At 41.7% G+C, this 72089-nt stretch overlaps 1 protein-coding gene across 2 annotated transcripts; it reads right to left on the bottom strand.

Annotated features, from left to right (window-relative positions):
* Positions 1 to 32330: 32330 nt before the first annotated feature.
* On the bottom strand, positions 32331 to 65922 carry LOC147887076 (serine/threonine-protein kinase BSK5-like). 2 transcript variants are annotated; one of them, XM_087394486.1, is made up of 10 exons: positions 64146 to 65922; positions 61525 to 61727; positions 61275 to 61410; positions 60776 to 60909; positions 60549 to 60654; positions 56783 to 56868; positions 47395 to 47583; positions 44153 to 44317; positions 43309 to 43422; positions 32331 to 33038 (listed from the first exon to the last, which is right to left on the bottom strand). In XM_087394486.1, the coding sequence occupies exons 1-10, from the start codon at positions 64225 to 64227 to the stop codon at positions 32793 to 32795; spliced, it is 1461 nt and encodes a 486-aa protein (XP_087250612.1). In that variant the 5' UTR covers positions 64228 to 65922; the 3' UTR covers positions 32331 to 32792. The 2 variants fall into 2 exon arrangements, with proteins under 2 accessions (XP_087250612.1, XP_087250611.1); XM_087394485.1 differs by having other exon boundaries at positions 61525 to 61742; positions 64146 to 65919.
* Positions 65923 to 72089: the final 6167 nt, after the last annotated feature.

Genomic DNA, 72089 nt, shown 5'->3' with positions numbered 1-72089 from the left:
ATTGAAGATAAGAATAATATAATTATCACATTTCTATCATGAGATATTTATTATATATAATAAGTTAAACTTTAAATGAAGACAAGAATGATATAATTATCAGATTCCTATCATGAGATGTCTATTATGTATAATAAGTTAGACTTTAAATAAAGTGAAACCGATTAAATAAATTGAGAGAGTAGGAGAACACTCTACTAGATAGTGTGAGGTAACAAGTGCAAGACTATAATGTGAGATGATAGATTTTAAATAAAGTGAGATCTTAGAAATAATTATTATATTCTTATCATGATTTTAATGTATATAATAGATTGGATTGAAAGATGCTTTTTTTTCATCATCACAAATTTAATATGTATCCATGATAAATGTCCCTTATGTATCCATGAGTAAATCCCCTTACGTATTCACATATTTAATAAAATCAACCAAAATAACGTTGTGAGCCAAGAAAAACAAGTCACACATTTAACATGTATCCATGATAAATTCCCATTATGTATTCACACATTTAATAAAATCAACCAAAATAACATTATGAGCAACAAAATCACAAATACAAAGTTTGTGACTTTGCACTTGTACATGCATCACTTGCCAATAAATTTTTTGCTACTTCAAAAAAAACTCATATACATGCTAAACCCCATCATAAAGCTTCACAATGAAGTGGATTCTGATGCTTGTTTTGGGCTCTATTTTGATGCTTTGGAAGTAGACTCTTTCTCTCAAGGCTTTGATGCTTTAGGCATATATGGACTCTTCCTTCAGGCATAGAATTTGTCTACTTCCAAGCGTGGACTCGATTGTGATGGTTTAGGCATAGAATCCATTGGAGGTTGTGATTCTCTGGGCATATATTAAATCTCTACTTTTGAGTGGGGCAGATTATGATTCCTTGGGCGTAGGCTATGATGCTTGTGGCATAGAAGGAGTCTCTACTTCCACTTGTGGACTTTGTTGGGATGCTTTGGGTGTAGACTCCCCAAAATGGTGTGATGCTTTGGCTGCCATCAATTGAGTCTCTACTTTTGCAAGTGGACTCCCTTCTGATGCTTTGGGTTTATACTGTCCAAATGTATGTTGAATCTCTCCTTTTGTGGTAGCTAGACTCGATTGTGATGCTTTGGGAGTAGACTCCTTTAAAGGCTGTGATGGATTGGGAGTATATTGAGTCTCTACTTCCTTGAGAGCCTTTGATGAAGACTTGGGTGTCACATTTACTTCAATTGGAGATTGAGCAATTACGTATCAAATGGTATGAGCCACAAATGTATATAGTTCTACATCGAAATATGTACATTGAGGATTGTGAGCCCTTCCCATCAAATATTTCATTGAGGAGCAACTTGCAGCTGTAGCACACTCTCCACCCATAGCTGTGTGCATCATTTTGCTCTACAACCTCACATCTTTGTAAGTCCATTGCTTCTTGCAAGTCACCATCATACTTTGTGACTTATTCGATTGCACTTATTAACCTTGATGTAGACCTATCCATCATAACATACAAGGGAATGAATAAGTGCATCATGAAAGATACATACTGTGACATGAAGTTGGGGGTAATAGACTTCATGCACTTCTTCACTTCCTGCTGCTTTCGAACTGACTGACAAAGATATTTATCATTGAGAAAGGGACATTAAAAAGAAGCTTTTATGCCAAGATACCACACCATACTTTCCTCCCTCATATGAGAATGAAGATGGTAACATCCCAAGTGTTGTTGTACTCAAGCATAGGGAGAAGGAAAGGATCAACAAAGGCAATAATCTCAATGAGCCAGTTTGTGCCAAAGAGAAGAGCAATACGTTGTTTAAAGAAGATCTTGTGGCTCAACATGACATGAACTGATATATATCAAGGACTTTGAAGGGGCTGATTGGATCGGATGGGTAGGTTTCGAGGAAACATTGCACCTCCTTCATAGACACCTTTACACTTAGCTCAAAACACTCTACAAACTATCATTAGACATAGAGGCCTATGACTTTCAGTAGAGACGTGATATCTTGTACCTCGCTCACCAATCGCACCTCCTTCCCACCGTCTTCTCTCCCTCCTCCGCCCACCGTTGAATGCTTGTCATCTGCCCATTGCCATGTACTTACATGCGCCACATACTTCCGTCTGCCGCCGAGTACTTCCATCCACTATAGCCACTCCCTTCCACCGCTCCCACCAAGTCCGATTGCTACTCTCATCCGTCTCTCTTGTCTGCCACTCCCAATCTGATTGCCGCTCCTGTCCAATTGCCGCTCCCATCCAATTGCCTCTCTTGCACGCCGCTCCTAGTCTGATTTTTGCTCCCGTCTACCGTTCCTAGTCCAATTGCTGCCAAGAAATAAGTGAAGGGGGAGGTAATCCCCCCTTCCATTGTCCTCTCCCTCCCCCCTTTTGTCGTCCTCTCTCCCTTCCCCTTCTGCCCGTATGTCTCTCGCTTCCCCTTTTCGTCATCCTCTTTCCTTCCATCGCCCTCTTTCCTTTCCCCTTCTGTCGCCCTCTCCCCTTTCCCCTTCATTGGCCTCTCCCCTTCCCCCTCCTCTTTTCTTCCTTTCCCTCCTCTCTTCCCCTTTCCTCCCATCCCTGCTTCTTTCATCGGCCATGGCCTCCCTCTCCTTCCCAAAAAGTTTATTTTCCCCTCGCTCTTCTCTCTCAATTTCTCCTTCTTAAATATTTAAGAAAAGGAAACATGAATATACATTCTTCATAGTTGGCTGAAGGTTTTGTAGATATGATGTAGACTCTCCTTGATTCTTCCTCTTGCTCCTTGCTTTTTGCTCCAATTGATTTAGATAACAATGAATGAAGGGAAGAAGACCTTTTTATACTTTTTTAGGGCAAATTAAGATTTTCTTTTTGTACCCTTCTTTTTCCTTTTCTTTCTTTTCCTGGTCTTTTTCCTTTTCCTTTCCTTTCACCCTTCTCTTTCTTTTTTATTAATAAATATCCTACTAAGCGCAATTGTTTTCATAGTAATTATACTCAATTATTTTCATAATAATTATACTCAATTGTTTTCATAATAAACACGCTTTTTTTGAAACTACTAACCTCCAAAATAGATTTCTAATTTCTCCTTTTGATTAATAAATACCCTACTAAGCGCAATTGTTTTCATAATAATTAGACTCAATTATTTTCATAATGACCACGTGTTTTTTTAAACTACTAACCTCACAAATAGTTTTCTAATGTCAATCGTTACTCAAAGTCGGCTATCCATTGAATCATGCCTTTTTTTTAACTACTAACTTCACAAACTCCTAGGTGTGCAATCTGAACAAGTACTTATCAGATGAGGGCACCACTTTGCATGCAAGTCAATACCACCTAGGTTGAGGCGTATGTATTGTGTCCATCGAATATGATTTGCATGGTCAATCATGCATTATACATCATTTTCCCCCTAGTGTTATGCACCACCATCAAAAAATGCGCTCCCAAGTGTGTTATCCTTATCTCTGTGTTTTCTAGCTTGCTTTAGTATGTCTTGTGTTTTAAAAACATTCCGTAGCCAAAATTTTACAGCTGATTCATCAGTGAGTCTGGGGATAGTCAGCTCCTTCACTTTGTTCTGCACAGTTCCTAGCTAGAAAAGACTGGGGTCATCTTTAAACCAGGATGAGGCTCTGCCTCTTGATCCAAAGTTGCACTGAACCAATAGCAGTTTGTGATAAAAAATTGAAAGGGTGGAATAGACAATAATTTTGGAGTTAGAGGTGGTTTGTAGGAGATTCTGAGAGAGGTAGGCTCTATCAAGCCTTGCTTCTCTTCTTAACTCCCCTATCTGCCTGTTGGACCATGTTAGGTCCCCTGCACAATTCATGTCAACCAATTGAAAAGAACCCTTAATGTCAAGCTCAGATCCTATTATTGTGGTACCTTTACCCAACCATCTGTATGTGCTTCTTTCCACCATGTTAAAATCTCCTATCAGAACAACCTCGTCACATAGATCGTCGGATAGGGACTACGAAGTAGTGCTTCTCTCATGACAACTTGTGGGAGCATAAACTAACACTAGCGAGAACTTGATTCCTTTGGGAAGTCATTTCAACAAGATCCATCTGTCGCATGTGTCAACCAGGACATCAAGAACGCTCTGGGAGTAGTGCGACAAAATTCCAATAGCACACCCTCCTCTACCATCTTCATGGGAGGTGGCATACCATCTCCTCCTCTTATCAATACATCTGAGTCGTGTGACTAGAGCATCTCCTATAAGTTTAACCTCTTGTAGAGCTAGAAAGGTAGGAGAAAGAGAGCTTTCTCTCAGCCAGGTGGCCAAGATACATGCCCTGTTGGGGTCAGTGAGACCACGAATGTTCAGGGACAAGAACGAAATGGGTTTACTTACCATGCTTCTTATGCCCCTTTTTGGCCTTGGGATTTGGGCTACGTGTATGTGTAGAAGGACCTTTAGCTGTTGTCAACAGCCTACTCTTACTGTGTGCTGTGATAGTAGGCTTTTCTTTGACCACTATATCTTTATCCGCTTGAGGAGGAAGAGGAAAATCTTCATCTAATTCATCAAAGTCCTCTGTCAACACATCATCACTCTTGTTGACTTCATCCTCAAAATCCTTAGCCCCGGGTTTAAGCTTGGGAATGAGCTGAAGGTTGGGTTCAGGAACTGGCTCTAATAATGCCTCAAAAGTGTTTATCATTGGGATGTGAAGAGTACACTTGGGTGCGGGCGGGCTGTAGGATGCTGTCATTTTTTGGTTTAGCAGGGTTGCTTGGATGCACGGTCCAACTATTTGGGAATCCACTTTTTCGTTTTCCCTCATTTGGAACAGAAAGATCCATAGAGTGAGGTGATAGAGATGGCGAATGGTGATGGAGATGGCGATGGTAACATGTGTCCCTCACCATCTAGGCTCCCTCTCCTTCCTCTCAGACTCGAGAATGGATCCCTTCTCTTGACCTTTTTGTCCACTCAATGCTCACCTCGTTGCATGTGACACTCATAGAGAATCCCTCATTCTTCACGAATGATGTGACAGTGGATGTGCCTCTTTGACCTGCTTTTGGAAAGGAATACAGAGGTCATGACTTCACTGATCTTGCTTCCTTACCTCCACTAGTCGACAACTTTCCCACTCCACCTCAACAGAATGTTGGAGATGGCAGAAGCAAAGAAATTCGGTCATCTCCTTCTAATTCCCAAGGAAGAACTATTGAATGAGGTAACACCTTTACCATCTGGGGAGGAAGCAGGTTCGGCAAGTCAATAGGTCATGGTGCTTTCCACTCCAGAGCACTGACTACTATTGGCCACTCTAGCCAAGCTACAGCACCCAGCTCCAGGTACACAGGGGCTCTCTAGCAAAGTAGAGGGGGCTTCTTTTCGGCTCCTTTCAAAGAACAAAAAAACCTTTTGGCTGCTCCAGGACAAGAGGGAGTATAAGAAGCAAAGCACAGACCCAAACCAAAGCTGTCGTCCTCCAAGAACTCCCACAGAGACAAGAGGCAAGCTCAAGCTTTCCAAGAGAGAGGACAACTACTGAATCAGGTAAAGCTGTGTTTGCACAGGTTCTTGAGAACTGGTTTCAAACCAATTGGATTAGGAGAGGTAATAACATAGTCACCAATGTCCACTTCCTAAAATGAGGGTACTTCATTTTTCTCTTTGAAAAAGCTGAGTATGCTTCGAGAGTCCTTTTGCATGGCCTTTGGATAGTACACAATCAACCATTGTGTAATCAAGCTGCTTCAATATGCAGCAGCTTAGGAGATGTAGTGTCAAAAGAGAGTTCATTAATCCTAGGTCTACTTGAAGTTTTGTATAAGAACTTGACAAACTCATGTTTTCTGTGTGGACTGTCTAACCATACAGTTCAAAAATGTCCCTTAAAGAGAACCAAGCCCAAAGGGAACACTAAACCTCCTCACATTTAGTGTGAACGGTTCTGGCAAGATGATGTTATCTGTATGTGTTGGTCTTCCCTTAATAGCCATGTTTTTGAACTCTTAACTTATATCATCCATATTTTTAGTACTCCCTACCAGGAATGCCCACATCTCAAAGGTGATGGGTGTTGAGATATTTAAGTCATTAGGAGACCAGAGCTTATGGCCTACTTGATGTGAGAATGTTCCTTCCAAAATCCCTCTTGGGAAAAGAGGATTTACTGAGACATCTTTAATGTTAAGGGCCAAGGCATCACGCTAGGAAAGTCTTGTGTAAGGAAATCCTCTTATCTTCCTAAGATAAAGTCTCAAAAGGAATAAAGGAGTGCATTTTTCAAGAAAAATGCATAACAATGGCGTTAACAATGGCGTTGCACTTTCTTCCTCGACTGTTATCCATATTGTGATAGTAGTATAAAGCCTTGATAACTCCATCAGACTTCCTTTTGTAATTGTCGTATTGTGACTCATCATTGATATGATTTTACTGATGACTCTATAAAGTTTTTGAATGGTGGAGAGGGCAATTTCAAAAGACTTTGCTAATATTTCCCAAATTTGGCACCACTCTATAATGCTTAATTGGAGCAATAAAAGCTAAGATCTATTAAAAGCAAACATCCATCACGTTGCTGGATGAACCTATGATATTCTTTGTGGGAAATAATGGATTAAAAAACTTGGACTCCAATGGAAGGAGCCAGTAAGGGATCCTTATATCCCATTTTCAATAGATCCCCGAGCCATATATAGTCCTCTAAAATTGGACTAAAAAAGAAAATAATGGATTAATGTTATGGATGGAAATAGACGAGAGAAATCCTCCCTTCTTCGTCCCCTATGTGTGTGTGCACAAACATCTTCCATCTCAACCTTTTTATAAGGCAATACGCAACAAGATAAACTTCACAAAGAAGGGGTAACACAATATTTCACAAAAATGAATTTGCTATATACAAATACCAAATGATATTGAAGGAGCTCCACTCACCTGCATCCATCCACAACAAGGAAAATTTAGAACAAGAACCTTTAATTTGGGATTGCAGGCTTCAAAGCATAGCTCCATTTGTTATCGATGTCACAACATCATAGGCTATTTATAATAGCAAATCTTATCAACCTTGGATGGTGGTGCACCGTGTGGCATCCCAATATTTGAGTCATAGGAATCCAGATACTCCATGTGTATGGTGAAGTTTTTCAATTTTTTTGAAACAAAAATTTGACAAGTTACCCTAAGTAGGGGTCAAAAAAATACTTTAGATGTTAATAGTATTATCCTCATATGTGGAAATCATAAATGCGTCTTCCAAAAAAGTTGTCATTGTTTTCTTTTATGAAGGTATTCATGTCCTTCTTTCTATACATACATACATACATACATACCTACACATACAAACACACATGCACACACACGCATGCACGCACACAAACACACACACACATACACACACACACACAAACAGACATACATACATACATACATACATACCTAGATATATATATATATATATATAGGGGGATGGGAGAGGGAGAGAGAGGGGGGGAGAGAGAGAGAGAGAGAGACAGAGAGAGACAGAGAGACAGAGAGAGCCAGCTAGTCATGGCAAAGATTAGTCATGTGAAAAGAGGAGAGAGAGAGAGAGAGAGAGAGAGAGAGCTAGTCATGGCAAAGATTAGTCATATGAAAAGAAGAGGCTCTAGAACAATAGGAGCTAAGGGCTTCCCAAACCAACGTGAGTCAACAAAGTAAAGGAAAGGTGGTGACGTAGAGTCGCCATGCATCTTGTTTAGAAGGAAAATATAGGCAAAGTCACAAAACAGATGAGAAGGCAGCCTTCATTTGTAGTCATTGCTCATACAGCGAGAGATGCTCCACATGGCTTGCTAGCCATCTCTTGCCAAACTACTCTATACAAGGCTAGTAGAGAGTGAGACACCAAAGTTGGCTTGCCACCTAAATTAGTGAGTGAAGGATGAGATGGAGCACTTATAGTGGGGAGAGGGGAAGAGGAGAGCTAGGTGACCAAGCTATGATGTAGAAATGAGGCACAGGCATGCTGACTACTGAGAGAAATGATGCACAACAAGCTTTGAGTGGAGCATATGAGACAAGGATAGAAAATGATGATGAAGGCTCCAAGAAGGTCTTCATAGTAGCAAAGGATAACGAAGAGGAGCCATGCAACATTGAAGTAGATCCATGAATGCACACAAACCCATGGTTACCAAGCACAAAGGCGATAAAAATGGTCATAAGATGAATCAAAACAGTGCAGCCAAATGTGAAGTCAAGAGTCTAAGCACAAGTCTCATAGAGAAACCATTAAAAGTGATGGTTGGTAAGTACATGAAAAGGGAAAATTGCAACAAGGAAGGAGCGAGATGGACCAAATGAGACCTTAGTAGCCATGGTGTATGTGAGTCCACAGACTTAAGGTTGGTAGCAAAACTTATGTAAGCAAGTGGAGTAGGGAGGATGAGAGTGAAAAAAGCAAAGAGAACATCATTCCTTTATAGAGACGTAGGCCATTATGACAAGTGTAGCCATATGCACCTCCCATGCAAACGATAAGCCGTGGACAAGATCATGGGGTGGTGGGCAAGAACGAAGTAGGATTGGTTAAGGGTGCTTAGGTTAAGAGTGCGTTCATGTGATAAAGTAAGGAGGATGTGGGAGGTCTAATTATGCAGTTAGTTTATATAGGGAGTTAAGAGTAAGATTTAAGAGAGGGGGAAATGGGGGGGAGGGGGGTTTAAATTACTAATAATGCTATGAAAATTTTTTAAAATGGATTTTATAAACATACAAATTCCCTCACTAGGATTTTAAAATTTCATCAAATAGCAACTCATCAAAGAGGAATTTAAGAAAAGCAAGGGGAGAAGGGGGGGGATTTCAAGGGATGTATGAGCAAAGGTAAGAGTGTGTGTTACTTATTCCACTAAGGCATCTACTTCTCCACATATCCACATGCTTAGCTTAGCAAAAAATCATATCCCATAGCAACCATGGCTTGAATATGCCAATGCATCCATATGTATATATATGTATATATATATGTGTGTGTGTGTGTGTGTGTGTGTGTGTACATATATACATATATATATGTATGTATATATATATATATATATATATATATATACATATGTGTGTGTGTGTGTGTGTGTGTGTGTGTGTGTGTGTGTGTGCTTCAATGTACATGTGTAAATCAAAATCAAACACCAAGATGTTGGTTAGTCTTTCCATTAGGTGTCATAGGGCTTTTCAATTCAAGTAACAACAACGGTGTGTAATCCAAACCTTGGTCAAAAATAGCATCATTATCGGATTTTTGTCATTCCCAGAACAAACAAAGTTCAAAAAGACCAAAATATTCTAGTTCATGACAACTGATAGTACTAAATAAGCATTTGAGAGTTGTATCACTAAAAATTCAAGACAAAATTTGAAAGATCCAAGTGAAAATCTCTTCTATAACTTGCATGGAAAATGGTAGATAATTCTTGGTCAAAAAGATAGTGTTTTTCCAAAAAAGCCATGAAGGGTTTGCAGTGTCCTAATTAGCAAGGTTCTTTGTGATGCATCCTTCATCCATTATGGTCTCCTCCATTGGATATTGGTGTCACATGATAGGGTATCATCATTCTTTTCTATCTATGGGAATATCAAGATAAGCGGCTAGACTCCAATTAGGATAAAACAAAAGCTAGGACTATTATTTTATATCTATAACTGCAAGCTTCAATGCCCAACTATAGTTGTTAACCCTATCCATCTCAACATTATTTTAACAAATAGAGAAGGATGAGTAACCGCAAGCTTCAATGCCCAACTATAGTTGTTATTCCTATCTATCTCAACGTTATTTTAACAAATAGAGAAGGATGAGGATAGTAGTAAAGAATTATCTAGTGGAGTGTCTACATAGTTCCAATTACATAGGGGACTTGTGTGAGGGAAGCTCAAATCTGAGCTAGACATGGGTGTCTAAAATACAATCTTGCAGAATGCATGTTCATAATGTGCCCATGCACTTCTTTCAAAACAACTCCCATGTATTGTAGTTTACTTGGTTAGCAGTTTATAAATTTTGATTCAAAGTATAGCCATTATAAAAACCTCTACTTCTTAATGGTAAAATGCATCATTATAGGGATGCCCTATAGTAAGATTTGTCGATGTCTAAGACATATACAGGGCCGTGAGTGTAAATAATTGATCCCATATGACTCTTTAACAAACTATTAAGAACCTTTTCAACCATATTTGTCTACTTGGAGTAAACCTTGCCTATTAAGACATGGACCTGAGGTAGAATGGATGCAAACTCTTTTGTCCATGAACTGACATGGAGATGCATCTCTGAACCTACTCATCAAAACAGTATCCTTTTAGTAGAATCATTTTCCTCCAAAGGAATTACTCTAGAGGAGACCCTACTTCCTTCTTCAAAGTTGTATCTTGTGCTCATCTTGTGCTACCATGTCTTGAGCTATCTATTATGGATGAGATACTAGGGGTGAGCTCAAAAGTATTCCATTTCCTACTGTCATCATTACTTCTATTGAATCCATAAGAGTCAATGGAACATTGCCCTCTTCCTATTCCCAAGGGGGGTTGATATCCTCCTCTCTTTGGTATGCCACCACGTCTACCACCATCTGCCAAATTGTTACCACATCAAGCACTTATGGGATGCATGTCATCCATGGTTCTAGTCCATTTTTTATCAAGAAATCTGACTAGAAAGTCTATTCCTTTTCCATTCAGCCCTAGAAAAGGATCCCTCTTAATCTTCCCAAGGGGCATCGATATCCTCCTCTCCTTAGTATGCCACCACATCTACCACCACGTGCCAAATTGTTACCACATCAAGCACTTATGGGATGCATGTCTTCCATGGTTCTAGTCCATTTTTTATAAAGAAATCTAACGATAAAGTTTATTCCTTTTCCATTCAACCCTTGAAAAGGATCTCTCTTCCTCTTCCCAAGGCAATTTGATATCCTCCTCTCCTTGGTATGCCACCACATGCCAAATTGTTACCACATCAAGAACTTATGGGATGCTTGTCGTACATGGTTCTAGTCCATTTTTTATTAAGAAATATGACCAGAATGTTTATTCCTTTTGCATTCAACCCTTGGAAAGGCTCTGAAAAGGATCCATGTCTTGATCATTAACATGTCTTGAAAAGGCTCTGAAAAGGATCCATGTCTTGATCTGACACCTTCATTGACCAAATCTGGGTAGCAAGAAAATACCATAGCCTGGTTAATTGAGAATAAAAGAAAGGAAGAGCACCAAAAAATGAAGGAGTACATTTCAATAGCAAGTGTACTGCCATTCATAAAATGGTGTATGTGGTTGATATATACCATATTACCACATTACTTTGTTTGAACATTATATACCCATATTGTTACAGCTGCATTTTAGATAGGGCCGCATGCAATTCCAAACATACAGTACCTTCTTTGTAGGAAATAGCATTTTGTGGCTACAAAACAATCCTTGTTTTTGTGTGAAGAATTATGGCAAGATGATGTTATCCATATTTGCCAGTCTTCCATCAATAGCCATGTTTTTGAAGTCATGACTTCCATCATCCATATTTTGAGTAATCCCTGCTAGGATGGTCCACATCTCAAAGGTGATGGGTGCTGAGATATTTAAGTCATTAAGAGACCATAGCTTATGGTCTACTTAATGTGAGAACATTCCTTCGAGAATACCTCTTGAGATAAGAGGATTTATTGAGACATATTTCACGTTAAGGGCCAAGGTATAGGAAAGTCCTATGTAAGGACATCCTTATCTTCCTGGGGGCGCCTTATTTAGGAAAAAGTCATAACATTGGCATTGTACTTTCTTCCTCCACTATTATCCAATAAATATTCCGTATTGTGATAGCAATAAAAAGCCTTAATATCTCTGTAGGACTTCCTTTTATAGTCATCGTATTGTGACTCATCATTAAATATGATTTTGCTAATGACTATAAAAAGTTCTTGAATGGTGGAGAGGGCATTTTCAAAATACTTTGCTAATAGTTACCAAATATAGCCCCACTTTGTAATGCTTCATTGGATCAATAAAAGTTGTTAGTTTTTGAGATCTTCTGAAAGTAAGCATCCATCGTGCTACTTGATGAGCTTATGAATTTCTTTGCAATAAATAATGGGATTAAAGGCCTTGGATCCCATGGAAGGAGCCAGTAAGGGATCCATAGATTCCCATGCCATATATAGTCCTATAAAATTGGACAAAAGGAAAAGAATAGATAAATGTTATGGATGGCAATAGACAAGGGTTATCCTCTCTTCTCCATCCCCGATGTGTGTGTGCAAAACATTATCCATCTCAATCCTTTTTTAAGGCAATACGAAACAAGATAAACTTCACGCGACAAAGGGGTAATACAATATATTTCACAAAAATGAATTTGCTATATCCAAATACCAAATGATATTGAAGGACCTTCACTCTCCTGCATCCCTCCACAACAAGCATAAGTTAAAACAAGAACCTTTAATTGTGGGACTGTAGGCTTCAAAGCACAACTCCACTTGTTATCGATTTCACAACATCATAGGCTATTTACAATAGCAAATCATATCAACTTTGTATGGTGGCGCATCGTGTGGCACCCCAATATTTGAGTCATAGGTATCCAAATGCTCCATGTGTATGGTGTAAGCTTTTCACGTTTTTTGAAACAAAATTTTTTATAAGTTATCCCAAGTAGGGGTCAAAAAGAAACTTCACACCAAATTTTGAATGGTATGATCCACATCAATAATGGTAAGTGGAGAATAAAAATCTTATCCCATGATCATCATACTTTAGATAGTAATAGGGCTATCCTCATACATGGAAGTCATAGTTGCCTATTATCAAAAATGTGTCATTGCCTTCTTTTATGAAGGTAGTCGTATCTATATATAAATATAAGTATAAATATAAATATATATCCTTCTTTCTACACACACACTGTTATGGATAAATTTGACCAAAGTAAAAGGCATAAATATGTGGGTGTGCTTGTATGTGTGGCAATAGTATAATAAAATATGGTGTGCATAAGGCCTAGGGTTGAGGTGGCAGGGCATGACCATGTGCCACCCTTCCATGTAAAAAGGACCCATAAGGTGTGTTGTACATAATCCATGGTAGTAATAATATAAAATGATAAGGTGGCATGGGTCCTCCATGCACCACCTCTCCACCTAGGTGGTCCCATGCCTGCATTTAGTGAGATATGGCCCAAGGACCATGGGAGAAGTAATATTAAATAGGTGATGGATATTATATTGGATTATTCCCTCCATGTAGGATAGGCCCATCTGGCGGGGGTGTAGAAAGTCCAAGAATGCAAGTTAAATAATGGGAAAGTAGGATGAGGAGGCAAGATTCCTTGTGCCAACCCTCCATTTGTCCTCCTAGATATTTGAACGTATTATAAAATTGGGAAGAGACCAAGGGAGTATCTTAGACTTGGGATATGGGGGTTGATGTATGTGGAAAAATGAGGCAAAGGGTTGTCGCACACAATTGAGAGTGCATAACCACCTAGCCCACATGGGACACTCTTCCACACACACCATGCATGTGGGAGGATGCATTTATTAGGAGAGACCCCCTCTCTTGGCTATAAAAGGAGGGGGCTATTCCTTGATGGAACATGCTCATTCTTGTAAAGCCACCTAGCTAGTACTTTGATTTCCCCCCCCATCTTTCCAATAAAGCATGACTCTCTTTCCTTGATGTCTCCATCTCTACATTCCACCTTCCATCATGTACATTCTCCTTTTCCCCCTCTTCCTTTCCCCTTGTGCCATAGTCCCTCTCTTCATTCCCACCTCCCTTAATCTTTTTTCCCCACCTATGTTAACGCTTCTTCCCTCACGTTCCCTTTTCCTCCATGGCCCTCGAGCATCACCATGCCTAGCATCTAGCCTCACGCCTCAAATTCTTTTCTAATTAATAGAATTGGTGTGGCTACTGGGATCAAAATCTCCACGGCCAGTGGTGTAAATTTCATTACTCCTACGGTTGGGTGTAGTTCTGCAATACCTTCCATGTGTGGTTCTTTGCTTCTACGCCTCTAATCTGCATATCTTCTGCTCACAATTCTCTATCTCTACAACTATAGAACTTCTCAGTTTTTGCGACTTCAGCCTATGGTTCTAGCCTGTAGTTCTTGTGCATCTTCTGGGTTCCTATGTGTCTTTTGTGTAGCACCACGCATCTTTTGGTCAAGTGCGCTTGCAAAATCGCTCCTGCACATCTGCAACACCTGCACGCCCCCTGGTCACAGCTAGCGCATCGCAGACAGATCGTGAATCGCAACTATTTTTTTGAATTCCTACATCTTCTGGTGCATCTATGTGTCGCGAACAGATCACGACTATTTTCCTAGGTTTGTTCGTCTTCTGGCGCACCTGTGCATCGTGGACAAACTTTTCGAGCCCTTGCAAAAGATCTCGTGCCCCTATCCTCTTCCTCTTCTCTTTCTCTTCTCTTCTCCTCTCCTCTCCTGTCCTCTCTTTTTATTAAGGAGTGGGAATTGAACCCAAGACCTCCCCATTCACAAAAGGAAGACTTACAAATGGGCCAGCAAATAGAAAGTGATGAAAGTGTAAAGATATTGCTTATATGGTGAAATCTCATTAACTGTAACTCTCTCCCAACAAGTCTGCACCAGCAAGTACTTGCAACCAAGCTGAGTACTCGGTACTCATTTTTGGGCTACAAAAGGTGCAAGAACATTGCATCAAGCAACTTGAGGTGCAAGGAGCTTCTCAACTCGTGTGTGAACAAGTTAGTGGAAGGTGGAAGGTGCGGAGCAAAGGCTTGGTTCCATGACATCAACAAGCATCGAAACTTTGCCAACAATTTGAAGAGGCAAAAATTCAGCATATCCCTCAAGCTCAAAATATAGTTTTCTTGGCACGTGAAGCTCGTACTTCAATCACGCATGAAGCGAGTGGAAGCACCACCCCAACAAAGCCGCAAGCCACAAAGGAGGGTGATCATTTGTAAGGAATGCAAAGGTTGTGGTCATCATGAATCTAAGTGGGGCATATTTGATACGAGTTTATTGACTTCAAAAGATCATCAGAAAGGTCCTCAAGGACATTGCTCAAAAGAAGGATGCCAAACTGCACACCCCTTGAAGAAATAGCATGGCGATTACAAGAACTGGAAGAAGCTGAAGGTGATGTGCAAGCTCTCCAACTGTTGACATTTGTCATGGCATTCTTGTTTTCCTTGATGAACAACCTCATGCAGCACCATGTCTTTAACCCTTGCTTGTAAAGATGGATGCGATATCATGAGGGTTGGTCCTTTTAAGGTTGTGTACGAGCTATTCTATGCTGAAGATTCTTCTCATGTAGTATTTCATAATACACTAGTCACACCCTACCCTACCTATATGTGCTTTGTGGATGTATCTTCACGTGATTTTCAGTATCTGCATAAGCCATGGCTGATAAGTCCCTCCCAACCAATTTATCATGTGGGTAGTATTATCGTTGAGGTAGAGGGTTCACTATAATACCCTTGTGATGCTTAGGCTTTACAAAACTTAGAATCTTCTCAAAAAAGGCACAAGGCCCATTTTGACACCAAATTACACAAGAAGAAGGACATTGTAGAAGGAGATTTGGTCATGCGATTTGATAGCGGTTTGGACAAGCAGCTAGACAAAAAGTTTTTCGGCTAATGGGAGAGACCATATTGAGTTAAGAAGACATTTACCAATGGAATCTATCAACTTGAGGATGTTGATAGCATGGTGATACCTGAATGCACCAATGAGTATCGCTTAAAGTTTTTTTATACTCGACCACCTTGAGGGCCAGTAGACCCTCTCTATTATAGAGAGGATCTACTGGAGGGGGAAAGATGTGATGCCAAAAATTGATATCTTTTATTTGGCATTGGTATTGCTTTTATCTATGTTTGATAAGAGTGTGAGTATCAAGTGATAGCCTAGTAATTTTAGTGTTTTTTTTTTCTACACCCCCTCATCCAAAAGCCCCCCTCCCCCTTGGGCCTCACATATTATGAAAAATATGTACAAAACTTAAAATCTTGCATATTTTTCAAGGTATATGCCTTATATTTTGTGGGAGAGGGGACATGATATTTTCATATTTTTCTCTTACATATTTGAATTTTTTAAAGGAATTTACAAGGTCCATATTCTATATGGACCTTGTCCCCCCATACCATGGATTTTTTATGAAGGTAGTAACATAATACATATTGAGTTGGCGCCCCAAGATCCCAATGCTTCCACAGTGCTTTCCATAGACATGACCCCTTAGTGGAATAGCCTTACTTACCAAATAGAGCTACTAATTCTACTGGTCCAATGCATGATTGGGTGTAGCCATTTTTTGTGAAGTTCACATAACATATTACATATGGCTAGCTTGCTCAATTCATAACTTATGCATTTCTCAATGGAATTGGGCAAACTGTGTGTCTAAATAATCTACACATTCTAAAATTGAATTTGAGACCAAAAAATTACACAATTGACATTTTCAATGAGATCATTAAATTATTGCAAATGCTATAATGCCTATGAAACATGCATCTTGGATAGTATAGGATATCCAAAAAGAATTTAAAACATCAAATAATTGTTCTACATATATATATATATGGAAGAAATTTATTATTTAAAGTGCACTAGTTGAGATTCCTACAACCCAAAGGAGGCAACCAATTGAGAACCATTGCTATGGTTTATGAGGTCTCCAATATTGTGTTGTAATTGTGCACAAAAATTTGAGGGCATGCTCAATAACTTTTTCTCATTTGGTCACAAAGGCAAACTCTTTGGAAAAATGTATTCTAGGCTTATGGAGCGATTGCATGGTGGTCTTAAAACTTTGATATTTGGTGAAAGTTCTAGCTTATTTCACCCATATATGGATGCATTAGAAAAAACTAAATTCATGCATGTGCAATGATCTTTGAATAAATCCCACCTTATTTATCATTTTAAATTAGTTCCCTTTGGAGTCACTACCTTGCGATGAGGCTCATAAGTAATTCAAAGGTGCTTCCATTTCTTAATCCATAGTGTCAAACCCACTAGCTTTCCTTTTGTTTTTTTCAACCATTTTGGGCCCCTTTGCACTCATTTAGAAGGCACAAGTTGGTGATGTGTACAATTAGAGGTGACAAAATAGGGCCATAGATTTTTCCCAAAATTCGACAACTCCCACTATTGCATTCAAAATTTCACTAAATTTACTTTAGGTCACTTGTATCGTACCTTGTCATCCTATCACCTGAACATTCTTCTAGAACCCAGATTCTCCCATAATACAATTTTCTTGCATCCATGACCTCGGCTTCTTCCCCTCCTTGTTTCTTTTTTAAAATTGTTTTCCCATGCTCCTCAGGGGCATTTGCCATTGTGGCTCTCCATTCTCCTCAAGCTCTCTTGGAAGTTGGAATGTGCACAATTTTTTTGGGCAAAAGTAAAGCTTTGTAGTATTAAATTCAAAAGATATATACAATCATACTCCTGTAGGCTGTCATCCAGAGATAAAAATCCCTCCAAAGAGGTACATTGAGACAAAGCAAAACGTAACATGTTGTAGCAAACTAGAAGTGTTTGGTAAGTGGCTTGATTACTCCATGGGTTCATCCTTAACAAGGAAAAGAGGGGGCAAAATATGCTTTCACAGATCTTGGGGGGTAACATCTCTTTTTGCCTCACAAATCATTATGTTGGTTGATTTTCATTTGCATCTTGGGAAAAAAATTTGGAGAGAGAGAGAGAGATTATTTCCCAAGCCTGATGGTTGAAATAACAACCATCATGGTGGTTCTAGAAGTGTGATACTTGAATATGCTATGTGCACTATGGTCTAAAGTCCCAATCCTAGCACATTAAAGAAACCCCCAACTTAGCCACAATAGCAAATTGCTAGTTAGGAATCTTGACTATGCATAGCAATGGCTAGCCACTTGAAATTGTATGCATTCATAACTAGGGGCCAACTAGGTGTAGCCTTTTTTTTTGAAGTTCAAGGTGATGAGCCAATATTCATTTGTAGTTTCAATCACCATACTGGTTGCTTCAGTTTGAATAGGAAGATTTTCTATTGAATCCATGATTGTTGTGTGGGCTTGCAAGTGAGAGAGAGGGAGCTACTTGTCAGGGAGGGGATAAATAGTTGTAGAAGCAAAAGGGGCCAATGGTTTTAGCCATTATGATGGTTTTCTACTTCTATAATGCTAGTTAATTTTCAATTGCATTTAAAGAAACTTGGTGGTTGATATTCAACCATCATGCTAGTTGTAGAGTGATGTGTTAGTTGAGCACTATGAGAGAAATTCATCTTAATTAGAGGATGTGGATGCTTATGATAATGATGGTGGGAATCAGCCACCATGTTGGCACTACCAATTACTACCATTATTGAGCATATGCATGAAATCTAATTACCATCCATGACCACAACCACCACGTAGTCTAATGCAAAGCACTATAAATTCCCTAAATTTGATATAATTATTGGGATTTGTAAATTTAACTGAGAGTTTTATCGATTTTCACTAGTCTACCATGTGCCATGGCATTCAATGGACTTAATTAGGATGTGGACACTTATAATGATGATGATGGAAATTGCCCACTGTGCTAGCATTACCAGTTACTACTAGTTAATGAGGATCACATGCATGGCTTTTAACTATTCCCACTACCAAAACCCGTTAGTGAGCACTAATTTTAGTCAAGACCCTTGTAACCCTTGTAATTTTTGTTATCTTCAACTTCATGGATTTAGTTACGTAACGTAACATAACAATAGTTGGAAAAATGATGGAGTAGAGAGCACCATCTAGGTGAAATGATGGTGTGGTGAGGATTAAGTGGTGACCCTCGAAGTTTCATTAGGATTAAGTGGGATGACTTAATTTTGCTACTTTTAAGCCATTGGGATTGTATCCAATTATTAAATGGTAGCCCTTATAGTATGATTAGTATTAAGGGGGCTGACTTAATTTTGATACTTTTTAGCCACCGGGCTGGTAGCTAACTAAATAGTCACTGGGCTCCTATAGCCACCTTGCTTGCATGATTGGATGACCATGTGATCCATCGCTATGGCCAACAAATTTTGCACAAAGGGGGTTCAAGGTTTTTCCCTTTCCCCCCTTCAAAACGAAGTGCCATGTTGGGAAAATTTTCTTGTAGTTTCCCTTCAAAATGATAGTCGGCAACCAATTGCTCATCACCTAGTAATTTAATTAAAATAGTCAATTATTTATCAAGATGGCTAGTTGTTTAAGTGCAATATAGCCTCATCGACTTCACAATAGTGCTCCACCCTTATCGTCTCCACTACCCTCATTGACTTCACACTACTCTGCCCTTGTCTCCATAACCCTTGTCAACTTCACACTACTCCACTCTCATCTCCCACCCTCATCTCCTACTCAAAGCCTCCTCTTGCACCTCTTGCTCCACCCACTAAATCCACCAGTTGCTATGTCGAGGCTATGTCCCACCTCTAGCTTATTCCATTCTTGCTCCTAGCTATCTCCAAAGTGGTGGCAGCTCTCTCCCACAACCGTAGAGTGGGTGATATGCTACAATACCTTAATTGGATGGGGGCGATTTGCATGATTTAGTCCATATGATGTCCAATTTGAGTCCCACAATGATTCAATTTATTTGTGGATTCTATATGGGCCACATTCACACAAGGGAAGGTCACCAAAATAATATTGTGAGAGTTTTTACAATGTCGAGAAATGGATCCATCTTCATGAAGGTTGAGTTGAGTAGCTCACTAGTTGAATAGAGCATTTTTGTGAAGTTGAGCAACTCAAGCACTTGCTCAATTGAGCATTCTTGTATCAAGAAAATACCTTTTTGTAACACCTTTTTGTAATATAAACTTATTAATAAAAACTTGTTATGAATCTTGGTCTTTTTGAATACTACATTCTTGTACGAACAAAACACCTTTTTGTAATATATGCTTGTTAATATATACAAACTTGTTATGAATTTTAGTAGCTCCTGAGATCATCATGCTGGTTTTAAATAGCCTTAGAAATGCTAAATTAGCTCTCTTGTTGAACAAGCATGGTGGTTGTAGAATTATAAGCCACCGTAGTGGTGGCTCACAAGAACTAGTATGGCAATGCCACTATTTTGTAGACCGCCATGTGTCATATACTATATTGCTATCTAGTAAAGGCATGTATTCCTATGTTCCTGTCTAATAAAGGCATGGAGTGGCACATGTCAAGCATTGCACCATGTTCAGAATGGTTGTATTCCCATGGAGTAAAGGTATGTAGTGACTTATGAGTTGAGCTCTGCACCATCTTTAAAATGGCTATATGCTCCTAGAGTAAAGGCCTAGAGTAATGTGTGTCTAGCTCTATACAATATTTACAATGATTGCACCAGTAAGTCCTTGACAAGTTGTGTGTGATGATTATGCCAATGTAGCAATCAATATGCCAGTGAAAAACTCAATGAGAGCACCATCTTGGACCAAATTTGAAATCTCACCCACTGTGCATTGTAGCATGGCCTAAAATCAGCTCCACAATTGGCTACACCTAATCATGCATCATCCCTACTCCTTCCTGGCATCTAGCCCAATGGGTGTGTTGCAATTGCCTCCTCAAAAGGATCAACCAACTGTGTCTTCATGCTACAAAGCATTGATCAATCAATTGCCCATGAACCTCACAACATCAAACCACCCCAAATCAACAATTCCTAGCCTTCATGCTTTTTTGATGGTATGATTTGCTCACTCCCTATTGGGTAACTTATGGGTGCTTAGTGTTTGGTGCTCATGAACCATTAACCCAACCTGTGCAATGCACAGCCAAAGATGCTCGCTCTTGTAGTCCTTAGTAAGCTGTGCATGCACATGTTCTCGGGTATGACAACAATAGATGCCAAACAAAAATAACTCAGAGGTTAGGGTTGCTATTAATGGAAACCGTATGATGATGGGGGATTGAGTGTGCAATGGATAAACAAACAATAGAGAACATATAGACAAGATGGAAGCAAATCACACTTGTATTAAAAGAAGAATTAATTTTCCATGAAGCCACCTCAATTTGAATTGAGCACTCAGTTATGCAAGCTCCTATCCCTAACAAGTTAAGTCAGAGAGAGTTCGTGAACCACAATAAATGTTACCATCTCTTCTCTATTACAATGCTTCTCTATTAAGTAGACTAACTACAAAACTGTCATCTTTTATTAGCACTCGCAATTTGATGGACCATTGCTCACCATTGATCTACTTCCCTTAGCTTCAAGATGACTCCTTCTCGGACTTGGGGTCAGTGTCTTAACTGCTATTGTTGGTCATCGCTCAAGAAGTTAGCCAATCTTTTCATGAGTGCCACCTGCTCTCATGCTTGTGTTGATAAGTTGACCTCTGTCCCAAGGGCCAACATTTTTCCTCCACCTTCTACAACCAGGCCCTTATAGTTTGGGGCTAGCTGGAGCTAGGTGATACTGAATGCATGTACCTTGGGGTTGAAACTATGTGTGCGATCATGCCTTTGTCATGGAGGAGCAGTAGAGGAAGGTCCAAGGGCATCATTTGGAGGAGCTTGAGAAGAAGATGGCTTGGGAGAGAGAGGATCAAAAGGGTTCAACATCCATCTCTAATCCAAGGAAGGCCAATGATATAGCAAGCATATGTCAACCAAAGGCCTCTCAGGATTTGTAAGCCAGTCCAAAGATAATAATTCAGTGATGAGGGGTCCTTGGAGGGGTTGATGATGTCGAAGAGATTGTCAAAATGAGTCACATATCATCTTGCTGGTGTGACTCCCTCCTGCCAATAGAATCTCGGGTCCTTATAGAGATCCCAGATGTTGTTGCACATGGTAGTTGCCTTCATAATGTGGTTGCAGAGTAATTTCTATACCTCCCTAAGTAGTGCCATGTAATAATTCAAAAGATTCCACATAGTGGGGTCCAAGCTATGATAAGTACCTCTCTGCCTTATGACTATTATGCTCATGAGCTGCTTTGTCTTGGACAAAAAGATTAAAATTGTAATAGACGTGGTCATAAATAGAGACTTTTAGGGTGACCGTGGCCCAAGTATCACACTATGCAGAACCTGAGGTGGGGCTAGAGGGGGATTAGGGTCTACCGAGTCAATCTGTTGCAGGTCCTCTAATTGATAGGGAATTGAATGTTGATCAGGCACTTGATGCAAACCTTCAATTGCCAGGGTGGCAATGGGGATCACAGCATGTCCCTCCAAAATGGGCTCAGCCTCAAAAACCTACTCATCTGAAGTCTAAGTGGCTACCTCAAAACTAGATGGGTGGACCTATAATGCCTTGTCAAAAGTCAAACTGTAACACGAGCCAAGAGAGATACCCGTACACCTGTCTTAGCAAAGAAAACCAAGTGGGTTTGAGTTCCCACTTCAACTCATGGCATGGCTATCTCTTGTGGCTAGGAAGATCCAATAACAATAAGGCAGCCATGTCCTCTTCCTCCACTACTTTGGAGACATACCTGTCTATGTGATCATCCTTGAACAACATAAGGTCGAGAGGAAAAGTGCCGGCCGAGGGCAAAGCTTGGAGGACTTTGAGAGGTGCGAGTAAAGCAATTGAGTTGACCGAGGTTGTGGCAACCACTTTGTTTAACATCTTCCACTCAGGTTGTGTTCCTTCTCCCTATTCCTTTTGTAGGGGCTCTTTATATTTCTTCTACTCCCACTGATTGAAGCCTCCCTTGTCCTCATCATGCTTACTTGTAACTTCCAAGTAAGTGCTGTGTGACTTAGAATCCTGTGATGGAGAAGAGGAGCCTTCACCTTCATCTTTCTCACCCTCGGACTTCTACTACTTACTGTCTTTCTCCTTAGGCTTCTCTTACTTGTGCTACCTTTCTCCTCAGACTCCTTTTGCTCACTGCCTTTCCCCTCGGCACTTTTCTCCTTTGTTCTAGATGGTCCTACTGTAGTGCCAGGTTGTAGTGCCAGCTGCAAGAAGGACATTTGGCCATTGCACTTCTCCTCAAGTCAACCTGTGGTGTAGCATGCAAAGATTTGGCCCGAGTTTGCAATGTGCTTGTCCTCAGCTAATAGCTTTGAGATGTGTCTTGAATCTTTTATCAAAGGTACATGACATCTTCTACCGCTTGAGCATCTTTGAAGGCAACAATCATGCGAGCAATAATTCAAAGATGAAATGATAAAAAATTTAGAATCCCTCATCATGGGACTTGCTAATAGTAACCCTATGGCAATGAGTAACTTCCCACCTCAAAGCACTCATTGCATATGTTTTTGGTTGTGAGTTCGCTAGGTGCTACAAAAGTCTTCAATAGGAGACTTTGGCTTCAGATGGATACTGCAGGGCCAGACAACGAGATCCCTCGGATACGAAGTGGGTATTGACATCACAGCAGAGCAGTGGATTGACCCAGTCCTTGAGAGTGTTTAGCGCAAGCTTCTTTATTGGAGCTCAGCCAAATTCTCCCTAGCAGGTCACGCCTTAGTGGCAAACCAGGTCCTTCTTGCCATGCCCTAGTATATTGCCTCTTGTTGGTGCTTTCACAGAGGATGCATTGGGCAGCTCCGACAGTTGGTACAGAACTTCCTCTGGGTAGGTTCAGAAGGCACGAGGAACACTAGGGCCTGAGTAGCTTGGTAAATGGCCCAGGCACTAGGAGGCTCGGGTATCATTGATCCGGAGATGCAAAGCAGGGCCCTTCTAGGCAAGTTGGTGGTTCATGGCCTCACCCCAGGTGTAGAGCATTGGAAGCTCCTCTTATAGTGAGGGATTCTAAAGAACACCCCACGCACTGGGGGACAGTGGCAGCCTTCACATAGATGGATCTTCTCAGAGGCCCCCCTTATGGGAAAGGTCTCCCCCCTTATGAGGAGTCTTCACAAGGTTTGGCAGAGACCGGCAGGGGGTCTCAACCGCCTAGATGCAGAGAGGAGTTTGAGCACCAGCCCCTTATGTGGCACCCCAAGGTCAGAGATCAGGAGGGACATATGCTCGAATAGCGGACTCACATTGGTTGGGCATAGTGGGATAATGGTCTAGCAGGGTCTTTTGGTCGTTGGAGCAGACTACCTATGGAGACAGAGGCGAGGCTTGACGCCCTAGCACATTTGCAAGGGACATGGAAGCAAATGGGCGAGATTGACTTAGCCATTCCTAAGTCCTAGTAGGAAAAACTTCACGTTTAGAGAGACAGCAGATGGTTGGGGCAGTTTTCCCATACTGGTGTTCCCTTGAGGATGTTGATGCAGCACGGCAGCATGCACCCTAGCTTCTTCCATGAGGGACCTGGAGGCCTACTTCAGCTACTCACTAAGAGTGACCCTGAGATGGATGGGAGCCTTGATGGGATTCACTAGCAAATGATCAAAGTGGTGGGACGTTTAGGGAAGGAGTGCACATTGACCCTCCCAGTATCTCAGAGCAGGACACCTCTAGATGGCGACTTTGGCTTTGTGAGGGTAGACCCTTGAGGGAGGTCCAGTTGGATCCGGGGGAGTGATTCTGGCCCTCCAAGGGCGGCCTAGCTGAGACGGTGGATGAGGTGCCCTTCTTTTCCTACACCACATGGATTGGCAGGAGGTTTCAAATGGACTCGTCGAGGTGGACCTCCTAGAGAGAGAGACATTGGGTGCCCCAGAGAGTGCCTCGGGATGTGCGCTCCAGGTTTTGGACGCAGTTGTGGTCCAGCTTGCAGCCGAGGAAGATCTCATACTTCTTCTAGCTGGCAGCCCACGGAGGCTTGCCCATCGGCCCGTGGTTGGGCAGATGCGAGTAGAGGGGCAATGCCATTTTTGCTCTTACGGTGTCCAAGAGACTATCCCGCATTGCCTATGGAGCTGTCATAGTGCAGCGAGGATCTGGATGAGAGCCCTCAAGATCATGACACGTGTGCAGAGTCTTCTCACAGAGACTACACCTAGGGGATGGTGGATTTGTTGACAGAGGGAGGACACATGTTTTAGATTGATGAGATCTCACCAGCCTACCGGATACAAGGTCAGAGCATCCAAAGGATTGCACTCCACAAGGCAATCCCCCCTAACAGCTTAGCTCCTCCTTCTCCTAGGGAGGACAATGTTTGGGAGGTGGTAGCCAGCATCACGGCTTGGAACATTTGGGTGGCTCGTTGGAGTCTTGTGATAGGAGAGCACCCGGTTCCACTCTCAGCTACCTTAGTCGCCATCTGGCAGGATATCATCTACACTCTACAGTCCACCTAGGAGCGTGGGACTCCAGGATCTAGGGCAACTATTGAGAAGCATGCTCGTTTCAGCAAGGCTTGGCTTGTAGGTGTTTTCTACATCTTCACTCCGTGAGGGATTCGCTGGTTGTATAGTCCCCCCACTTGGCTGTTAGCCCCAGTTCCAGAGATTCCCTAGGCAATGAGCTGGGTTTCTCTGGAATAGGGCCGATTTCTTTCTTTTAGCCTTTTTCAGCTTTTTCCATACTTAGCACCTTTGGGGCTTCTGCCTTGTATGAAATCTTTCAAGCATTAATAGAAGATTCCTTTCTTTGGGGGGGGGAAAAAAAGTCTCCAATAGGAAACCTCTCCCAATAATGCCGTAGATAACTAAACATGCATGCCCTAGATTAAGATGATGTGATCCTCTGCATTGTAAGAATCCAAATTTTCTTTTGCAAGGGCCTCATCCCAAACTTCCTCCCATGGAAGCTTTGCAAAACAGAATAAGTGATTGCACCTCATTTGTGAACTTTGTGATGATCGAATGAGGGGGAGTGACCCATGAAGACAACCTGTGTCACTTCTGGCAGATAGTGCAAACTAGCACGGCGGCAGGAGAAGAATGTACTTTGCAAGGTCACGGGAGGAGGAGGCACTTTAATATTCAAAGATGTGTAGGGTGGGAGGTGAAAATATTCAAAAGTGTTAGAACAAATTGATGAAGGTAATACACCTATGGTTATGTGTGTGTGCTTGTGTGTCCATGTGTGTCACCACCTATGTGGTGAGTGTGCCTGTAGTAGGTGTGATTAATGATGTGTCAGTCAGTAGGTGTGAGTGTGGAAGGTTCTAGTGGATGATTGAGAGATTCATGGAGAGATCAGTGGAGTGATTTGTGGATCTGGGATGCTCTCTCTTGAGCTCACATACAATGTATCACTGGCCTAAATATTGTAACTTCCTCTCATGAATAAAGTAGTCTTTCTCCTTCATTGTTGATCTCGTCATGACTTATTTTCAGTTCCTTCAAAAAGTGCGTGGGGATAGCAAATTTTCAGCTGTCATGATTTCCCCCCTCCGATGATATACATCAACAAAATTGGATATACCGATTGCCCTTAAGCAAGTGCAATGTGGCCCAAATTGCTTCTTGCAGCAGGAAAGGCAAAACTAACTTTGGCAGGGTGGAAATACCAGCCAGGGCGGCCCAATAGGACGAGATGCGGATTCGGCATTCGGAATCAGCTCGAGACACATCAGTGCCCTAACGCATCGGATGATCCCTGTCAAGCTGGTAACCAACCGGGAAGGAGACGAGAGGGTTTGATGTTGTATATTATGAAATGCAATGACCTTTGACATGCTTATGATCCATATAGCAATCAAGTGCATAGAAAAAGACCAATATAAAATTATAAACATTGTTGGATTTATTAAAAGATCTTTGCACATGCACAAATTGCACCTTTTCAAACTCTTCCATTCTAGGGTGAATGTAGATACCAATATCACCAACTATGAATGTTTTAAGACCACCATGTAGCAATCCCACTAGTTGGATTTCAAATTTTTAACCTGTTTTGGTTTTCAATAAATCAAGAAAAAGTTATGGAATGTGCCCTCGAATAAGTGTAGAAAAATTTAGCATAACATTGGAGGTTGCTTAAACCATACCTGAGGTTCTCAATCAGGTTTGTCCTTGGGTTGAGGAGAATCTCACTTAGTGTACTTTTGAATGATTACTTGGTTACATATATGTGTAGACTAAAATTTTGATGTTTTTGAATTCATTTTTATATCCTATACTCTGCAGGATACACGCTTCACATGCAACATAGCACTTGTAATGCTTTAATAGTCTCATTCCAAATCTTAAGTCCATATTTTCTTACTCTGATGTTCAATATTAAAATGTGTACTACAACTTGAAAAAAAAATTTGTCAAATTCTATTGAGCAATGCATAAGTTACCAGTCAGGGAATATACCTATATATAAAAAATTGCCATGAAACTCACCAAAATTCAAGCAAACATTAACCCTGTCACCCTACCGGCCCCTCTTCCACCTGTCTTGTTGTCTTCACGTCCATGTCAACTCATTCCATTCTACCTTCCACTCAGCTCTGGTCTATTCCATTCTCTCGCCATGTACCCATTCTCTCCCCACTCCCATGTATCTCCTCTCCAACTTTAAACCCTCCTACTCACCGATCAGCAAAGAACCTCTCTCTCTCCTCCCCCCTTCACATCGTCGGGCCTTTCCAACTTGCCACTAGGGCCAGCAATACCTCCAAGCCCCCTACGGATATTGATGTCGATGCCACTTGTAGCTCTCTTGACCACCACGTAGAGTCCAATGCTGCCCGTCCCCCCCTTACACGAGATGCACGTCCACCAATTGTATGTGCAAAGTGCTTTTCTCAATGGTGACCTCCACAAGGACATCTATCTTCAACCCCCTCCTAGCTTTCCACATGCACAAGGTATGGTCTGTCATCTCAGCAAAGCCCTCTATGATCTGAAGCAAGCATCTCTTGGTACCTCAAAATAGATGCCTATTTACTTGCCACATCTATTTTGAGCGGTGCTACAATGACCCAAGTTTGTATTCCTACAATTTTGACAATTTATTTTTTGTCATAGCCTTCTATGTTTGTCATCTGCAACACACTTAAATGCCTCAAACTCTTCAAGCATGATATTCAATGCACCTTCCCGATGATCGACTCTGAACCCCTTCAACTACTATCTCGGTATCCAAGGTTCGTAGTGATCCCTCTTCACATACAACTTGGCTTCATCAATGTCGCTACATCAATACCATGTTCAACAAATACAACATGGAGTCTTGTATGCTAGTCTCTACCCCACTCAATCCCAACGTCAAATTAACCATTATAATGTGCCCCTCCATAGATCAAGAACATGCTCAGATGCTTCACATCCCATACCACAACTTAGTTGGCTCCCTTATGTATGCTATGGTGTGCACAAGTCTTGATATCGCCACCAATGTACGCAAACTTGTGCAGATTATCATAAATCCTAGGCTCCAACATTGGCAAGCTGCTAAATGCATGCTCGAATACCTCAAGGCTTAAAGGTAAGCAATCTCTTGGGCTCATTTACAACTCCCACGACTACAAATTCTTAAGGTATGCCGACTCTGATTAGGCAAAATTCTAGAAGAGGTTACATCTTGCTCCTTGGTAGAGGACCCATTTCTTTGGCATGTTCCAAAGAAAAATAAATTGCCTCGTGCTCAATTGAGGTGCATCTGCCAGGCCTCCAAAGAACATGTATGGCTACACACGCTCACCATTGAACTTGGCATTTCCTTATCCACATCTGTCTTGTTCAACAACAACCATGAAAGTATTTGTCTCAGTAAAAATGGGTGTCATTGTAAAAGAAGCAAACATGTCGACCTCTAGTACCATTACATTTTTTATTCAATGCAGCATGGGGACCTCACATTGCATTATTGCCCCACAACCCATATGCTAGTAGATCTATTCACCAAAGATTTCCCTAAATATTGCTTTGAATTTCTATGCATAGGGATCAGACTCTTACCAACACCTCCAAATCTCCCCTGACCATCTCTTAGCCCTACTAGATTGGGGGGGGATTGTGGCAAATAGTTTAATTGTTTAGCTTGGGTTGGCTTGGAATTAATGTGACTATCCAAAACCAGCTCGGTGGTTGGAACATCATGCAATATATCACCATGCCGGTTGATGTCAAACATGAGTTATGTGATTGTCTTACACTAGCATGGTTGAACATCAATATATTTCACCAGGCCAGTGGTTGTCTATGAATGAGTCTTCGAATAGTTTAATTGTTTAATTTCTAAATTGGTTTGGCTTGGACTTAATGTGGTTGTCATAAACCAGCCCGGTGGTTGAAAATCATGCAATATATCATTGTTCTAGTTTAGTTCAAATACTAGTAATGTGATTCTCCTAAACCAGCATGGTTGACAACAATATATTTCACCATCCTTATGGTTGTCTATGATTAAGTTTAATTGTTTAATTTCTAAACTGAGCTGGCTTGGACTTAAAATGATTGTCCTAGACTAGCTTGATGATGGTTGGAATAGCAATATATTTTGTAACAAAAAAAAACTACAATATATTCTTATTGTCTAACTGATAACCAAGATGGTGGTTGAAAATGTTCCTAGTAGTTAAAATTAGTTAAGTTTAAATTTTTTGCGACCAGCTTGGACTTAATGTGATTGTCCTAAACCAGCCTGTGGTTGAAACATCATGGAAATATCATTGAGATGGCTCAGGTCAAATAGGAGTTATGTGATTCTCCTAAACCTACGTGGTTGAAACATAAATACATCACACAAATAGAAATAATTGATGACCAGCTCGATGGTTGGTTAAGTTTATTTTTGGGCTGGTACGGATCATATACCAGTAAATTTCCAAACTAGGCTGGCTTGGACTTATATGATTGTCCTAAGCCAACCCAGTGGTTGGAACATCATAAAATATATCATCGAGTTAGTTCAAGTCAAACATGAGTTATGTAATAGTCGTGAACCAATGAGGTTGAAAAGAAAGTAAATAGAAATACATTTTGCAATCGAAGTAATTAATGACCAACTCGGTGATTGAAATTGCTGTGTTTCCTAGTAGTTAAATTAGTTAAATTAGTTTTGTTTAATTTTTTGGCAAATTCGGATCATGCTTGGACTATGACCGTCCAAAACTAGCCAGATGGTTTGAACAATAATATATAATTTAGCTAGTTCAAGTGACTGTCATTTAGTTGTTTAATTCTTTTGTTTTCTAGTAGCTTCATTACTTTAATTAGTGTGATTGTCCTAAACTAGCCTGATGGTTGGAAGACTGAGCTGATACAAATCAGACACTAGTTATATGTCTATCCTAAACCAGCTCGATGGTTGAAATTGTTTTGTCTTGTAGTAGTGAAATTATTTTGCTTTCTAATAGCTTGATTAGATTAGTTAGGTCCCATACATCTGTATGTATCAAATCAAGAGTACCTCTTATTCGAGAGGCACTTTTTGCCAAAGCTAGCTATAGATTGCTCACCAAAGCAACATGCTTTGAAAACATTTCCAAGACTGAAGTTTTGAAATGCCAATTGCCATGTTCTAATTTCTTGATTGCATTAAACTTTTGAAGTTGAGATGACCTCATCTCTTGTGCCATATTGCAGAAAGTGGCATCAATTGTTCTTGAGCTGACATAGCATGCAAGTGTTGTATTGAAGCTAGCATTCTGAATAAGCATCCTTCCTTTACTGCTTTTCCAACTAGCTGAAATCCTCTAGATTTTTTTCTGATTGGACATTCATCTCCATCAAATATATGACTCTGTAATTATGCTCCATCATTTGTCCAACTGACAAAAGATTCCTGCTAGTTAAAGTACATATTTCACCAATCCTTTCATACCAATAAAACTATTCATGGAAACTATGCCTTTCCCTTGAACTGGATTTGGTGTATTGTGTGTAGTGTAGATAACATCCTTTGGTCCTTCTAATGCTCTTCTAATGGTTTCATCTCTATGAACCATTCCTAATGTTTTGTCGTATGAGATGATGCAATACTATCAATATACCATGGATCTTGATCCGCATGGTCAACTTGATAACTGAGTGACTATACAACTTCAAGATATATCTAGGATTTTGTAAAATTTTAAAACTCCTAGTATCGTTACGTGTACACTAGGTGTGTCAATTACAAGCATCTCTTCAACCACGTTCCACTCGACAAGGTTCAAACATTTCAAGCATGTATGCGAAACAGAACAAAAGGGTTAAGCTCAAATGTTGTGATGACTGGACCTTGTTGCACTTGAACTGCCTCAAAGCCATTAAGACTAGATTCAAACTTATTGAATTCCCTTTTATTTATCTCATGCGTTAGATTACTCTAGTGATTTCTGAACCACCAGAACCTGAACAGATGACTGGGCCTCCCTAGGGAAATCAAAGAAAACTATCATTCAATATTAAGCACCATCTAAAACTAGCAGTCAACACACGCCGTTTGGAAGCCAAATTGCAAAGTAAATTTCTGCATGCCAAGTTTCCTGAAACCTAAGAATCCGCTCTTTACCAAGACTAGTTTATCACTAAAACCAGAAAAGATGACTAGCTAGTATGCCTACTTGAGGAAATCAAAGAGCAATCACCATTCAATATTATAAGCACCGTCTAAAACTCAGATTATGTTTAGCAGGAACACCTCTGTGAACTATCTATTAGTGTTATTAAGTAACAGAAAACTATGCATCACAATTTGTAGGTATTTTGATGTGGATGTTGCATAGCCTTGCAGTGTACCATCTTTCCATACTGAACATGATGACCATGCACATAGGCAGCAAGCCTTCAGCCACATATATACAAAGACATCAATCGATATAATTCATAGCCACCAGCCACACATACACACACCCCTTTTTTTTTTAATAAGTGAATTTTGTTGCTTTATATTAAAAGAGAGCTTCCCAAAAAGGGAAAGCTGGACAATACATCAACAGAAAATCTCAGTATAAGAAAGATATACATCAGAATCTGTGAAGTGAGTTTGCAGCCAATCAAAGAGAGATTGCTGCAAAGATCTGCAGAAGAAAAAGAAAGTGGATAACTGAGGAAATCCAAAGACCCTATGATTGCAATCTATCCATAGAGTCCAGAGCGCCCAGTATCTAACCCAAGTAAAAACAAATCAAACTACGGTCGCCGTGGATGCATGCCAAAGAGCCAAAAGAATTTTCCAAAAACAACATTTGGAAAACGAGCTCACACACACACACATACGAACAGAGCCTTGAAATCCATCTCTTTGAGCTTGTGAAGACTTCAGGTCACAGACACATTCCTGGCAGCACAATTCCAGGTCGTAATTAACAATATGGAGAAGAAAATCCCAGGCCATTGTTGACAGCACTGGTCCATGGATTGATTTGCACTAGAAATTTCCAGCAATATCAAGGAGTACCGCAAAAGCTAGTAAAATCGAGATACAAGCTCATATACCTAGTAAAATCGAGATACAAGCTCAGTTGATTATGAACAGCAGACAGAGGGCCGGAAGGGAGGGCTGTTGGGGGGAGGGGGGGGCGGGATGCGGCAGACAACACCACAAATACGAAATGAAGGCTTTTGCAAATTATCCGTGTATCCAAGTTAAAATGTAGTAAAAAGTCTGCTGCCTTCAGATGAATAGTGAGACATATTTGATTACAGCCTCAATGATCAATGTCTCAAAGCGTGGATCCCATACTCTCAACAGCAACAAACTCACGAGTACACTGCCCATAAAGCTGGTTCAGGTTTAGGGCAATCAATCAAGCTTCCAGTGGTAACAAAGGGGAAAAAAATATACCTGCAGCAGCTATGATCTCCATACCCAGATTGGATTCCTGCTGCATGAAAAAATAATCTTCCTTTTGCTTGACGACTATCTAGCCACAATCTCGATACCGTACAGCATAACCCCCAGTAAAAGCATTACATACAAAAAACCACCCTCAATATCAAAAGGTATGCAAAGCAAGCCAGAATTATGCAGGCTTCCAACCTTTAGCAAACTCGGGAATGCATTTTCTTTATAAAGTGCTTGGCTGCTGGGTCTCAATAGCCTGTCCTTCCTTCATCATCTCCTCTGCATCATCTGCATGTCCAAGCTTTGTGAGAGCTGCAGCTTGCAGGTAAAAGGCTGTAGGCCACTGTGGGCTCACCGTTGAGGCCTGCATTGCATCTCCAAGGGCAGCATCTGGCTGGTCTGTTAACAAAAAGGCCAGACTTCTTCTTGCCAGGACAGTAGGTGAGACCATCGACCCCAACTCAAGAAACTGTAAAGAGCACACAAGTTACTGTTAGTTTGCAAGTTTTTGTAAGAATTAACTGCATGTATTTTGCGAGTATCTGCAGGTATCCATGAGAGTTGAGTGCATGTATTTTTGCAATATAAAAGCAGGCAGTTAAGGCTGACGTTCCTTAGTGCAAACATTCTACATCAACAGATCTGAGAAACCAATTACTCTGAAATAACACATACGTACTGTTCTGAAAACTTATTGCCTCGCATCTTTGTATTCAAGCATGTCTAAATACCTTTCCCTTCTGACTGAAATACAGAATACTTCACCCAATACAAACCAAAAAAAAAAAGGGGTCAATGCCCCACCTGTTAGCCACCATAGAAGGAGTGCAGCAGGGCTTGATATCTGTAGGAATATGCAGATGCATTGTGCCATCTGGGCACGTGAGAGGGAGGTGCAAAGACTGCTACATGGGCAGCAGGCAGGCTGTCACGTGGGCAGCACCAGGTCATACTTCTTTGGCACAGTCAATGTGGCCACCCTGATCAGCAGATATAGCTGACAGTGAGCCCATGGTTTGGGGTGTTTGTAGGGCTGTGTATAGTTCAGCCTAGCATCAACTGGGCTGGGGCAGGACAGCATTGCAAGGGCCAGAGAACTGGGGAACTGCGCAGCAGTTCCAGTGGGCAGAAGTCCACGTATCAAGGCCTTCAGCAGTACTGCAGACAGATACGCAGCCCTACAGCATAGGCGTGACAATGGCTGAGAGCCACATGGCAGACATGGCCTGGACCAGCAGCAGACTGCACAAGGCAGCAGAGTATAGCAGCAGACTGCACAGTGCAGTCAAATACATGCATAGGGCCAGAACGGATCGGCAAGAAGCAGATCAGGTCGGTTGACTTTGGGTCTGGTTGGCCAGATCAGTAGAGCCTGGAGCCTATATAAGGGCCCACTGTGGGCACATCAGTCAGTTTACAGGGTCTTTTGACAGTCCAGGTGCACAGAGAGGCAGATCCACATGCAGTAGTAGAGCAAAACTGTGGTGCACAGAGGGTCCACAGGAAGATCAGCAGCAGACCCACCTAAAGCCTCAGCGACTGAAGTCTGAAGGAGACATGCCGTGATCTAGGCGAGTTTCTCCCACATTAGGAGCAGCAAACAGTATGATCCCTGGTACCCTACCTCAGCAATTGTTTGCTGCATGTGATGGTACATTTTTTACAACAATTTTTACTTGGATCTGTTATCTATATAGGGGAAAGTGTTGGGATCTGTGTGTAATCTCTCTCTATCTGAAGTGTTCTCTCTCTATACAAACAAGCACATTTAGGTAGAAGATAGTATATGGAGATGCCTCCCCATGCTCTCAAACCTCCCTGGCAAAATATGAGGTCTCTGGGAAAAAGTAGCAGACTGAAATGAAGGTATCCCTCAATGATATGCTCCTAATCCGAATCCAAAGGAATTTGGCGTGTAGGTCGCGTCACTCCACGGTGATCATCCCCATAACAGATGATCGGTGTCCATGTATGCCTCCTACCTCTCTTGTCTCATCGCGATAGGGTGACTCCCATGTGTCCCACAGACTAGTGGTAGTGAGCACATTCAGATTTGATGTGTCTCTATGTAGAAGATATTGTCTCGTCCTGTGTATGACTCCGACAAGTTCCATAAGAGTCCATTATAGTTTCACATGGTACACGTCTCGCTTTTGTGAGTCTCATAGACCATGTCTCCTTAAGTGGGTGTGTCATGTTGGAAAGCTGAAAGGAAAGCAAAGAGTGGACACAAACTCAGAATACTTGCATTACTTGCTTGTAGAATGAAGAAGAGTGAGGTCCTTAAGTAGGCACCTCATACATGCTCACTGACATCACTGATGACTTCAGAGCTCCACAATCATCTCCTCAATCTGCTCCTAGATTCTCTCAATCATCCTATGTGGCTTTCCACCACCTAACTGTGCTTGTGGGCACCTAACTGTGCCTCTAGCACTCACACATAGAAACATAAGGTGTGCCTGAGGCATACACCTTGAGATATCCCAACAAACCCCCCCTCAAGGAAATGCCTCAGGCTATGTCAAGGATACATCTAGTCTCATAGTTTCTCATGCCATCTCATGGTGGTCAAGGATAAATCTATGGCTAGGTTCTCATGCTAGCAAGGGTTCCCTTGGGTGTAAGGTAAACAAAAAGGGATACAGAAAGACCTTCCAATAGTTATCTCCCCTGCATGTACATGCACACAATGTCTGCAGGAGGTACCATGGAACAAAACATACACATGGCCTACATCATAAGGTGACCAGAGGTGTTTACAAAAACACACAAAACACAATAGTTTATTTTCATTCATTTTGGAGGACTATCCAGGCTGAGTACCTTGACATAAAAAGAGAGATCTGGAGCATACATAGAGATGATTTAAAATGCATAATCTTCATGGGATGCCTCATCTTGTGGAGGCAAAATATCCATGTCAAGGCAAGGTCTTACCACATGGGCAGTGTCTAGTGCCTTATAAGATGGTACTATGATAGAACAAGTGGATCTGAAAGTCATATCCTTCAAGAGAACAATTATCTTGTCATCTCCATAGTTGTGTAGAGAAGCATATCTTAGGTATCTGACCTTCATCTTTTTCTTGTACTTGGAGTCAAATAAAAGTGCCATGAGAGGGTAGATCTCTCGCTTTGTAGTTGCTTCCTTTTTGGCAACCATTGTTTTGGCAATCTTCAACAAGGAAGTCAGGTTGGCATTTTCATCCTTTGTAGCATAACAAGACATTGCTTTACGTTTTGGCTTTTCACATATTTTGCATAAGCAAGCCATGAGAGGGTCTAACCCAGGTATTGGGCAGTGTCTTCTCTCTTACAGGGCTTAGAATAACAACTGAAATGCTTCAAAATATAAGCATTTAATGTAGCAAAGTCTTGTGACCAAATTTCAAACAATGATGCTTCTTCTTACATGCTTCATAGAGGTGGCTAAAATGAATACTTTCCAATCAAAACCAGGTCTAGCAATTCAAAAAAAAAAACTGAAGCCACACTTGTACTAAAGTTATTGAAAGTTTCAAAAAACCAGAAATGCTAGAGTAGCATTTTATGTAGCATCATCTTCAAAAACTTGTCCAAAACTATCAAAACTGAAAAGCTGAACTTGGAGGGCTTGTAGCTCACTCTTCAAAGCAAGGAAAAGAGGGCTTTCTAAAGCAAAAGAAAGCTCATATACCAGAGAGGGTCTAGCATAGAGGTTGGACGAAATGGTGCGCACTTTTGCCTGGGAGAGTTGCTACAGGCTGAAACTGAGTTTTGATGATTTCTCCCTCGTTACTGAACCAAATGACCTGAAAAATGGCTCAAAATCTTCGTCTTGAGGTCGCCCATCTACTCCTAAGAGGGCTCAGGCAATGGCAGAGCAGGTAGGGAGTATTGAGCAACAGAAGAAATTCGCTGTTTGGAGAATGGCAGCCACCACAAACGTTTTTTCTTCAATTGCTTGCAGGTGGAAGTTCGCCCATACTAGAGGAGTTTCCAGCTCAGAGGGTTTGGGCAATGGTCGTTTGTAGGTGGAGAACCAAGCTCTCAAATATTTTGGGAAGAAAGAGGAAAATGGAGAAGAAGAAGATGAAGAAGATGATGATGATGTGGCAAAAATGGGCTCAAGGGGGATCAAATGGCTCTGATACCATGTTGGAAAGCTGAAAGGAAAGCAAAGAGTGGACACAAACTCAGAATACTTGCATTACTTGCTTGTAGAATGAAGAAGAGTGAGGTCCTTAAGTAGGCACCTCATACATGCTCACTGACATCACTGATGACTTCAGAGCTCCACAATCATCTCCTCAATCTGCTCCTAGATTCTCTCAATCATCCTATGTGGCTTTCCACCACCTAACTGTGCTTGTGGGCACCTAACTGTGCCTCTAGCACTCACACATAGAAACATAAGGTGTGCCTGAGGCATACACCTTGAGATATCCCAACATGTCAAAGGGCCCTCGCCTAGGTCTAGTCAAGACCCGACCCTCGCGCGCTACCACCCACTTTCCCTCCCTACAAGCAGCATTGCACTATTGTAGGAGGGCTCGCCTTTCCTCCACCTATAGTAAGATCCTCATCTGTGGCTGGTCTTGGAGAGCTGTGCATTTGCGTAGTGGTCAAGCATAAAACATATCAAGAGAGTATGATCTCTAGTGAGGTCTCGTCCGACCCGCCATGCCTCCTCAACGACATGTTCTAGCACTCCCAAGGTGGAGGTCACAAAGGCAGTAGCATCTGAGAAGGCAGAGCTGGTGCATGGAACCCTGCAGACTCTAATGTTGAGAGCCTTACTCGCTCTCTGTTGGTGCTTAAGTAGATTGGCTGAAATGATTGCCTTTGCAGGGTCGCATTCACAACATCCACCCACTTTGAGGCCTCCTCAATAGCCGTCTACATTGCGGCAGTCCTTGCGCCATCGGCTCTCAACCAAGCATCACCTTCCAGAGGCCAAACAAGAGTATATCATCGACTAGTAACGGGAGACTTCATCCATCAAAATCAGGAAGAATTACTAAACATTCTGTTTACAACTTCAAGTATTTATGCAAAAGTTTCTTGAGCACGTATCCACATCCCCTCTCACACACTACACCAAACTTCCTACATCTACCTCTCCACCTCCTACTCAATCTTCACCACCGGTGGTATCGAACATGCAACACTCAAGCTACACAATGCCAAGCCAAAGACCATGAGGGGCTATGTAGTGCGTACACTGCACATGGGCTTAATACCCTAGCCGCAATCTTGGCAAAGCATCATGATCGAACATAGATCAATAATTGACACCAATGTTAGCCGTTTTACAGAGTGTCAGGGATTTAAAGCTCTAGGACACGTAGGTTTCCAAGAAAATCATGTTGCATTGGACCACATATTCACACGGAGGATTGTCATTAAGGAGGTTGAGGAACGAAAGCCACGAATTACTATTGCCTTGTGGATTTCTACGAAGCCTTTGACACAGTACCACGAGTGTGTCACCTGCTCCCCTATGTCAAGTGCATGGTGACAAGCTATATATCTAGATGAATCCAAGAACATGCCCAAACTATGAGAGAGAGAGAGAGTGAGCTGAGAAGTAGAGTAGAGCACATTGACACACACACAACACAGGGAGTGTGGGGATAATTGAAAGTATGTGTGTACCTCCCCTAGCACACAGTCAACCTTTTATATGAAAGGATAAGGTTACAACACTAAGTACACCGTACTTAGTGTACTTAACAAATAAAAGTACTAACTGTACTTAAGTGTACTAACTGTACTTGGGTGGCCATAGTGCCTTTACCCCAACAACCTCCCACTTAAAGGCAATATGCCCTTAAGTAAAAATAAATGAGGCTCAACCTATGCCCATCAACTGTCGGCAATGTGCAAACCGCTCTGCAGGCAAGCCTTTTGTCAACAGATCTGCTGAATTATCATATGTGTGAATCTTGACAAGCTGAATCAGCTTATCATCTATTACCTCCCTGATGAAGTGATACTTCACATCAATGTGCTTTGTCTTTGCATGAAAGACAGGATTGTGTGCCAACTGAATAGCACTCTGACTGTCACAATGCAACAATGGAATATCACCTGTAATGCCCAAGTCTCCCACTAGCCGAGATAACCATAAGGCCTCCTTGCATGCCTCTGTGGCTGCAATATATTCAGCTTCCGTGGTAGAGAAGGCTATACACTGCTGCATCCTTGACATCCATGACACTGCACCTCCAGTGAATGTATAAACATAACCTAGTAGACTTCCGGTTATATGGATGACCAGCAAAATCTGAATCCACATAACCATGCACCTTTGGATCTCGCTTGCCAAAGCATATGCACAACTCTTGTGTGCCCTTTAGGTATCTCATGATACCTTTCACTGCATTCCAATGCTTCTTGCCTGGATTTGCCATATATCTGCTAACCACTCCCACTGCAAACGCAATATCAGCCCTGGTAGCAACCATGGCAGACATCCACAAGCTGAAGCATACGGAATCTTGGCCATTTCAGCCCTATCAGCATCTGAGTGTGGGCTGTCCATTGCACTGAGTTTCACATATGGAGGCAATGGAGAACTAAGGGTCTTCCCCCCCTCCATATGAAACCTGTGCAATACTTTGCCAATATATTCGGTCTGAGACAAATACAACAAACGCTGTCCCCTGTCTCTCCGTATCCGCATTCCCAGTATGTGATTTGCATCACCAAGGTCCTTCATATCAAAGGCCTCATGCAATCTTTTCTTAAGGTCATCAAGCTCCTTACGAGCTTTACCAGCAATAAGCATGTCATCCACACATAAAATGAGAATGATTAAGCTGCCATTTACAGCCCTTTTGGTATATAAGCAGTGATCGTCGTCACTTCTCCTGAAACCTTGGGACTTCATGAAGGTATCAAATTTCTTATACCATTCCCTTGGTGCCTGTTTCAGCCCATAAAGGCTCTTTTTAAGCTTGCATACAAGTGACTCCTTGCCCTTGACTACAAATCCTTCTGGCTGCTGCATGTAGATCTCCTCATGAAGATCACTGTGAAGAAAGGCTGTCTTCACATCCATTTGGCATAATTCCAAATTCTCACATGCAACCAAAGTAAGTACAATCCTGAGTGTGGTCATCTTAACCACTGGAGAAAAGATCTCATCAAAATCGACACCATACTCCTGCTTAAAGCCCTTGGCAACCAACCTGGCTTTATACCTTGGCTTAGCTCCAAGTGTGACTTTCAATCTATACACCCACTTGCATGGCAGTACTTTCATGCCCTTAGGCAACTGCACCAATTCCCAAGTACCATTTTTATGGAGACTGTCCATTTCAGACTTCATGGCTAGTTCCCATAGCCTTTTATCATGCATTTGCACGGCTTCCTTGTAACAGGAAGGTTCTCCACAGTCTGTAAGCATAATAAAATCTGCTCTTGGAATAAATCTGTCTGGCGGTTTCATTTGTCGAGTGGACCTTCGGACCCATTGGTCTTGCTGTCCACTCACCTAAAACAGGTGGCTGTTCCAATAGATCAGGCTGCAGAATTATGCTTGGGAGGTCTTCCAAAGGTGGCATGTCCCGTAGTACATCTTTCGCCACTGCGGGCTGTCCATTTGGACCTGCTGCAGCATCATGCATTGGCTGATTACGCTGCTGTTGTGGCTGATTCGCAGCCTGCCTGAATTGTACAGGATGTCCCGAGTCATCAATGTCAACCTCTGAAGCATCAGAAGGCTTATCTGCTGCCTTAAACATACATGACTCATCAAATAAGACATCATTGCTGCGTATTAGCTTCTTATTCACAGGATCCCATAGGCGGTAACCCATCTCACCACTGTCACCATATCCAAGAAAAATGCATTTAAGAGACTTAGGATCAAGCTTGCTGCGATCTTCTCTGTGTATATGCACGTACGCAGTGCAGCCAAAGACCCTCAAGTGCTTATAGGAAGGGGGTTTTCCTGTCCAAAGCTCCTCTGGCACTCTACCATCTAGTCTTTTATTTGGTGACCTATTGATGAGGTGTACTGCTGTTTTTACAGCTTCAGCCCAAAATCCATGAGGTAAAGCAGCATGTGACATCATAGAGCGAGACTTTTCCTGTATGGTTCTATTCATACGCTCTGCAGTGCCATTTTGCGCTGGACTGTAAGGAGCAGTGAGTTCTCTTTTAATACCTCTAGCATCACAAAATGCATTGAATGCATTAGACATATACTCCCCACCGTTATCTGACCGCAAAGCCTTCAGTGTTCTGCCTGTTTGGTTCTCAACCATAGCAAGCCATTTCTGGAACACTGGAAAGACATCACTCTTCAATCGAAGAGGATACACCCACACCTTCCTTGTGGAATCATCTATAAATGTGACAAAGTACCGTGCACCTCCAAGTGAAGGACTAGGCATCTCACACACGTCTGTATGCACAAGCTCAAGTTGAGCATCTTTATGTCCTAATCTCCTTTTATGAGGATACTGTAACTGTCTACCATATATGCAGTGCTCACAAAACTTTAAATCACAAAATTTAAGAGACGGTAAGTAGCCAAGGCGAGCCAATTGCTCCATTCCACTTATGCTCATATGTCCCATCCGGCTATGCCACATAGAAATATTCGGCAGCTCGGTGGCATGAATATCAGCATGATTACATACTTTAGCATGGAGAGTATACATTGTGTCAAACTTAGAGCCTCTGGCAACAACCAGGGCACCTTTGGTGACCTTCCAGAAACCATGACCAAAGCTGGTCACAAAACCTTCGTCATCCAACATGCCAGTAGAAATCAGATTTTTCTGGACTTCGGGTACATGCCTGACATTGTGAAGCATAAGCTGAGTACCATCAGCAAATACAAGCCTGACATCTCCAACACCGACAATACTGCATGCATGATTATCCCCTAGAAAAACGACTCCATTACTGCCTGCTGCATACCTTACAAACAATTCTTTGTAAGGTGTAACATGGAATGAGGCACCTGAGTCAATGATCCAAGAGTGCATGTCTGCAAAATCTCCTGCATGGAGAGAATGAGCATCCAAAGTAGAGAGAAATAGAACCTCTCCCTCATTGTCATAACCGTGTGTAGAATGAAGCTCTTCAATCTTCACACTGCTCTTGCCATTGCTTACTGGTACAATTGCTTTTGCATCTGACGCATCAGTGTTTTTGGCTTTGTCTCTCTTATCATTTTTCAGTTTAAAGCACTGCTTTTTGGTATGTCCCTTTTTGCCACAGTAGTAACACTCAACATCTTTGTTGGAGTGGGACTTGCTCCTCCCTTTTCCCCTTTCCTGAGATTTGCCTCTTTGCTGACTTCTCCCCCTTGCATTTAAGGCATTGTTAGGCTTTACTGCATCTTGAGCTTTCAGCTTCTGCTCTTCTTGCAAAATCAGCCCTGTGATATCTGAAAAACTTGTGAAAGTGTTTGCATTTGTTACAGCTGTGGTGAATGTATCCCAACTTTCAGGAAGAGAGATCAAGAGTGCCATACCCTTGGTTTCCTCATCCACCACATATTTTTGATTTGCAAGTTGAGTGACAATTGAATTAAACTCATTGAGATGTGCATCCATGGAGGTCCCTTCCTTCATCTTCAGATTGAAGAACTTGCGCAACCAATATATCTTTGTGGCTACACTTTGCTGCTCATATGTGTCCTGTAGCTTTTTCCACACACCCCAGGCTGTTTTTTCACCATCCACATTCCAAACAACACTCTCATGGAGTGACAATTCAATTATGGACTTTGCTGACAGATCAGCTAGTGCCCAAGCATCATCAGTTGTGCCAGAGGAAAAAAAAAAAGTGGCGGATCTGAGCCTAGCCGGCGTTGCTGCTGATGGCGTTGCTAGCGTTGGTGGCAGCACTGGCTACTGGCGTCAATTTTGGCGCTGGTGGCATCGGCTGCTGGCGGTGCTGCTGGTGTTGGCACCGTTGCCTGTTGGCGGCGTTGCCTACTGGCGCTGGTGGTGCTGCTGCTGACGGCGCTGGCTGCAGGCACCGCTGCCTGGCGATGCTGCTGCTGACGGCACTGGCTGCTGGCGCCGCTGCCTGGCGATGGCAGTGCTGCTGGCTGCTGGCTGCTGGCGCCGACAATGCTGGTGCAGCAGCCTTTTTTTTTTGTTACTGCTGCTGCTAAGGAAGCTGCTGCTAAGACCCACGTTTGGGCACCCACAAGAAAGACGAAACCAGGCAGCTGCAGAATAGGCGAGGATAGGGAGAGTGTGCTGCTCCAAGCTCTGATACCAGTTGAGAGAGAGAGAGTGAGCTGAGAAGTAGAGTAGAGCACATTGACACACACACAACACAGGGAGTGTGGGGATAATTGAAAGTATGTGTGTACCTCCCCTAGCACACAGTCAACCTTTTATATGAAAGGATAAGGTTACAACACTAAGTACACCGTACTTAGTGTACTTAACAAATAAAAGTATCTTATGTTTTTCATTTTCTTTGAGCAATCTCTAGCAAAATACCCAAAGATCCTGCATATCTGCCACTAGTCCTGCCTACCTGAGCCATCATAGCGTCTAGATATTTATTTCCAGCACCAGCTTTGAGTGTTTGAGTTTTTAAGATTATTATCATGCACTCAGCAAGGACCTTGCGAGCCCTTTGCCTCAACCACAGTGGCTTGTATGAGTTAGTTTTTTATTGCACTTTGTCTCACAGGCCCCGAAGACAGTAATCTCTCTCTCCCTCTCTCTCTCTCTCTCTCTCTCATGCTTTACGCTGTAATATATGTAATCATACCTGTGTATAGCAATCAATAGCGGTTCTGAAATCTTTTTCTCGAAATGCACTATCACCTCGTTTCTTGGCAGACAACATATCTTGCATCTGTTTGGTCCAGACTTGGAATGAAAGCTGTGGATGCAAGTCAGAGACAAAACCATTATTAGAAATTCTGATTCAACACAATCATTCTGTAACATGAGCAGACTACTATTTGCAAAATTAAAAGACTGCTAAGTATAGTTGACAAAATCTGTTGTCACACGTGACTACCCCTTCCATATACACACTATGAGCCTAGAGGGTCACAAAATAAGGACCACTTTCAATGTTTTAGGGATTACCCAAGTTGAGATATTTCTCCCTTTTCTTGAGGCTCTGGTCCAACTTCGAAGATATTTTGTTGACAAACAGAGCATCATACTAATACAGATAATGAAAATGTACGATTCATGATTTGGTGATTATGTCCAGAATAAGATAGGGGGCCTTTAAAGTATTGTATATTTGCCCCGGTTCCTTATACTCAGAATCATTGAGCCAGATTTACAAAGTTGTTATTTACTTGTCCTACAATGCTTCAGACAGGACAGGTATGAGCTCCTTTTGCATGACGCTTTGCCATTATGAAGATTTTGCTTCTTTGCACAACCTTGCGCATCTGAAGTTTTGCAGGACAAGTACGTTACAGCTTTGAAGGGATGGTCCGATAATGCTGGATTGGAATACATACGCAAAAACTTGGACCCAAAGCCTCAAAGAAAAAAGAAAATAACTCAACTCAAGAAGTTTGAAAAAATTGATCATTTCAGAATTGAAATTCCACTTCTGAGTCAAATCACTAAAAGAATTGAGGACCAACCTCATTTTCCGTTCCTTCATCATCCTTATAGCCTGTCTTTAACATTATCTCATGTATAGCTGTCAAGTCATTTCTAGAGCATGCCTCCCACAATGCAGATACTGACTGATTCTGAGGTTGTGGGACCTCAATTCTCTGTATGCCCATCAGCACATATGAAGGCACCTGCAAGAAGTCAATAGGTACGCCCAAGTAAAGAAAAAGCATTGCTTTCTTGAAACTAAAGTGCAAAAACAAAGCACAAAATTATAAATTCTTTTACAGTATCCCCAGTACAGTGCACCACACATTTGTTATAAGTGGCAAGCCAGAATGAGGGATGTTGTGCTGCTGTATTAGTTATCAAACGTGTGCTGCTGTATTAGTTATCAAACTGGTTAAAGAGGCAGGAACTTCTGAAAATGTGTTCTTGTTCCCCGTTAGGCTGCCTCAGGGGTGCTCGTCACTTGCCTGGCTCCCTTTACATCTCTTCTCACTGCTCGATGCCCTGACAACTCTTAAGGTAGGGGAGATGACAGGACATGCCCACCCCCTAGGCATGCCCCTTAGCCCTTCAGTCACAGATTTCCCCACAGTACAAACCCTTGCAACGACTCACAAAGATGAGGTTTAGACTAGAGTGGAAGGGAAAAAGAAGGCAGGTATGGTGCAAGTGCTCGTAGAAGGGCGCAAAGGAGACACCACGTGTAGCAGAAATCTGTGATAGAGTACCCTAGATGCTAAGCGGGTGGCAATGGATCCCCAAAAGCATCCGGCCTCATCAGATAGTTCTTTGATACCTTGCCCACACATGCTCCAGACTCGGGACCGAGTTCTACCCTTGCTGAAGACCATGGAGAAGGTTGCAAAGTCAAGGCAGTGCCCCCCAGCTCCTGTGCTTTTGCGGAACTTTTCATGGGCAGGATAGGATGGTACTCAAAACACCAAGGCCACAGTTGCTTGGTAGACAGTGATTGTACCTCACACAAAGGGTGGCCTAGGTATCATCGACCGGGATGTGCAAAGCACGGCCCTTTTGGGGAAGTTGATAATTCTTGGTCTCACTATAAGGCTTAAGCTCAAAGCCTTGGAAGCTCTTTCTTAGCAAGGGCTTCTCAAGAACATGCGGACAGACGACAAAGGCAAGGTGGATTAAACCAACCACTGATTGAGAGGGGTTCTCCCTTTGATTGGGAGTTCGATGACAGTCAGGTGACACTTATCCACTCCCCTGGTCTCCCTCATGTGAACCAAGTAGAAGACCATCAGCCCCTTTCCCTTACGTGGCAACTAGGGGTCCCGGATTAAGAGGATCATAATATGACGCTACTCAGTTCATCAAGTGAACATTAACAAAAAACACAAGTTTACACTCGAAGAAAATGTCGTGAACACAATCATCAACTGCTATCATGCATTTTATGACAATGAATTCACAAAGCCCAAATTCTGGCATTCATACACTGAGCTACATGTTATATGAATGCATAACCAGCACCAACAAGAATGTGCAAAGTCACTCACACACACGCCTATAGATATATATATATATAGAGAGAGAGAGAGAGAGAGAGGAAGAAGAGAAGAATTTTTTAACGTCAGGCCACAAGGCAAGGCCCTCATGGGGTCATCACACATCAATCCTGGGGATCGAACTCAACACACCCAACAACATGAGTCACTCCCGTAACCAACAAGTCTGCTCACCAAGAGCGGCAGATATGTTGGCCGGGATGAGACTATATACTCACTGAAGAGAATAATTTTTTAACGTCAGGCCACAAGGCAAGGCCCTCACGAGGTCATCAGACATCCATCCTTGGGATCGAACTCAACACCCAACAACAAGAGTTAGTCGCGTAACCAACAAGTCTACTCATCAAGTGCGGGTAGAAATGTTGGCCGGGACGAGACTATATACACACTGAAGAGATGAATTTTTTAATGTCAGGCCACAAGGCAGGGCCCTCACGGGGTCATCAGACGTCGATCCAAGGAGAGAGATGAATCCACAAACATGCCCAAATTCATCGTCTAAAGACACAACACATAGTGCAGTTTAAATCTCATGGCAATCACTCATGAGCTATGAAAACCATAACACTCCATCATCCATAGCAAGGACTAGATACTATGATGTCATCAGTGCCCAACACTTGGTATAGATGATAGTATAAATATATGTTCTCACACATACATATCCACACACCCAAACATAATTGAGCATCCATTTATACAAAGTTCTTCGTATTGAGTTTTCATCACCACTCCAGAGGTGAAGGCAGACTCATCCATGACAAAGGCTAGTACTAAAGGAGAAGGTTAATAAAAAACAAGTCACCATTCTCTCTATTCAAGCTACAACTGCTTGTGAAGACGATAGCATTTCTAAGAAAAAAAGGCTTATCATGTCCACAAACACGGAAGGAACATATATCTAGATGAATCCAAAAACATGCCCAAACTCAATTCTCCTAAACACAACAAATAGTACAGTTTCAATCTCATGAGAGTCACTCACGAGATTGAAAACCATAACCTCCACGCATAGCAAGGTATAGCCACTATGACATCCCCATAGACATGCAATTCACATGCATAAAAAGGTGTGCACCTTTTATTAAGTGCTTCTCTAAAGAAAAAGACAGGCTCTGCCATGACAAGCATCACTAGCACAGCTACGTGCAGAAACAGGTGTTCACTTTTCTATTCATAAATCCAAACAAAGCAGCATGTTGAGTTTCAGTTCTTCTCTGACAGAAAAGGAAAGATCAGCCATTACACACTTTCACTAGAGAGTTGTAACAAGCTCTCACACAGGACCCGAGATTCAAATTCATTATGTTAAAAAGCCGTATACGTCCTTCGAATTTTCATCCAGAAGCAGGTGAAAACTGGAGGACAAATGCTTGCTGACCTTGCACTGGCTTTCAACGCACTAAATATCCCACTTGATCAACAAATCTACAATTACTCCCTTGAGTGCTATCCAATACCCACTCAATTCCTTGGTATAGGATCATTAAATCATACGTAATTAAACAGAGGCTGCATAGGACTAGGATCTGTAGATATATTTGCACAGCTAGACAACTATGCAAATATTTGCTTTGTTTTCAAAGAAGAACTTTAAGAGTAACTAAACCCCCATGCGCCTTTGCTCCGGTCAACTGTTTAAAAATGTTTCCAGATTTGCATAAACCATGAATATTGTCTTACAATTATCACTAGTAGAAATATACAGAAACAACAAGAAGACTAACCTCCACTTGTTTTTGAAGTGCTGTCAATGATGTCACTAGGTTTCTTGCACTAGGCCTCTCCCGGGGTTCAAATTGGAGACATCGGGAAGCTAACCGGACAAGCTCAATCCCGTCATCGTTTGAGTATTGCCCTTCTAGATATGAATCCATGAGTAAAAGCATATTCTTACTCCTAATCAAATCAAGAGCCTGTGTATGAAAAGGCATGCGTTCAAGAGAATGGTCAGCAATACTTAAATGCCCATTTGTAGAAAATGAAAAGGAAAACTGTGTGCTTAAGGACATCTTAAGCTATAAGGTACAACTATATTGACAAGCCAAGAACGTTCAGGCTTCACTGACAGCCAAGCACTCAATTATTCAACCAACCCCCCCCCCCCCAAAAAAAAAAGAATGCTGCTCAAACTGTATGTCGCATATGATCGAAACAAATTGATATGCTTGATATGAGACAAACAATTATAAACCTTCTGCAATATGCCCATACAAAAGAATGCAGTAATGTGTTTACAATTAAGGACTACAAAGCATGCCACAGGGGAAAACTTTCATTTGCCTAGGCACACCAGTCATCATAGCAGAGATATAGCTTTGCATGGTCGTAAGATTTCTGAAGTCTCTTAAATGACATCACAGTTAACACTGCAAACACAGATTGCAGAAAACACTGGCAGGCACAACCTTCTGGCACTGTGATCGCAAGTTCTCTTTCAATTTTTCCCTCTATGTATCCCAAGTATCAACAGCTTGCACCATTACAGCTTCCTTAGAAAGACTGTCTCTGAAGGAAACCTGTCCACCGTTTACCACATAGTTACTGGCTCTCTTTTTTTTTAATTTAACCTTGACAAATGGCTCAGTCTGTTTGCCTTTGCCCAAATGTAGGCCTCTTAGGGGGGTTTCACACCCGTCCGCAGACGGAGGAAACCCCCAACCTGCTTGTCCAGCAGTCAAAACCCAAATGTTTGCCTTTGCCCAAATGTAGGCCTCTTAGGGGGGTTTCACACCCGTCCGCGGACGGAGGAAACCCCCAACCTGCTTGTCCAGCAGTCAAAACCCACGTCCATCTGACCCCCTTTCACAACAGGGTGGACATTGAAAGGTAAATAATAAATGCGATGCCATTCTTGCAACAAACGCTATTGGACCAGATGGTAAGGTTCTCTGCCTAGAACCTGCAAGTCCCGGGTTCAACTCTCGTCATGGACTTTCATTGGTGTGCGGACGGCAGACACCTCCTTGAGTGCTGCATAGAAGCCACCCAAGAATATCTTCAATTTCAGGCATGACTAGGATTCCAACTCATTTTTTTGCTGTGGGCAGGCGGACTTGTGTGAAGTCACCTCCTAGCAGGAGCGCATTGCTATTGGGCATCACCCAGTCCGCCCATTTTCGGGTGGATGGGTGTGAAACGCACCTTAGTAGGCTCGTAGTTCTCAAAACGAGGGGCCATGCAGCCATGAGCCTCTTTCCCATATTGCTACTCTCAAACAGAAGAGGACCTTCAACCCTTTTGGAAGGAATACATTCATAAAACATAATACACACACACTACATGCATGCACGCACGCAACGCACATGTGTGTGTGTGTGGAGAGAGAGAGAGAGAGAGAGAGAGAGAGAGAGAGAGGACTGGGAGGAGGAAAAGACTTTATTACTTCTTTGAAAAATCTGGATCGAGTGCCCTACAATGTTCTAGACGTGAGAGTGAGAGCCTAAAAGAGGACACTAATCAACACCAAGTGCAAGTGTAAACTAAGTCTGAAGTGCCTCATCACTTAGTATGATGGAGATCACGCTGAGAATTGTATCTAACATCTTATGGTCCGTCCTTGCTGCATACCTATGAGTATGTCAAGGATCACAGAAAGTCATTCTACTAGACTTAAAGAGGCAATGTAGAATATCCATGTCTACGGACCATGTCTTTGACTGCCATTAAGGTCTCTAATCCGTTATCGGTAAGACCCTCAAACCTCTGTCGAAATTCTTGTTTGCATCTAGGTAGACGCCTTTGGTTAGGTATGGTCCGTCCTTGCTGCATACCTATGAGTATATCAAGGATCACAGAAAGTCATTCTACTAGACTTAAAGGAGGCAATGTAGAATATCCATGTCTACGGACCATGTCTTTGACTGCCATTAAGGTCTCTAATCCGTTATCGGTAAGACCCTCAAACCTCTGTTGGCGCTAAACTCTTGTTTGCATCTAGGTAGATGCCTTTGGTTAGGTATGGTCAAATGAGATCTCAGCCACCTATATGATAAAGTCGTATATCTAGATGAATCCAGGAACATGCCTCTAACAATACAACACAATGCAATTTCACTCTCACGATAGTCACTCTTAAGACTGAAAACCATAAACTCCATCATGCATAGAAGGGACTAGCTACTATGACATCCCCGTTGATGTCATCAGCGCCCAACAGTGGGTGTAGACCATAGTGTAAACATATGCTCTCACACATACAAATCCACACACCCACACATACTTGAGCATCCATTTATAAGGTCTTTGTACTGAGTTTCTGTCAGCACTCCAGAGGTGAAGGGCAGACTCAGCCGTGACAAAGGCTAGCAATAAAGGAGAAAGCTAACCAAAAAAGTAGTCCACATTCTCTTCATTCGACAACTGCTTGTGAAGACTATATGATTTCATTTTAGTCCCTCCCAAATGAGCATCCAAGCAAAAAAATTATTTAGACCATCTAGCTAATAGGGCAATGCACCGCTTAAGATAGAACGATTTTAAAATCACCAAGCCACAACATGGACGAAAACTTCACAAGGTGAAATTTGCATGTCTGCTAATATGGCAGAAGCATATATATAGATGAATCCAGGACTTCATACTGAGTTTCTGTCGGCACTCCGGAGGTGAAGGGTACACTCAGCCATGACGAAGGCTAGCACTAAATCAGAAGGCTAATCAAAAAGTAGTCCAAAATCTCTTCATTCAAGCTACACTTGCTTGCGAAGACTAAACGAAATCATTTTAGTCTCTCCTAGACAAGCATAAATCTAGCTGATAGGGCAATGCACCACTTAAGATAGAAAGAATTATCACAATACAAGCAAGCCACAACATGGCTGAAAACTTCACAAGGTGAAACTTGCATGTCCGTTACTACAGCAAAAGCATATATCTAGATGAATCCAGGAACATGCCCAAACTCACCCTCTAAAAACACAACATAGTGCAGTTTCAATATCATGATAGTCACTCATAAGGTTGGAAACCATAAACTCCATCACGCATAGCAAGGACAAACTACTATGACATCCCCAACTAACATCATCAGCGCCCAGCAATGGGTGTAGACCATATACCTAGATGAGTTAAAGAACATGCCCAAACTCATCCTCTAAAAACACAACATAGTGCAGTTTCAATCTCATGATAGTCACTCATAAGGTTGAAAACCATAAACTCCATCACGCATAGCAAGGACTCGCTACTATGACATCCCCACTGACGTCATCAGTGCCCAACAGTAGGTGTAGACCATAGTATAAACATATGCTCTCACACATACAAATCCGCACACCCACACATACTTGAGCATCCATTTATATGAAGTAAACTCGCACTCATGTCCCCTAAGCAGCCAGGGGAGGGCAATTAAGAAGGCAAAACACTACTCGTGTTGCATGACAGAAGGGAAAAGCAGCTCAGCTTTTAGCTTATTTTTTCACAAACTAGACAAACATCATAAACAAGAGCCTTCTTTCAACACTCCGACTCATGTTTGAATAGAAGAAATAGGAGAATCCTATGAGCACTTTAGTCTGTGAAAGTTGCAAAAACCTCACAACAAAACACATCACATTTTGCAAACCAATCATTTGACTTTGCACAAAGGAATTGATTCGACCACTATCATCTTTTATAAAGTACATACAAAAATTTGAATTGGTTTTCTTTTTTAAAAGCACTCTCATGAACACCTCTTACAAGACAAAAGCATACGAAGAACACCCAATAACTCCAGATTCTGGCAAACCCATTGAGTGCTCCAATTCTCCTTAGATGGTTGCGATGAAGCTAGCTTTGATACTAGCAAGCAACCTGAATTCAACCTTAGGCTTCACCTAATGTATAGCTCCATCAAATGAAAAAACTAAGATCGCATATATCTAGATGAATCCAAGAATATGCCCAAACCCATCCTCTAAAACCACAACACATTGCAGTTTCAATCTCATGATGGTCACGCACAAGGTTGAAAACCATAAACTCCATCACACATAGCAAGGACTAGCTACTATGACATCCTCACCACACTATTCAGCAGGTGTAGACCATAGTATAAACATATGCTCTCACACATACATTTGATCATCCATTAATACAAAGGTCTTCATACTAAGCTCCTAATAACACACCAAAGGTGGAGGGCTGACTCATTCGATGACAAAGGCTAGCACTAAATCAAAAGACTAAGATAACAAATCAGCAAGCAAATGTCTCCAACTCACCATCTAACCATGGAGCACTTTGAGCTCACCTTGAACACATAAAGATCATGGTAAGGTTTGTGGTCCCTGACCCTAGCCCAATAGACATCCGCGTCCCATACCACACATGTTCCATCTTCAAGGGAAGTATCAACAATCTTTCCAACCTACAATGCCTATGCCCAAGATCGGCTAAATATATCATGAACGCTTTTCACTTTTAGACTCCTATTCTAGAAGGTATTCATTCATGAAACATTAGCCCTAGCCCTTCCACCATGACAAACACGATTTAAAAAATGTCAATGAAGTATGATCATCATGGCAAAATCTTGCCTACCCTCACGTTGGCAATAGTTATTTAGATCCACCCCTAATTTCTTCTGATGGTTGACTATGATAATATAGATAGTCCAAAGAAGGTAGATCCACAAGCCAACGGCATATAAATAGCGGAGCTAATTTGAGAGCCGAATGTATCTCAATGATGCAAGGTGCTTCATTGACAAACCTTCCTAATCTTTCGCCCTTCCATTGCAATCATTTGTGATTCCATCTTCTTACATCTCCTATATCAAAGATGGAAGCAAAGGTGCGCTCGGGTATATCATGAAAGGTTAGGACTTAGCTGATCAAAGATGGCATACAATGGACAAGCATGCTTTTTCTCCACATGTTTGGATCCATGAGACGTGAGTTCTCTAGGACTTTCAGCCAAAATCCCTTGGTTACCTTCAAACTAAGCCAATGCGATTCCTCTTTGTTCTTGGCAATAAAGCCCTCTTTAAAAGGCAAATCAAGCCCAGCTTGTTTTATTTCAATTTGGTTGGTTGAGTGTAATGCTTCAAATCTCTTCCAAATAAGCTTTAGTAGTAGGAATTTGCAATTGTCATCATACCATCCATTCTAAGGCACATTTGGGTGGATTTCACAGTAACAGCATGCTAATGTGCCAACAGGTAGTGAACTTTTTATGGTGGCCATTGACATGTGTAAGGGAAGAGGCCAATATGCAACCCATAGGGGCCTTTGCGTGGATTTTGATGATGACATGTGTGAGGGGGTGGCTAGTGTGCACCTATATGCAAGGCTTGGATACTACAGGTACCTCCTGGGGGACTGCATAGGTTAGCATCATACATATTGTTTAGGTCCAAATCTTTGGACTTGACTATGAGTTTACAATGTACATTTCTCTTACTTCATAGCATTCCTCCAATACAATACTTATCTTGAGTGAAAGTCTGAGTTTGATCCTCATCCATAGCATGCAACATAAGGGCTGCATTAGCGTCCTCCTTTTCCTCTTGCAGCATTGATGATTGCATTATTTTTGTGCTGCGCTGAAAGGTTAGGACTTAGCTGATCAAAGATGGCATACAATGGACAGGCATGCTTTTCTCCACATGTTTGGATCTATGAGATGTGAGTTATCTAGGACTTTCAGCCAACATCCCTTGGTTACTTCAAAATAAGCCAATGCAATTCCTCTTTGTTCTTGGAAATAAAGCCCTCTTTCAAAGGAAAATCAAGCCCAGCTCGTTGGTTGGTTGAAAGCAATGCTTTAGTAGAAATTTGTAATTATCATCATCCCATCCATTCTACAGTACGTTTGGGTGGATTTCACAATAACAGCATGCTGATTTGCCAACAGGTATTGAATTTCTATGGTGACCATTGACATGTGTAAGGGAAGAGGCAAATATGCAACCCATATGGGCCTTTGCATCGATTTGATAATGGCATGTGTAAGGGGGTGGCTAGTGTGAGCCTGTATGCAATGCTTGAATACTATGGATACCTCCTAGGGAGTGCATAGGTTAGCATCATACATATTGTTTAGGTCCAAATCTTTGGACTTGACTGTGAGTTTACATTTTTCTTATACACCAAAAGTTATGCAAGTGCAACGTGTTATTTTTAGAAATAGCATTCATCTCTTACTTCATAGCATTCTTCCAATACAATACTTATCTTGAGTAAAAGTCTGAGTTTGATCCTAATCCATAGCGTGCAGCATAAGGGCTGCATTAGCGTTCTCCTTTTGCTCTTGCAGCAATGATGATTGCATTATTTTTGTGCTGCTGAAAGGTTAGGACTTAGCTGATCAAAGATGGCATACAATGGACAAGCATGCTTTTCTCCACGTGTTTGGATCTATGAGACGTGAGTTCTCTAGGACTTTCAACCAAAATCCCTTGGTTACCTTCAAAATAAGCCAATGCAATTCCTCTTTGTTCTTGGCAATAAAGCCCTCTTTTAAAGGCAAATCAAGCCCAGCTCGATTTGGTTGGTTAGGACCAATGCTTCAAATCTCTTCTAAATAAGCTTGAGTAGTAGGAATTTGCAATTATCATCATACCATCCATTCTAAGGCACATTTGGGTGGATTTGGCAGTACAGCATGCTAACGTGCCAACAAATAATGAATCTTTTATGGTGACCATTGACATGTGTAAGGGAAGAGGCCAGTATGCAACCCATAGGGGCCTTTGCGTGGATTTGATGATGATCTGTGTAAGGGGGTGGCTAGTGCGTACCTGTATGCAATGATTGGATACTACGGATACCTCCTAGGGGAGTGCATAGGTTAGTGTCATACATATTGTTTAGGTCCAAATCTTTGGACTTGACTTTAGAATAGTGACATCCATGTTTACATTTTCCTTGGACAACAAAAGCTATACAAGTGCAACGTGTTATTTGTAGAAATAGCATTCATCTCTTACTTCATATCATTTTTCCAATACAATGTTAGAAATGACCCAAATCTTTGGACTTGTTATATACCTAGATGAATTCAGGAACATTCACGATAGTCACTATATACCTAGATGAATTCAAGAACATTCCCAAACTCATCCTCTAAAAACACAACATAGTGTAGTTTCAATCTCACGATAGTCACTCATAAGATTGAAAACCATAAACTCCATCACGCATAGCAAGGACTAGCTACTATGACATCCCCACTGACGTCATCAGCACCCAACAGTGGGTGTAGACCATAGTATAAAAGTATGCTCTCACACCTACAAATCCACACACCCACACATACTTGAGCATCCATTTATACAAAGTCTTCGTACTGAGTTTCTGTCGGCACTCCGGAGGTAAAGGGCAAACTCAGCCATGACGATGGCTAGCACTAAAGGAGAAGGCTAATCAAAAAGTAGTCCAAACCTCTTCGTTCAAGCTACAACTGCTTGTGAAGTCTAAACGATTTCATTTTAGTCTCTCCCAAACGAGCATCTAAATCTAAATCTAGCTGATAGGGCGACGCACCATTTAAGATAGAAAGAATTATCGCAATCAAAGAGTAGTCCAAAATCTCTTCTTGTGAAGTATAAGCTACAACTTACTCTCATAGGGATGATACCTAGAACATGAAAAAGAATGGCGAGTATTGTTAACATGGCCTAGATGGATGAGCTATTCCATGTGATGGTCAGGGATGAACTCCATTACGTCGAATACCTCATGCAAAGGCAAATATTGCACCACATAGGTGGATTGGAAGGCCGCCATACGTAATAGTATGAGTTTAAAAACCTTCCAAGCACGAGGCATCTTATCTTGATGGAATCCATCGTTTAATTTTTTCTACAGCCATAAATACTCACAAGAAAGGGAGAGGAAGGATTTCAAAGCGAAGTCTCTAGTAACTATTTATGCATCTACATGGAAGAGAATGAAGGCTATTTTAATGCTTATTTGCTTGAGAGGAGCCCATTTCCCTTAGGGGGGACATGAGTGCTATTTGCAAATCCACAATACCTAGACCCTTTAAAATGGCTCCGAGAAATGTTGAATTGCAATTGTGACCCCCATTGCAATTATTAGTTTTCCTCACTTTAGGCTAGTTCTTTTGGTGGTGGTAGAGAAGGTGGTGGTGTGTGTTTTGTTGTTGCAACCACAACCCCAAGAGGGTAGAAGGGATGGAAAGGGCGACAAGAAAAGAACGAAGGGAGGGCTGAGATAAAAGGCAAATAAAGCATAGGCAGCACCAGCCACAGCCACAGCCACAGCGAAGAATTAGAAGGGGAGGGGGGGAACAATCAAGAGTTCGTCCGTTCATACACCAATAATTCATCTCAAAATATGCCAAGATTGTTTGCAAGTCCAAATTCCTCTCACAAGTTGTATATTTACAATGTTATGCCAAAGAAATCAGCATTCCCAGCCTACAGAAATTTCATGGAAGAATGGTAACAATTTCTTTGCTTCATGAAATGAATCTTTCTTTTCTTTGCTAGGAAGACCTCAAGTGGGAAAACTACTAGCTACATGGAAACAAACACCTTGACTCGAACTGAACAACCATCTCAACCCAAACTATAAAGAGAAACACGAGCTTCTCTGTACTCGAGCTCTCGCATGAGGATAAACAAATAAGATGCCTCAAACAAAGAGAAATTTGCTTTAACACCCTACATGGCTAAGATAAGAAAAATGTACATCATGTAGTTCAGCTGCAAAAGTTATAAATTCCTAACGGTGTAAGTCGAGTAGCACCCATATGTTAACCCCATCAAAATGATGCAATTCATTGGCCTACAATCTCATATCAACCAAATAAATTCACCACATAACATGGAAATGGAGATAAAGCACATGTTGATTAGCATAATTTATCATGGAAGACCTTCAAAATATGCAAACAAACCATATTTTACAAAGACACCTCATGTCAAGAATCTATGACATGAGTAATTAGTAGACATTACAATACAAAAATGTTTGGAGTGCACAATCAAACTCGTTTATTCTTTTGAAAGAATATAGAAAGCAATAATTAGCACACCACAACTCTTTAAATGTTTGTGATCCTCTTTAAGTTTCTTTGCTCTTCGAGAAAGGAAAGGAGAATAGCCATTTCTTTCATAAGTGAGCTAATAAAAGACCTAAAGGATGGATGAGTACATACGTGACTTGGGGGAATGTGTTTTCCACTCAAAAGATCCAAAAGTACTGTGCCAAAGCTGTATGTAACACTCTCCGCCGTCACCCTACCTGCAAAAAAGTGTAGGTAATACTTCCATTCACAATGTCTATTACCCACCAATCAAAAAACCACAAATGTGCAACCAATAGTCCCTCACCCCACCTCCAAAATTTGCAACACATTACATACAATACCTACCCCTCCCTCCCCCCCCCCTCTCTCTCTCTCTCTCTCTCTCTCTCTCTCTCTCTCTCATATTCAAATGAAGGGACTTCATCAAAGCACTAGGAGGTTAGTTACAACTAGACCCCTATGAGCCTCTTTTAGGTAGGGGGATGGGGACACTCACACCATCGAGCACCAGTGACAAATACCGAGAATACACTACAATCAAGAATGCTTTATCTGACCCGATTCAAGTTGACAACATCAAAGAGGAAGACACCCCATTTGTGTGGGTAGTATTGAGAGAAAAGAGAATGCATGTGAGAAGGTATGGGAAAAGGTACGTTGCACGTGCTTGCAAGTGACGCACCAAATGTCACGCTTCAAACAACGCCTCATTTTGAAGATGAGGACTAGCTCACATGATCTCCTAACAGTTATGCCTAATGGGTGAAAGAAAAGAGGCTCCCTCACTCCTAAACCTAAAGGAAGTGCTATAGTATTGGGAGACGATCTTGGAGATGGCCTCTAGCTTGTCAAGCAACAAGCCAGCCCTAAACCTATAAACATCAACTATCAAGCCTCTAATTGCCGTTCTGACAGCAAATTTTTTTATTTTTGAATGTAAACTGAAGCAGCTATCATAGAGCTGCAGCTGTAACTCAAATCTTTTTCCTACTAAAAGAGACCCCATCTTAACAAACAATTTAACTGCATGGTAAACTCCATATTCTTTTCATTTTCGAATGTAAAGATTGCACAGTCTGCTTATGAGTATTTCAACAAATAAACCATGGCATCTTCTTGTACGTGAGACATCTTCTTGTATGTGAGCATTATATATTCACTCTGTATGCAACATAGTGGAAGAGTATGGGTGTCGCTAGTGTAGTGGTGACAACCTTTATTGTTTGAAGGTCACAATGAGAGAGAGAGAGAGAGAGAGAGAGATGAAATGAAATAAAATGAAATAATTCTAGGAATGTCCACTAGAGGCCCGACTCGATCTATGGGGCAGTAAAAGGTCTGAGTTACAGCTACAGCTCTAGCTTCTCCACTTCGCATCAAAATTTGCAAAGAAACAAAAAGAGGCGATAGTTCATGTTTCTGGGTTTGCTATGGGCAGCTTATCATCCAAACTTGAGCCTCACAAATGCTCATTTTCTTTGCATTTCCCTACTAGTGCGATTTAGACACGTCAAAATCTATCTTTCCTATGCATTTCTAATTGCTCCCAAACAGCTCAAGGTCCCCTTATGTGATACGATAAAATGGATGGCAAGGGAGATGGCACCTGCAAATCCTGTTATTGCCGAACTGTCAATCTTGACCTTTGCTTAGATCAAGGCCAATGCAATGCCACCACGAGCTATATCAGTTTGCTTTCTTCAACTCAATAGTTATATAGAGCCTTCAAGTCTCTCACAAATCAACTTAATCTTCATACTAGAGGTCAACTTGGAGACCACTAGCAAATGGCATCCCACATGAACTTATCCGTAAGAGAGGCGCCAACAACTCACTTACGTATAGTATCATCGTCTAATTGCCCAAAACAGAACGTTCTCTACAAGCATAGCGTAGACCTTCAAATGTGAGATAAATTACATAGCTCTTCAAAACTTTATCACCTTTCTTACAGTGCAAGCATACGACAATATAAATGTGTCATTGGAAGTATTAATATCTAGATAGCCAAACAAAAGTCATCCTACACAATTACGTGAAGCCCCATATGCCTTGACCATTGCAATGCAACCATATATACCGATTAAATATGTATTTATAAATAATAATATGTAATGGCCAAAAGAATTGTTATTCTATCCAATTCTTTAACGAGCCCACAAGTGCAATGGAGAGATTAGATGCAAGGACCCTAATAAATATGGACAAAGTCATCCTCTTGAAACACACTCACTCCTGAAAACACGACAATCAATCTCATGACAGCCACTCACAAGGTTCAAAGCCATAAACTCCATCACACAAAGCAAGAACCAACTACTATGACATCCCCATAGATGTCATCAACTCGCAAGGCCACAATCATGAGTATAAACAAATGTGCTCACTCATACATATCCCATACACCCATGCACACTTGAGCATCCATTTATACAAAAGTCTTCATACTAAGTTTCATTAGCACTCTGGAGGTGAAAGGCAAACTCAGCCATGACAAAGGCTAGTAGTAGAGGAGAAGCCTAGTCAAAAAGTAGCTATTCTCTTCATTCAAGCTACAACTACTTATAGAGACTATAGGATTTGCTTTTTGTCTCTCATAGACGAGCAATCCTAAGCAAAAAATGCTTACAAATGATAGCTGATCATGCATCCGTTAAGATAGCAAGGTATATCTAGATGTATCCAAGAACATGCCCAAACTCATCTTCTTAGATAGCAACCCTTTTTTACTGTTCACCAAAGCAAAGCCATAGCTGACCAACTTCTCAAAAATATGCCTTAAGCTACATTCTAGAGTATCAAAGCCCCACAATCGGCCCAAGGGTTGCTTGTTGATGGGATTGTGCTCTAAAATGCAAACTCCTTGAACTGAAATCCAACTTACAAAGAGAAGGCCCAAAAAATTATCCAAAACTGCTAGCTACACCTAATGAGAGATCAAAATAGGACAGAGCCTTGCGGAAAAGGAGAGGACGAGTTGATGGAGCCAACACAAGCTAAGAAAAGAAAATGAAAGAGTCTAAAACTAGCATAAGAAATAGACAATTACAAAGGGCAGCAGCACATGGGGAAAGAAATGTGACTTGAAGGAGGCAAAGGAAAACTAAAACAAACTAGGAGCAAGCATATACCTTCATAACTAGAATATATCCAAACTTGCAAATTAAATTTCTTTACATAAAAGAAGCAAAAGAACAAAGGAGCAAGCAAAAAGAGTTCCGGTAAAGTGTTTGAGAAGGCACTAACAAAAGAACAAGGGAAAATATGAATCATACAAATAGAACAAACAAATACAGCACCAAGTAAAATTTAAAAAGCTTTCAAATATGAGGTGAAAGGTAGACAGATTAGGAAAGAAAAACTAAGGCGAAATGGAAGAAGGGCTGAAGAAAGAAAAGGAGGTGGCGGCATTATAGGCCACTTGAATAAACAAAAGCGCATGAGGCATGGAAAGAAACAAAAGCAAGGGACAGCAGGAAGAAAGGAAGTGACAAGAAATAGGAAGGAAGAAGAAAACATTAAGGGGCTGCTTAATGAAATCTGTGCGGGACAGTCTAAAGGAAAGAAGCCAGGGAGAGCAGAATAAGAGCCATATCTGAAGAGGGAATAGAAAAGGGGCAAAACGAGAAAACAAACAGGGAAAGTGAAGGGAGAGAGGGAGAAAATTTGAAGTAGAAGGACGAAGGGCAACAGATGGGAAAGAGCTGAAGTGAAAGTAAGGGGGGTATAAATATAAGGTGGGAAGGACAGGGGAGCAGCACCAGTGCAGGGACAGTGACATGCTTTTTAATTACTTTATAGAATCTTTCAAAAATATCAACTAGAGAACATGCAAGCGGCTTAAAATCGTTGATCTAAGAAAACACTGAAATTGTAAAGCTGCCTCAGAAATTACCAGTTCTCAGGTATTCTGGTGGAGTAAAGACCAAGTTAGTGCTGTAACTCTTTCCATCTCTACTGTTTTTCATCAGCCCAAAGCATGAAAGCCGTGGATTCCCCTCCTACAAATCAATCCTTCTTAGCAAAGGCTGCATATAAATCTATTTGCAAAAGAGCTTCAAAGAACATTTCACACAGATTTAAAAAGCTTTTACATAAAAAGCATAGAAGGTAATCCATTACCTGGTCAAAAAGCACTCTGTATGCATTAAGATCATGATATAAACGTCGACCTTGGTTCGCACAATGTTCTAAGGCCTGTGCAATGTAAAGTGCAACCCTTAGGCGCATTGCCCATTGCATGGGTTGATTCTCCCCTGCACATGTCATTCAGGTTATATGGTCAATGAATAAAACACTAAAACTCAATCCAAAGCACAAACATACAATGTAATCCACAAAAAAAGGCACAACGTTTGATAACAAACAAAAACAGAGAGAACAAGGTATGATACTTAATTCAAGGTCGAGATGAAAAATGCATGTAAGATATAAGCTCCTCCCTTTCAACACTAGCCTTGGCCCCAAGGTAATCCCATTTTCCGCTTTTAAAAGTGTTGGGTTTTTTTTTCATGAGCAGAAAAGCTAAAATTGCAACTGGATGCTAGTACTCGTAACTCTGAGCAGGAAAGCTAAAATCATATGAAGAAGAGAGCGTAAGGAAATTTGCAGCTTCACTTACAATGAAACAGATGTTTTGCTAATGTATCATTTGGCATGTACTCAGCAACCAGCAACCGTTCATCACCTTCACAGCAGCATCCAATTAAATTCACCAACTTTTCATGCCGTACTTGACCAACTCCCCAGGCTTCATCCTGCATTCAAAGACCCCTTCAGGAAGATAAATGCTTTGGCTTAGAAGAGAGAAACTGTAATTCTACACAAAAAAGGTCTACAAGAGCTTCCAGGATGCTGTCTCGAATAAGTACCGCAAACTGTCTAGCATCAGGCCAGGCTGTTTTGGGAAAACATTTCACAGCTACCCAATAGTCATTAGCCAGTCTCCCTTTGTACACAATGTTAGGGGCCTTCTCTCCATGATCAGACACAATATTCTCAGGGCTAAATCCTCCAGTTGCACTTCGTAACTGCTCATAAGAAAATTCGCGAAAAGCTGGCACCATCTCTGCCTCTGTGCAACCATTTTCTGAAATTCAAAAAAATTGTAAAATAAGGAACCTCCTTCCTCCCCCCCCCGGCCTCCCCTCTCTCTCTCTCTCTCTCTCTCTCTCTCTCTCTCTCTCTCTCTCCCAAATTAAAAAAAATTGTATAATAAGGAACTCCCTCTCTCTCTCTCTCTCTCTCTCTCTCTCTCTCTCTGTGTACATACATACATACATACATACACTCACATATATGTGTGTGTATGTATGTATGTATGTATGTACGTATGTATATCTATCTATCTATCTGCCTGTATCTATATCTACATCCGTGTGTGTGTGTATGTATATGAAAGCCAGGAATGTCAGTATGTGGCCTGTAAAAAGATTGTATCATAAGGAACTCTCCCACCCTCTTCTCCCATCTCCTTTGTGGCCTGTAAAAAAGATTATATCATAGGAAACGTCAGGAACATGAACAAAACAAGCCTATGTCAGATTTAGAACTAGGGAAGATAGGATTAACATCCTTTGTCAGACAAGCAGCTCAAAGAATAGAGATAGTAGATAGCTGAGGCTCACCCAACAGGAACTAGAACAAGTTATGACAGCCAGGAAGCCATCAATGGACCGTGTCATCGGAGAGGTTCACGAGGCGAGAACAGAAAAAGAGTTTTTGTTTCTTTGTAGGCACCATGTAACATACATCTAGATGAATCCAGGAACGTGCCCAAACTCATCGTCTAAATACACAACACAGTGCAGTTTCTATCTCATGATAGTCACTCACAAGGTTGACAATCATAAACTGCATCACGCATAGCAGGGACTAGCTACTATGACATCGCCACCGACTTCATCAGTGCCCAACGGTGGGTGTATACCATAGTATAAACATATGCTCTCACACATACTTGAGCATCGTTCATACTAAGGTTCTGTCAGCACTCTGAAGGTGAAGGGCAGACTTAGCCATGACAAAGGCTAGAGAAGACTAATCAAAAAGTAGTCCACATTCTCTTCATTCAAGCTACAACTGCTTGTGAAGACTATATGATTTCATTTTATTCTCTCCCAAATGACCATCTAAGTAAAAAAATGCTTAGACAATATAGGTGATAAGGCAACGCACCACTTTACATAGAAAGAATTTATCGCAATCCACAACATGGTACAGCAGGAACATATATCTATCCATCACGCATAGCAGGGACTAGCTACTATGACATCCCCACCACCGACGTCATCAATACACTTCATTTTGGTTCTTAGCTCATATTTGGTCTTCAGTGGACAATAAAAATACATCCTCTCTCTCTCTCTCTCTCTCTCTCTCTCTCTCTCTCTCTCACACACACACACACACATTAGGACTTTAACCTAACTTTAGTATGGAAACCTGGTTCCAGCCAAAGGGCCACCTTCCCCCACTATTCCACGCCACGTATTCCCAGCAGCACCATACTTGTCACAAGTTCCTCACAAGTTCCACACCGAGCTGCAAGACATCAATCCAAAGCTTGCATCACTTTTTTCAAATGTGTGCGTAGTGCTACACATTTTTATCACCAGCTCAACAACCAGGCTGGTGGATGGCAACTCAATTCTCTTCCAGTATTGCAGCTTCCCTGAGATTGGGATCAGGTGGGGCCGGGGACCCCAGCAACACACAAGCTCCAGTTCTACCAAAGCCTAATCAGGGGCAGCTACTCATGCCATGATAGCAGGATAACTTAGTACTTACACCACCAAGGGCCTTTACCAGCCATCTCCTTGGGGGATAAACAAATTCGTTCTCATATCGTCCATGGTATAATGTTCTAGCTGCAAGATTACAGATACATCATGAATGTTCAACAGCCAATAACTTGCATCGGAGAGCAGCAGTCCCCCATCATACATTAAGCTTGCCACTTCTAGTACTAGTTACATAAAATTCTTGACACTCCAACATTCGTTTACCAATTACAAAATTAAAAGTGGTCTTCATTAAGCCTGCTTGGCACTTCGTTTGTTTGTCCAATCGATCAAATCATGTCATACACATTCACAGACTTTGGGATTTATTTCAGAGACAGACAATTCTCCATTTGCTCGTCCCATGGTATCCTGAGATCTCCAATGAGACTCTACAATCTCTCTCTCTCTCTCGCTCTCTCTCTCTCTCTCTCTCTCCAGAAAGATTGCAGGAAGGTCGATCCTGTACGTATTTCAAGAAAGAGGTAGGCGGGAACTCTGTCCTGGACTTTAGAGGAAGACAAATATGGGAGATGCCGACAAAGAGCGCTCTTCCCGTCCACACAAGTTCTTCAAAAACGAAATGATGAAACTTCTTTCAACAAAGCCTTGAGCACGCATCTGGAAAAAAGGTAAAAAGGACTAGCTATAGACAGTACCGAAAGAGAACCCAAATTTGGATAAAACAACCAAGGTGTGGATAAAGTGACCTATTTCTGCTCTTTCAGATTCGGCTGGTAGTTGCGTCTCCGATATGTCGACGTGTCTGTGCCTTGAATGTATGCAGCCCATGGCTCACGTCCTAAGTGCCACCTTATCTGACTCCACACGGTACGGCAAGCCTACGCTCCTTCACAGTTCCCACATTTCGCTCGTGCCCGATACACGGTCGGAGAAATCTTTCTATGACCTCCAATTGAGCATGTCCTGTCTTAAAGTAGTTCAACCTCGGTCGTTACTTTAAAACCATGCAATCGCACGTAAAGGAGTAAACATTTCGACGACAGATCGAGACGTGGAGTGAACTGAGGCAAAGGTGTGCGTGTGAGATGGAGCGAAGGGGGCATGGCAAATGCAGAGATCGAGGGAAGATGAATGAGGGGAAGTGAGCTAGGACTGAAGAGGAGAAGGGGAAGGAGGGGGGAAGAGTGAGAAGGTGGATGGATCCAAGGATGATGAGGGGAGATCTGATGTGGGCGATGGGGCCTCGAGGGGATGTGGGCGATTGGGGGGGAGGGAGAGGAGAGGTGGGCAGGGAGGGGAAAAGCGAAAGGAGGAAGGAATGATTGATGGGTGGGTGTGGGAGTGCGAAATAGAAAGAGAGAGAAAGAGAGAAAGAGACAGAGAGAAAGAGAGAGAAAGAAAGAAGAGAGTAGTACAACGAAGAGTGACAGTATCACAAGCAGCAGCTGCTCCTCTTCCGCCAGAACAACTCCACGTTCATCATCGTCAGCTGATATGCTGCAGGAATCGACGTCTATAGCTTCAGAAATCTCCCAGCTTTTCCTCTCCTCCTCCTCTGCTCTGTGACTGCATCTCCTTCGTCACTACACTACCTTGCCAGCTCTCCTCCTGTCTCTTCCCTCCCCCATTTGCTTTCCCACTCGCTGCTTTCCTAGCCCTGCAGCTTCGTCCTCCCTCCAGATCAAATTCTTCCGCATCTCGTAGCTCACCTTGTTGTCATTTTTGCCCCACCCTCTTACACACACGAGCGTTGAAAACCAGCAGCCCCCATCAGAGTACACGCACCACGCCCCTCCGAGTCCCTCGCCCTCCAGGAGTCGTCGTCCCCGTGGATCGCGGTTGATATCCCCCCCCCCCCCCCCCCCCCCCAACTCGCGGCGCCGCAATTCGCCCGCCAGCAGGCACCTCCCTCCCGGCGCAAAACGGCGGCACAGTTCCGCAGGCGCGGGGCACCCGAAATATGAAAAACGAGCAGCGCGGCGTCGGACAGCGACGCCACAAAAAAAGAGCAATCTTTCACGAGCTGATCAAGACGGAAGGGAGACACAAGTTCGATGGCAAGGGAGAGGCAACGAAGCCGAGGGAGGCGGCGGGGGCGATCAAGAGCGGCATGGGAAGTCGAAGAGGAGAGGGGGGGAGAGTGCAGGAAGCGAGGGTGGGGAGGCGATCAAGAGCCGAAAAAGAGAGAGAGAGAGAGAGAGAGAGAGAGAAATGATCCGCCATAGCCACAGAGAGAGTCAGAGAGGGTCGACGGAAGGCGATGATCCGGCAAAGCCACCAAAGGAACGAATATCGAGGCAGGCAGAGAGGAAGGGAGGGAAGGAAGGCGATGGTGCGGCATAGGCAGCGAGCGAAGAGCGAAACTGCTACGAAACTAATTCCAAGGAAGGAAGGCAGGGAGGAAGGGGATGATCCGCCATAGCCAGTTTGAAAGGAGAAGAGATTATGTGAAGGTGATGCTCCGCCATAGCCAGCCACCACATGAAGCTTCCTTCACTACACTTACTCCCAGTTGCCAGACAGTGCACAGACAGACAGTAGTGCCCGTATCCGAGCCTCCCCCCTAACCTCCCTCCTTGCCTCTTTTCCGAGCCTCCCAGCTTCGGAACCCCCCAGGCCTCCCAGGCTCGGTTGCCCAACCCGGTATCCTATGCCAGCTTTTTCCTTTCAACATTTGTATGACCCTTTTCACACTAATTTCTTGACCCCCCAAATAAAAAATTCCTTCATCATTTTTATTTATTAGAGAATCCCATTAACTTGGACCCTTTCACGTCCTTTAAATGCGCACATCTTTTTGCACACCCCTTTTTGTCCCCCCCCCCCCCCCCCCCCCCCCACCTAAACCACTCCTTGCTCATGGACGCTCCATGTCCTTTTGCCTCACATCTCTCCCCCATGTCCTTGGCCTGATTTCTTCCATTGCCCGCACACTTGGCCCTTGGAAGCTCCCTCAGCATCATCAATTCTCCTGCCAGGCCTCCCTCTTCGTGGCTTCGCCTGCTTCATCTATTCCTACCGATGCTCGCTCATCATGAAATCTCCCAAAAATTGATCGCGAAAACTGCAGGAAACCAAGACAAGAAGAAGTGAGCCTCGGATTACCCAAGTGGCAAGGCCACCATATTTCTTGTCTCTGTCACCGTGAGCAAATGAAAGAACTCTCCAAAAGGTATGCAAGAAGGTTAAGTCACTTGACATTTTTACTCATGCAGCAACTCTTGGGAATGATACGTATTCAAGCTACCTGTCACAAATGCTTTTTCTAGCATGAGAAATCAAGGAAGACCCTTCAAGAACTCGTTTTGACAACTTAATATATGCCACCTGTCGGGTATTTTAACTAGAAGTGATCAAATTCGGTCTAAATAGCAAAATCTTAGCTATTTTTTTCCTATTTTAAATCTATAGAACTTGTACAAGCATAGTTTCACTCCAATATCCTAGAACATGTCCTTTCCTACCACTAGCAAGGACATGCCAACTTTAGACTTGTTCACCAAAGTTTATGGCTAAAGCTATATCTAAAATTTCAATCAATGTCTCATTTGAAGCATTTGAATGATGTGTTGATTAGATGAAATTTCCACCTCTAGGTTGAAGCTATAGCAATTTGCCCTCTTCTCATGAAAAAAAAAGTAACACATAGAGACAAGCTTGGGTATACAGTTGCTAGTTAAGCGTTGTTGGTCATCATGGTAGCACCATTGCCCATTGTGTGCTTTCCTGTTCCTAGAGAACTATGGCACATTACCACTATCACTTGTCCAGTGTGTTGGTAATTCATACGTTATCTACTATGATCCTTGCAAATAATTCAAAAAGCTTCAAGCTTGTCAATACAAGTGACAAAAACACTATAGTATGCATGTAGCCTTTTCGTGCCAACTACCAAATATGTTTATACTTCTTGTGCAAATTGATCGCAGGTCCTCTTGTCTGATGCTCTCTATAAGCTAGAGATGCTAACATATGCCATAGTTTGGTGTGCTCCCTTAGATGCCCTTTACAAGTTCTCATAATTGTCAATTCCTCTAGTATGTGCTACCTAATGTGTATAAGTTTTTTATTAAATGCCTAGAAAGTCAAAAGGTCCAAAATGAAATCTCATCCTTCTTTTTCTTTTTATTCTAGTAAAATTATATATCCGGCTTTTTTTTATAATGATATTAAATGATGTGTTTTTGTTACCATGCTTAGGAAGAACCGCCATTGTTAAGGTTCCACTTAGAGTTAGGTCTCACCACCCATGTAGTGCACAACTAGGCACACTGATGATGGCATGCCAAGTGCCTAGGGTGCAACACTAGTGACTGGCTTGCAAGGTTTAAGCAAACTATTATCACACTCACTTTAACGGGTTGGCATTAATTAACATGCCCAATTGTGCATGTTTCTAAATTGACCATGCGACGTATGGCCATGCATGGATTCGCTCGTAAAGCCATGCCAAAAATGGCCATCAAGCTATAGCTTGGGAGAAAGAACTTGAGATCGTCATTGTTCATGTGCAAAACTAAAGGTACTTGCCATGCCGATGTGAAAGGTTGATACTTCCTTCGAGAATGTGTCTAACAAGCTCTTTATTTCAATAGCTACCAACCACCTTGTTTATTGAAGTGCAAAAAAAGGATCTCTTTAATGATGTGAAAATGATGTTAGAGAGTCAACCGGATTAGCCAATCACCCATATGCAAAACATTTTTTTCTTGTGTGGACTCAAAGCAAGTGTGTTGCGGCATACAATTCAATTTTTGGATGCTTTTCCTATGTGAAGGCGTTAGATTTTATATTCGGGAACCCCCCCTATCTAAGAGAGATTCCATATTGTATGCTTATAATTGAGTAGCTTTTATAATATGGCCCTTGCTCTTCATTACATTCACTAGCAATGAAGATCAAGAAGGATTTGAAGAATGTATTGAGGGTAGTTTGAGAGAGAATAATTGAGTAAAGAGATTTCCTTACAAATGTGATTTTGTGTAGCTTGGAAAAACTTGCAGGTAAAAGTGGATCATCTTCACCGTCACATTCAATGCAACCACATTTGATGCATATAGGTACCTGGAGAAAGGGTAAGCTAACCTTTCTTCAATGCATATCCTATTTCACCCTCTAGACATGTCATTTTCGAAAATTTATCCACCTTATGAGAGGTCTCCCCTTCTTAAAACTTTTTGTGAACCTCCACCCTTTAATGAACATCCACCTTCTTAAATTTTTTCATGAAACTTCACCTTCTTCAATGTGGCCTAGCCGCCCCTTATCTTACAGTTCCCAAACTTCATCATCATAGGGCCATCCTGTCACCAACACTCATGATTCAATCATTTCATGATTTTGAACACACCATAATAATGAGACCTAGGATGCACAAAACAATTGTCTCCTTCTTTGAAACATGTGTTTTAAAAATTGCATTGTCTTTGATGTAAGGTACACCAAGAAACCAATGGAGAAATCATCATTTGCTATGGACTTTTAATGGTTTGTTACTTAAATCATACCATGATTTATAATCTAATTTATACATGTAGTATGAGCTCTATATTCAAAGTTGAGATCAATCCTAATTGTCACTCAAACTCGAGTCATTACAAACAAAATGGTTGTGTTTCATTAAACATGGCCTAAGACAAAATGAAGAGGTTTTATCTTGATATTATTTAATATAATTAATTGCAATGATAACTAGAATAGGAGGCATCTTTAGTCACAAAATGTGTGTGGTATACATGTGTATATACTCATCTATAGCTTGAAATACTACTCTGAAATTAATGAATGCCTTGCACTTCCTTTATAGGCAAGTAACAAAGGTACGTGGGTATCGTAGTCAAGTATTAAATTGCTACATTATTATATAGTTGATTGAGAACAAGTGTAATCAAGAAAATGATGCATCAAATGTAAAGAGAAGATACATGCAAGGGGATATAAGTTTCTAAATGATCGCATTGAACAAGTAAACAACTATCTTTTAAAAAAAATAAAGGATGCACAAACTCATTATAATGTGCAAATTTGATGACAATAAGATGATCTCTTGATAAAATGCATAACTTCCCCTCTCTCTATTGCTAACCTATGTCTACACAATGGTCAAAGTACATTCATGTGTAGTCAACAAGAGATCATTGTGTGTGGAATAGCCTACATAGCTCCACCTATAATATTAGGGAATCTCTAGCTCAATTGCCTTAGCACAAGTTCGTGCAAAGCACTCTTAGGAAATTATCTAGACACTTTTAAATCATGTTTAAAAAGTCATAGAGAGAAAATTCCGTGCTACATGCTATGGCAAGAACAAAAAGGTCAATCTCACATATAATAATGGAAAGATCCTTCATTCATTGGATAATGTGTTCACTCCACCCCTTTGTTCATGTGCACTCTCACTCTTAATGTCCACAACACTATCAACATTGTGATAGCATTCTACCCGTAATAAGACAAGACTCGGTATGTCTCTAGGTCACCAAGGTCTTGTTTTATTAGAAAAACCGTGGATGGCATTCGTTGGGATCTTGTGGGTACAAATACTCTTGCTAGGTATTATTGCATTTGGGGTAGAGTGACACCTTGCTTCAAGGTCCATATCCCTTTTTTTATCGCACCTTGCATCATCGAATTCTTGATAGGGTAAGGTTTCTAACCATAAAAATGGTACCCAATTAGCATGATACATTGCATGAGACTTAAAATAAGTTATTTTAATGACCATGCAAAGTATCATGCCCATTGGATACCATTTGCATGGCTAGAAGCCTTACCGTATCAAAAATTTTAAAATGCAATGTGCAGGGAAAAGATGCCTCGGTGGTCTTCTAGGCATGAAAATGGTATCTGATGGCCATAGTGACCTTAAAACAGGTTATTTTAAGGCCCTTATAAAGTATCATGGCCTTTAGGTACCATTTGCATGGTGAAGATACCATATTTCCTTGTTTTTCACAATGCATCATGCATGGGAGTTGGAAAACATGCCTCGGTGGTCTTATAGCCACGCAAATGGTATCCAATGGCCATTATACTTTTCAAGGGCCTTAACCTAGGTGATTTTAAGGCCCGTATAAAGTATCATGGCCATTGGGTACCATTTTCATGGTGAAGATACCTTATTTCCTTGTTTTTCACCATGCATCATGCATGGGCATAGGAAAACGTGCCTCGGTGGTCCTCTAGCCATGAAAATGGTATCCAATGGCCATGATACTTTGTAAAGGCCTTAAACTAGATGAGTTGAAGGCTTGTCAAAGTATCATGGCCACGGGGTACCATTTTCATGGTGAAAATGCCATATTTCCTTGTTTTTTACCATGCATCAAGCATGAACGTAGGAAAACATCCCTCAGGGCGGTGACCCGAGCTTGAGGAGGAGTCATCTTGAAGATAAGGGTGGTAGAACAATGGTGAGCAATGGTAGAACAATGGTGAGCAGTAGTCCAGTGAACTGTGAGTGTTAGTAATAGAAGTCAGTTTTGCAATTATTCTACTTAGTACTCTAGCATTGTAACAGAGAAGAGAGAGTGACATTTATTGTGGTTTACGACCTCTCTTTGGCTTAGCTTCCCAGCCTATGATTCAATTGCCACGTATTCAACTATAGAGCCTTAAAGTTCACGCTTTTATGTGATCGTAGCCTCGAAGAATAAAATTTCCTTTGAAGCTGGCTTAAAATTCCATTTCAGGTGCATTCCCCCCTGGAATATTATTGTTTTGGTACGACTGGCCAACTACCGATACATGGATATATATTCTGGTGACCAAGCATTCTGTATTAAGACTCTCTGAGAAATCATCGGCATAGCAGTATTATTTCCATAGTATAGTGAGGGGATTTCCCCTGAGCTTGAACCGATGTCCTCTACTGAGGTTTCAGAGTGGGTTTTGGATTCATAAAAAATAGAATGAAACCTATCTAAGACACAGTTCAAACCATACTGAACAATTACTGGTGCTTGTATGGAATATAGTAGAATAGTATAGTGCTGAAAGGTTGTAACATCAAAGAGTCCGTCCCCTAGGGTCTGATTTATCAGATCTAGGATTTGTAGTTGTTGGTTCGAGATAATAACCCCTTCGAGATTGGTCTAAGTACCTATATCACTTCGCTCAGCCATCATTATGGGCATGGTCTATATTACCGTCCCACCCCTTGAAAAATATTGATTTTGAGAAGGCAACGTAGCATTTGGAGTACTATCCTGTGGCATATCATCATCTTCCAAGTATTCACCCCCCTCAGTGCCCACAATGTATTGAATCAGCCCAGGATTTTCAAGAAACTCTATCTCGTTTGGGGGATCTAGGCTATTCATTGGGCTCCTAAATATCCATCTCATGCTTATTAGGTAAGCTATATGGCTTAACAAAACATTAAACCTAATATCAATCCCATCCATCCTCTCATGAATATGCGAAAGGTCTTGTGCTATACCTCTAACTCCTACTAAAGCATTTCTTGTCATCTCACCAACAATTTCATCATTGAAGAGAAACTCCGCATTAGTTGAATTTATTTCGAGTGATCTTTGAATGTATATACAAACTATCATAACTACTCAATCACGTGTTTCAGGTTTGGGTATAGCAGGACTTGAACCTACATCACGACAAGCCTACCGAGTTACCACCCTTGCTCGATCCTGCATTTGAAGCTATTACATATATATATATATATATTCTAT

The sequence above is a fragment of the Dipteris shenzhenensis genome, chromosome 23 (genome assembly GCF_047967505.1).
Source record: "Dipteris shenzhenensis isolate YYH24624 ecotype China chromosome 23, Dip_SZ_1.0, whole genome shotgun sequence".
NCBI lineage: Eukaryota > Viridiplantae > Streptophyta > Polypodiopsida > Gleicheniales > Dipteridaceae > Dipteris > Dipteris shenzhenensis.
Note: the sequence above shows the minus strand (reverse complement) of the source record. Positions and strands in the feature narration are given on the sequence as shown.

Bases quoted from the DNA above. Each gene is read 5' to 3' on its own strand.
- LOC147887076 (XM_087394485.1), bottom strand. From the start codon at position 64,227: ATGGGCTGCATACATTCAAGGCACAGACACGTCGACATATCGGAGACG. The intron at 61,743-64,145 runs GTCACTTTATCC...TTTGAATTTCAG, and splicing joins ATCTGAAAGAGCAGAAATAG to AAAATGGTTGCACAGAGGCA. The intron at 60,910-61,274 runs GTAAGTGAAGCT...TGACATGTGCAG, and splicing joins AGCAAAACATCTGTTTCATT to GGGAGAATCAACCCATGCAA.